At 42.7% G+C, this 53,757-nt stretch overlaps 3 protein-coding genes across 7 annotated transcripts; 1 reads left to right on the top strand and 2 right to left on the bottom strand.

The window, feature by feature from the left end:
- Positions 1-2,523: 2,523 nt before the first annotated feature.
- On the bottom strand, positions 2,524-16,176 carry zc3h4 (zinc finger CCCH-type containing 4). 3 transcript variants are annotated; one of them, XM_035623699.2, is made up of 15 exons: positions 16,050-16,176; positions 13,785-14,046; positions 11,467-11,770; positions 11,261-11,368; positions 10,901-11,105; positions 10,296-10,465; positions 9,972-10,056; positions 9,743-9,873; positions 9,511-9,624; positions 8,902-9,013; positions 8,639-8,748; positions 7,858-8,324; positions 7,122-7,444; positions 6,750-6,998; positions 2,524-6,491 (listed from the first exon to the last, which is right to left on the bottom strand). In XM_035623699.2, exons 2-15 carry the CDS (start codon positions 13,820-13,822, stop codon positions 4,792-4,794), a joined length of 4,116 nt encoding a protein of 1,371 aa, XP_035479592.1. In that variant the 5' UTR covers positions 13,823-14,046; positions 16,050-16,176; the 3' UTR covers positions 2,524-4,791. The 3 variants fall into 3 exon arrangements, with proteins under 3 accessions (XP_035479592.1, XP_035479590.1, XP_035479591.1); XM_035623697.2 differs by lacking the exons at positions 13,785-14,046; positions 16,050-16,176 and adding an exon at positions 15,066-15,371; XM_035623698.2 differs by lacking the exons at positions 13,785-14,046; positions 16,050-16,176 and adding an exon at positions 14,408-14,893.
- A 1,507-nt stretch (positions 16,177-17,683) lies between these two features.
- sae1 (SUMO1 activating enzyme subunit 1) lies at positions 17,684-31,006 on the top strand. The gene is made up of 9 exons (XM_035623718.2): positions 17,684-18,661; positions 19,149-19,260; positions 19,676-19,849; positions 23,340-23,485; positions 23,729-23,828; positions 24,212-24,317; positions 27,473-27,617; positions 28,391-28,460; positions 30,677-31,006. Exons 1-9 carry the CDS (start codon positions 18,561-18,563, stop codon positions 30,767-30,769), a joined length of 1,047 nt encoding a protein of 348 aa, XP_035479611.1. The 5' UTR covers positions 17,684-18,560; the 3' UTR covers positions 30,770-31,006.
- A 3,727-nt stretch (positions 31,007-34,733) lies between these two features.
- Positions 34,734-45,806, bottom strand: bbc3 (BCL2 binding component 3). Of its 3 annotated transcripts, none has more exons than XM_035623727.2 (4): positions 45,434-45,806; positions 43,166-43,522; positions 39,380-39,600; positions 34,734-37,420 (listed from the first exon to the last, which is right to left on the bottom strand). In XM_035623727.2, the coding sequence occupies exons 1-4, from the start codon at positions 45,498-45,500 to the stop codon at positions 37,325-37,327; spliced, it is 741 nt and encodes a 246-aa protein (XP_035479620.1). In that variant the 5' UTR covers positions 45,501-45,806; the 3' UTR covers positions 34,734-37,324. The 3 variants fall into 3 exon arrangements, with proteins under 3 accessions (XP_035479620.1, XP_035479621.1, XP_035479622.1); XM_035623728.2 differs by having other exon boundaries at positions 39,380-39,585; positions 45,434-45,804; XM_035623729.2 differs by having other exon boundaries at positions 43,166-43,547; positions 45,434-45,802.
- Positions 45,807-53,757: the final 7,951 nt, after the last annotated feature.

The following is a 53,757-nucleotide window of genomic DNA, read 5'->3' as shown; positions in this document are numbered from 1 at the left end:
GACAGACTCATTGAGTGGAGAGTGTGGGACGAAAACTATCGCAGTAAAAAAAAGGGTACTTTTCTTTTCGATGACATATGTTGAACTGGTGTTCAATGCAGTTTAATTTGTTTTTAGCCAATAGTAATGGCCAGCTCTCTACTCTGTTTGGTGCAGCTTGAGGGAATGATTGACGCTCACAAAGCAGTGGCTCCCAGGGCAATGAGACAGACAGACACAAACAAGCCGAGACAGTCGAAGCAAATCTTTTGAATGGAGACTGAAGCTTCAGCCCCAACCGTCAAAATTGGCATTCACACACAGCGCCCCCTCAAGTGAAGAGACAGTACTGCAGCTCACAGGCCTTCAATCTCCAAATCCCATCCTCAAAGTCGTCCTCTAAGAGGATCAGATCGTCTATATATACATTTACCACAGTTAGCTTCCCTGAACAGGGAGCTAAGCAGATTACTGATAAAAGATACGGTGAACGCACAACTCCTAGGAAAACACTGAACAGGTCCAGTAAAAATTCATTATTCCACATTAGCAATGCAAGCACAAATTATTCAGTGTCAAATTCATTATGATGCAAACATCATTTTTGGCCATTTGGGCACAAAATTTTGTAATGTATCATGATTTCATGTATTGAAATGCTGTAAAGTGAAACAAACACAATGCCTATGGACCATAAGGAAAAATAATACATGTAAAAAACATAGCATGATACTTGATAACAAAGATTTTTATCATGGCTGCACTGTTAATATGCCATAGTATAGATATGTAATAATAATGATAGTATAATAATAATACATTTTATTTATAGGGCATTTTTTATTGCTAAAATTTATTACTTGTGGATATGTGTAGGTATATGAGATCATGTACATGTTATGTGTGTCTATACACATGTGCTTTGTAGTATGACCTGAACATGGACTTTCACTCAAGGACTCTGAGGCTTCGAATATGAAGTAAAACATGCATAACAATTGTTAGATTTGCTTAGGTACAGAATCCCAAACATTTGGCTCTCCAAAGTGAAACTATTGCTCAAATGACAATGTTGCGCAGTACGGGACTCCACCTGGCTCAATTACAGGCGCCTCCACCATTTGTTTTTGTCTGTGCGTCTTAGACAACGACTGTGACAGAGAAAATGATTCATGCAACAGAACAGCCTGCTGCTCTGCTGACCTCATCTTGTATCACTCTTCAGATCATCTGACTTGCAGATAACAAATTAGTAGTTGCCACGGTCATTGACCTTCGAACTAATTCTGCATTCGCAAGTTTTGATTTGTATCACACTACTGTGGCAGATGTTAAAAGCAGCCTTTCCGACATCAGGTAGTGTTCAGTTGAGGTTTTGGAACAGGCAAATATGAGCGACGGTTGTAACAAGGTATAATGGCTGGAGTGGCTTGTTGGGCTGGTTTGAGCATCTCTGATATGACTGCTGTCTCTGTCTCTGGCTAGCTGTTGGGCTGATTACCTTAATCTCCTTGTGACTTCTGCTCATCTACACTTGGATGGATTATAATGCATCAAACAATGCACCACCAATGAACTCAAGTCAGTCCCAACATTTTAACGCCACTGAGAATCTTTGGATCTTTGGCTTGGAGAGAGCATTACCAATCTTCGCCTTGTGCCGTAGTCATGCACCAAGCAACCAACATTAGACAAATACAACAGCTGCTCTAAGGGTCAGGAGGGGCAACATGCAGCAAGACAGGTCTACCTAATAAACTGGCAGCTCTGTGTGTGTGTGTGTGTGTGTGTGTGTGTGTGTGTGTGTGTGTGTGTGTGTGTGAGAGAGATAGGAAGCCTTTGAGGTACTGGATGAATAGTTTTGTCTTCCTGGAGCCAGTGTTGCAGGATGGGAGGGGAGCAGGAAGTGACTCACTGCAGGATCGTAGCTGACAAGGAAACGGGCTGCGTGCTGCTGGGGTGCTGAGCCAAATCCACAGAGGCCGAGCCCAGAGCTGCGGAGCTCCAATCCCTCGAGTCCTAAAGATAGAAAGGGACTGTACCCAAAAAACTGACAGCAACACGCCTGTATGTGGAAAAATGAAAGGATTTAGGATTATGGGTCAAAGGGCATATTCTTTAATAATTTATGATTTAAGTGAAGAATTAGACAGACGGGCAAAGGAACAAAGACCAAAAAATAGTGACAGACAACAAAGGTCCTTTCAGTGAGCACAGCCTGAACCTGCCAGACTAGCCCTGATTTACTAAACCCCACCCGTCCTGGTTGTCTAAGTAGCTTAGAATAAGTATTTGAGGTTTCTTGACAAGATGTATCGTCAGAAAACAAACGGAAAATAAATCCTACACAATCTCATTCAAACGACATATTTCACATGACAGTATCAAACAAAAGGGATTTTATTTTAGCCTTCCACGATTACAGATAGTGGCAGCTCTTAAGACACCAGAGGATAAGGCAAAGTGTATTAATCTTCTCAATCAAGACAGCTATAAAACGGCCAAATGAAACAGAGGCAAAAATATATATATGACAAAACAGAATTGTTACTGGTTGATCAGGTATCAACTTTTATTTAAATACTTTGACAACCTCACCTACAGTGTACAGTTAGAAAACCCCACTCCTCCAGGCAGGGTACTGGTCAAATTTACATAGCAAGAAAATAAGAACATGAAATTTACAAAACCAAGTCATAAAGGAACAAATCAATATTAACTTTCACACTTGCTATAGCCGACACTCAGGGCACCTAACAGGCTTTTCTGATTGCCTGGCAGTAGAGAGAAATAGTGAATCTTTTAATTTGAGTTTTTATACAAAAAAGCCCCCCCCAAAAAAAAACAAAAAAAAAAAAACTAATCCTCCTGTCTTACACTGTTAAAGGCTGCCTGCATCCCACTAAGGTGAGTGGAACTTTCTTTATCCTGACATAAAAAATGATTCAGTTCCAAAAACAACAATTGAGGAAGTATATTTACCAAGTGTATAAAAAAATAAATAAAAAATGATCAACATTTATACAGAAGACAGTTGAAGATGATCCGGAGAGCTGTTGTACAACTTTTGCCTTCTGGAGGTGAAAATCTTCTTAAAGCTCCACTACACTGACCCCACATTGAGACATTTCCAAACAAGCCTAGCAGTGACATATCTGGCTCATCAGGCTAAACGGGAACAAATAACTGATAAACTAGTCGGGAAAGCTCTGGAGAGATGTTTGAAACACTTCATTACCATGAAGTGTGCACTTCTTCTACTATGAGCCTGAGAAATGTTCAGACTGACAGCAGAGGGAGCACCTGCACAGATCGCTGCAAGATTTATGAATTCATTGGATTTCAGATCCAAGTCTAGTTTATGATTGTCACAGAACCAAAAGTTTGTAGCATGTTGCTGTAATGATGCATTTGTGTTCCAGTCTCAGAAATCCACAGCCATGTCCTGTAGGTTTCCTTACCCATCGTAATAACTAAAAAATAAATGTTTTTGTTCTTTTAAACAGTGAATAAGTGTCCTATTCTGAAAAAGGTGGAAAATAAAAATGTTGACTGAGCAGAGCTCTCTAATTAGTTTGAGTCATTTGGGCAACATCACCTTTTCAGCAGAGCCCAAAAAAAAACCCACCCCAAAACTTGTAAAATATGCCCGTAACACCACTAAAGCTATTGCTAACCATCAGCCAGCTACAATGAGCTACTGGAGAAGGACATGTGTGTATCTGTAGTCTGATCAGCGAAATCAATTTTCCATGTCAGCTCACTTAAAGCAACAGAAGCCTTTAAGAAGTAGACCATCTCCAATTTCAGACAGATAAACCTTTAAAGAAAAGGTAACAACAATAAATGATGGGTGGGTGGGTGGTTAGGGCGGGGACAGTGGTGTAGTGGTGAAGAGAAGCCAGTACTGAAAGGTTACATGTCTCTTCCTATAACAACAACGTTGCCCATTTTGGGCGGCTGAAATGACACGGCTGGAGGAGACAGACGTTAAAAATATTAATAGAACCCTCGGAGGACAGAAACAGAGTGCAAAGCAGTAGAAAAATAAATACTAAAAAAACAAATCAAGCACAATATACTGTAGATTTAAGTTCAGGGATTTTTCTGCATGATGAATTAATGATGACAAAATATATGCTGTTGTTTGACAAATGTCAGCAGTGTCTAAAAAGAATAAAGAGGACAGTGAACACAGGCAGTGAGCAACAAGACTAGATTTGCCTCAGTGCTTTTTTTAATAACAAAAAAACACAAATGAGTAATATTTTGATAATCTGAGAAGAAAACGGTAACCTTTCACTTTTTCTGTAGCCAAGAACACTGTCAACTTAACTGCCAAAAAACAAAGACAAGCACATCAAACAGATTATAGATTAGACGAATTTCTAAAAAAAAATATGAAGGTGAAGAACTGAAATGGAAAAGGAATAACAAAACGAGATGTGAGTATAAATGTGTTTTTGCTGCCCTTTGAATAACTATTTTCATTTAACTTTGAGATGACGAGAATACATTTATTTATACATCGATAACTTTGTTTAAAATAGAGATTTAGATATTCAATTTTAAACCCTTCCCCCGAACCCGAGTCTTTAGTAGAATCTGTATCTGCAACACTGATGTCTGTTTTTTGCATGAAACATGTTGCATGACATCAGTTTGTTCACAAAGTTTCTCTTAACCAGTCTAACTGACAGTTGCCTCAGTGCGCTTTTCTCTCTCTCACTTATCCGCTCAGTGTCCAAAAACGTTAAAACAAGCCAGTGGCCAACGATGTGATGGGCTTGTGGGGTTGCAGGTTTAGGGGGGTCACTGGCAGAAGGGTGAGGCCGTGGGGTCAAAGCCTTTGAAAACATCCTTCAGTGAGGCTTTGTCCTGCTCTGTGGCCACCTGCTCAGGCTGCGCTGGGCTGTTTCCTCCAAAGGGGCTACTGGTCCCACCTGGCTTGGCTGGCGGTTTCACCACACCAAAAGGTGAGGACACTGGTAGGTTGTGGACACCTGCAGGTCCCTGGTCGGCAGCCGCTCCAGGGACACTCTGACCTCCAGCTGCAGCGGAAGCGCCGGCAGTGGACCCTCCCTGGGCGGTGGAGTTAGGCGAGGGTGCAGGCTTGGGCCGGGGCCTATTATAGCTGTTGTATCGATCTGTCCCTTGCTCTCCACTTTTCTCTGGCTCTGGTTGGTCCAACGCAGACTTCCGAACAAACAGGGGCTCCTTGGACTTGGGTTTAACCGTTGTGGGGTCACTGAGTTTCGACTCTGTGCTGGCTGAGTTGGGGGAGTTGTTAGAGCCCCCACTGTTACCTGGGCTGCCTGGTTTGTTAGTCCTTGGGTCATACAGACTGATGTTGCTCAGCACATTGGCTCCGCCTGGTGGCCCAGCACCGACACCGCGCCCTGCCCCACCTGAGGAAAGCAGCCTAGGGTCGTAGGGAGCAATGGTAGAGGGAGGTGAGCTAGATGTTGTTGCTGGAGATGTAGAGGAGACAGGAGGTGGTGCGGTATCTGACGGCTGCTTCAGTGCTGACTTCTGTGGCTGGAGACGGGGGTCTGTTGGGCCTTTGCGAGCCACACGGGGGTCAGCAGGCTTTTCTGCAGGCACAGGAGGCATGGCGGGAGATGAACCCAGCAGTGACGAAGGGGCAGCAGGGGTGGGTAAGTGAGGAGGGGAGGGCGTCTGGGACGGGCTGGAGTTGACAGTTTTCAAGATGCGAGACAGCAGCTCAAAGTCTGGGATGGAGGAGGTGGAGGAGGAGGGAGCAGGTGGGTCCACAGAGGGAGGAGACTGAACGGGCGGAGACTGCGAGTGAGGATGCGATGTGTGGAGCTGCTGCTGAGCACGGGACAGGCGGGAGTCTAGAGAGGACACAGGAGGGATGCCTGGTGGGAGCGGAAGGAGGTCCTGCTTGGGGATAGGGAGTGGAAGGAGATCTTCAGGTGACCAGGTGATAGTTTTAGCAAAACCCGGCATTTGGAGAACAATATCTTTCTTGATGTGGCTGAACTGCTGCAGTTGAGAGCGTGGGTCCCTCAGAGCCATGCCCATGAGTGGGTCCAGAGGAATGGGTACTGGCTTGTCTCGTAGAACCCGCTCCGTCTCCTCCTCTTCCACTGCTGGGGTTGTAAGTGGCGGGGGCTTGTAGACCAGAGGGGGTTCTGGTTTAGTGGCAGGAGGTGAATGGGAGGTGGATCCAGCTGAGGCAGCAGCAGCTAGTCGGGCCAACCTGGGGTCTGCCGGTGGTCCAGCGGAAGATTGAGTTGCCATTGAGTGGGCGGAATCAGAGATCTGGGCCGACTCTGCAGCGCGAGCCAGGCGTGGGTCCCGGGCCAAGCGGGGGTCTGCTGGGCGAGCCGGAGGGTTGGCAGGGGGGGCCTTCTGCAGACGAGGGTCACTCGGGGGGCCATCAGGTTTTTGTGGAGCCTGGGTCTGCTGACGGAGTGTCTTCAAGATGGAGGTCACACTACCACCGCCATCCTCGTCCTCACTGGAGTACCAGTTCCCTGAATCACCTACAACAGGACGACAGACATATTTGGGTGTTAACTGTGGAGCTCATTGAAATAAAAAAACTAAACTTTAAAGCAGATACAAATGATTGACCTTTTAAAGGAACCTTTAAAAGGCATCATAGTTTTGTACAAATTTCCTGAAGAATAAATAAAAGGATTTAGCCATGAAGGAGAAGACTCATTGAAAAGGAGGGCTACAACTCACTATTACAAAGGAATAATAAATACTTTATGCACAAAGGGGTGCAGGTGCTTTACCTTCAGCATCTCTGATCTTCTCTGCTCCTCCTTCGGCCATCCGGCGAGCTCGCTCCTCTTCTTCTTGCTGCTTATGTTGGATCCTCATGAACAAGACACGTTGCGCTGGAGGCAGGAAGTCAGGGACAGAAATCCCTCCCTGGTTGGATGACGCTCCATTAGAAGAGCTTTCTTGACCACTTGACTGATTTCCAAATTTCCCAGCTCCTCCTCTCTCATCCATGCCGCCAAAACTCTGATAGTTGTCACCTGAGATGGAACAGAGGGGTTTACTTATTAGTAGAAGTCACTTTGCTGGCATCACCTGAAAAATACTTCATATACCATTCTAAATAATCATGCCAAAGTGATTATTAACTCTGAGTGACTCACCTTCTTGAACCACTCCCTCCATTGGCATACCCTCCTGGTGATTGAAGAAGTTATTGTAGAAGTTTCCTCCACCCTGAGAAGAACCCGGGTGCATAGGACTACCATGCGGAGGACCGTCTCCGGGTGCAAATCCTCCCATCATGGGCGGTCCACCGGGGCCCATGTTGGGGGGCCCCTGGTTCATCCCAAGGTTCGGGCCAATGTTCTGCATGTCAGGGGAAATCATCCCTGGAGGGGCAGGGAAGCGGGTTGGGGGGGCGCCAGGGGCCGCTTGGGGGCCAGGTGCTGCGGTCTGAGTTTGGGTGCCACTGGGAGTCTGGCTCCTGATATTAAAGCAAGTGCAGGGAATCAGGAATTTTTACAATTATTTATTATCCACAGTTACAATAAACAACTACTGGGTCTGACAGAGTTTAATCTCCCTGCTGTTACTGGATTTCCTAACACGTCTAATGTCTGTAGAAGAAGTGGTCTGAGTCCCTAACCATATCAGTCCAATTGAAGTCCATAATAATAATAATAAAAGCTATAATAATGATAATCTTTATCACAATTAACATTAAGAGCAACTTGAAGAAATGCAGAGCTACAGGTCAAAGTGTCTGTGGAGAATTCCTTTAGTAATTTAGATCTCAACTAAACTCACTCTGGATAAGATAACCAGCTACACGTTCTACAAATGTGAATAAAAAAATAATTTTAGTAAATTCATTATATTCATTTGCTGATCTCTTACCTGACAGCCAGTTTATGAGCGAGTTGTCCTGTCGGTTGAACTTTAATCTCGAACAATGAGGGAATTTTCCTCCCCGCACCACCTCCCCCTCCAGGACAAGGAGGTGGGGGGCCCATGTGGGGAGGAGGGCCATTTGGATTTAGGGGCATGCCTTGGAAGGTGATTTCATCTGGGCAAAAGACAGGGGGGCCGGCACAGGGATTGGGGACAGGAACAGGCCCTTGACCTGGGGGTCCTTTGCAAGCAATGGGCCCTTGGTTGGGTCCAGGAGGACCCCCAAAGTCACCCGCTGAAGGCCCGCCAAAATCCCCAGGCCCTGCGTTGGTGTCTATGGGAACAGGCCGAGGAGGGGTGGGGAGGAGGCCGACTCCAGGAGGAGGTTTTGGGAGCGGATTGATTCCCTGCTTCTTGAGTTCCTCCACCTCCTTCTCATCCTCAGCTCCAGCCTCTGCATCCTCTGCCAGCATCTAGGAAACAAGGTGGCAAAAAAAATCCACTGATAAGTGTATCTGTATCTGAAAGGTACTAATGACGCACGTTAGTACACACACACAGATTTCTCTTTGTAAAACACGACAACTTCAGTTTTCAAATTGCATAACCTGTATATGATGTATTTTCAGAACTTTTAAATGTCTACTGAGTTCACAGAACTACAGAGTTAAATGATTCTATCTTTTTAGTCTAGAGAAAGACCAGAAACAAGGACAGAGAGAGAGATGTATAACATGTTATTCGGTATGCCTTGGCCATTGGGCCAACAGACGTCCCAGTATCTTACCTTGTTAAGCAGCTCCTGGGTGTCGTCAATGAGGGGTTCATGTGAAAACATGCACTCGTCGCCATTGACACAGTTGCCTGTGGTGTGGAAGAGCTTACAGGGGAATTCACGTAAAGCACGGGAGTCAAGGAGAAACACACGCAGACATATTCATGCAAACCTATCATTTAAATGAAGAGAAATTTGAATTTGCCCTTCTCAATGCACACCAGACTCCCTTATACTAATAAGAGTCTCTCGGCGTGGTATAGAGTAAAGGATATCATGCATGTACGGACAGTGGTCGGCTCGGGCACAGAATCCAGTGATGTAGAACTTGCACAGTTCCTTTTTCTTAGGCAGCTCTATGTCGTGGCTGAAGTTACAGTGGTCCCCCTGGTGGTTAGAAAAGGCCATAGTGAGAGACCAGCCTTGAGATAACTTTCAGACCACGAAGGGTAAAATAAACAACAATATGCCACATATTTTCCTCTGAGTTTTGTTGCCCTTTACTAAATGTACATTTCGGTAACTATCAGTCTTCCTTTGCCTGCCTTTTCAATAGAGTTACATTTTGTCCATTCCTTTTTTTAAGAATTAAACAGTAACCACTGCCACACTGTATCTGCCCGAACAAACAGGCACAATGAACATTTTTAATTTCAAATATTTTGTGTTTCAGTGAATAATACATTTACATTGAAGCAGGCACTGAAAAAAAATTATCTTTTATAAAACTATGAAAATGTTGCAGTGAATTTTTATTTGGCACAAATGACATTGAAAAATATGAAAAAACTTAAAATATCATTAGGATACATATTCACTCCAAATTGTGATTCCATCGACTTTCACATTGTGAGACAAAATAGCAAACATTTATGTGATCTTACCCAGGTGCATCTCCCCTCAATGTAGTATTTGCAAATGGCCTTTCCTTTCTTATCCTGGTGTTTTTCATTCTGATTCCTTCTTCCCATTCCTGGACCATCACCTCCACCTCCGTCCTAAAATACACAAACACAAACCAAAACACACACATTAATATTAACCTACCTTATCTAATTTGTTTCAGATTCAATATCAGGAAACTTTGGGTGAAAAAAACAACTACAAAAGCCTTACCCCGTTGTCCATGTCGTGGTCGTCATCATTCCCCATATCACCTCTTCCTCTCCCTCTGTTTCGACCTCTTCCTCCTCTCATCATACCCCGCCCTCCTTTACCTCTGCCTCGCCCACGGCCTCCTCTACCTCCTAGAGCAGAAATAAAGGACATAGTGAGGGTTAATTAATCTTTGAGTAAAACAGAAATGTCAGACACACCTGGACAACCACTTGAGGTCTGAACTCACCTCTGCCTCTGTCTTTCTTCTTGTACTGATTCGAGTAGTCGTCGTAGTCATCATCCCCCATGTTGTCATAGTCATCTTCTCCATACTGTTAGGACAGATTGATCATGTCAGTGACCGAGTTTCACTTGACTTGACTCAACATATAACTTTAGCTTGGGAAAAGATGGAAAGCAGCTCAGCCTCCTGAATTCCAGGTATCATTTAAGCAAGACTAATTGGTATTTGTTAACCTTTGCTTTCATGTGAAATATATTTAAACAACTATGTAAATGCACAAACAACAGAGTTGGAACAATGAAACTCATTCTCAGTTATGAACCTCACCTCCATGTCCTCGCCAAAGCCATCTCCATCGTCATTGTCTCCTCCCATCTTTGGTCCTCCACCTCCTCCGCCTCCACCTCGTCCTCCTCTTCCCCTGCCTCCTCCTCTACCCCTCCTACCTCCCCGCATTCCTCCACGGCCTCTAAGCATTTTCATACGACCTTTGCCCCCTGCAGAGACAAAGGGATTAATGAAGCGAGAGCAAGCGACAAAGACCATCAATAATTTATCATTGGAATTTGGATCAATAAGAACGTTTTGGCAAATCAACTCAATCGTCTGACCACAAAAGAGCAAACGATGTGATGACTATACTACCATGCTTACATAGTGGCACATTATTTTAAATATCAGTTTAATTTCCTGAAGGTCAATGAAAACCTCTCCTTTTAATACACTTTCAAAGAATATTACCCCTAAATAAAAACATTCACATTTGTTTATATATTTAGCCTACAAAGAGACCAAAGGACCGTTCCACAATATCTGACTTTACATGTCATTCCTAGTTTTCAAATCTCAGCATATTCATCATTCAGCATATGTGGCACAACAAGTCTAATTTTAAATTTCAACAGATCAAAACCAGATTGTCATGGACCCACCTCGTCCGCGGCCGCCGCCTCCTCCCTCCTTAGCCTTGCGGTACTGGTTGAGCTCCTTGGTGAAGTCGTCGTAGTCTTCCTCCCCTATGTCCTCCTCTTCCTCTCCCTCGTAGTTGTCTTCTTCATAGTCATCATACCCTCCATAGCCTGGCTTGTCCATCTTCATGTAGCCACCCTTCTTTGAGCCACTGTAGCCTCCATGAGACTGGAGATGGTTAAACGTTAGGTGTTTTTTTTACTTTCCACAAAAAGAATGATTGAATATTGACAAATAAAGAGCATTGACTTTTGACTATTCTTCAATATCATCTGATCTAGATAAAATTTCAAATATGGGCAACACTTGCTGATGCAACTCACAGCAGGAGGGTACTGGGGACTGTACTCTCGATATTTCCTCTTCTCACTGGGACTGTAGTCAGAGTCATCACTGAAGTCCGAGTGTTCGTCATCAGAGGACGGATGGCGCTGAAAGGCAGAGATAGACAGAGGAAGATGTAAGATAAATACAGGAGTGGGCAGAGAACTGGATAGGTCTTTCTCAGTTCTGTAGTTTGGGTTCTCACTTTGTGTTTGGATTTGCGTTTCTTCTTAGACCTCCTCTTCTCCCGTTCTCGCTCCCTCTCTTTCTTCCTCTTCCTCTTACGACGGTGGGATCTCTCGTCTTCAGATTCGGTGTTGGCGTGGCGTTCCTTGCTTTGCTGAGGCCTCTCCCCAGCACCTTCCGCCACAACCTCACCTCCTCCGCACGCTTCATCACCCCCATCACCACCTCCTCCCGCTGCAGACGCAACTCCACCGATGTCCTCCACCTCAATTTCTCCCGCATCATCTTCCAACTCGCCTTCTTCCAGCTCTCCATCCTCAGGCCTGTATATTCAGAGAATGAAAAAAGGAGGGGATGTTAAATATCTGGGCGCTGGCTGATTCTACGAGCCAACTCGGAATTTATTTGTCCACAAAATTTAAAGTGTTCCAATAAAATTATAAAACACTGAAGAAACTAAAATCAACAAGTGGCTTTTTTTCAGTGGTGGTAGATAACCAGTTGGAAAACCAGTACAGAGGGTTGGTAAAAATTACAAAAAGTTATTTAGTATCGTTTGAGAATAATTTACTCATAATTATGATCACAGTTTTGCATTTATGCAAGTCAAACAAAAGTTTTTATAAATGTATGCATATGTTTTGTGAAGATGAATTAAGAAACATGCCAACATTCAACAGCTGACTGGGTCACTGACGTACAATTCAAGGTCCAGCACATAATACAGGTTGGCAATACAGTGAGAAAAATAACGTGAAATAATGTCTGATAACATAAATAGTAAAAAAACAAAACAATATGTGACGTTACACCACTTGGAATTCTTAGAATTTGATCCTTTCACCCCTTTTAAGATGTTCAACATTTGTCTTGGAATGGCAACTCATGCCAAGTGGGCATAAAATGACAGATTGTACTTTTGTCCAAGCCTTTGATCTGTAAGGTGTATTTACATAGTGCCTGTATCTCTCACAGATGCCACAACTTCAGACAGGCATCACCTCAACAAAAAAAAGAGCATAAAGAAAACCAACAGTGAACCAAGGAATCACCTAGAACTGTATTAATCACCCCCTATATGAGTAACTGGCTCCTGGCTCTCCCACAAAGTCCCACACCCAAAGCAGCCTCTGAAGAACCTGCCTCAGCCCGAGAGTGAGGCCTGCATGATGTGAACATGATTCACTGACATTAGATCACTCAAAGGAATGTTCTGAGCTCCACAGAGCACACGGTGGACTGAGACAACACAGATGGTTGGTACAATTGACCTGCGATAACGCTTAATGTCAGCTGCACTTGTATGTGTACGCTGCAGTGCACCACATCCTCGGCATGCCGGCTTTCTCAGGGCCGAGCACAATAAACGGCCTCAATAATCTATGGTCCATCTGTGTGTCACAAACAAAATGATCATTGCTGAGACAAATTTGAGGAAAAAAGGCTATTAGTGAATCTACCGTGTCTTATTTTATCACTGGAACATAAATGAAAAGTACACAACTTAACTGTTGACAGAAAATACAAATGTGGGTCAAATCAGCATTTTCTTTTTGTCCTATCAGAGGTTGTTGATGTAAAAATATATTTATCTTCATTTGAAACCAAACGAATCTATCATGGACCTGATAATATTAAAACCAACAACCCCAGGGTGGTTTCCCACAAAATCATCTCAACAGCCAAACCACTCCTCTACGTCACTATCCACCCTTGTCACGCCGGCCGGCTAATAAAAACACAAGAAACACTCCTGACACTGTCTCTCGCTGCACGTGGATTTGGCTACATTATGGCAGCTGGTGGTTGTGAGTGGGGAGTGGCTAGGATTCACTGTGCAGTGCCAGTGGCCTCTGGCCTGGAAAGGTACTGTACATACATCAGCTGCTGCCAACAAGTATGCCAGGTTAGAGAAAAAACTGAAAAATGCAAACTAACTCTATCCAGACTTCTCTAAGAAATCAACAGGTCAGGTCAGTGTTAATCTAGATTATTATGATTGCAAGTCCACCAACACAAACTTTGTCTGAGCGGACCTGCGGAGAGGAAGAACTGTCATTGCGTATATTAGTCAGTGATCACACCCAAGACTTCAAAGTACAGACGACGACCAAATGCAGCGCCATCCGTGTTAAATGTGCTCAACAAGTTTCCGTCCACTAACACCACACCGGCAGACGACTGGCAGACGAGACCAGTTCCGCGGAGCACACGATGACTCTCATCTGCTGAAGATGATGGCATCAAAGGATGCTAGTGGTACATTGTTACCTGGGTGGATGCAGACACAGGTTAATTGACACAATGGCCCGTGGTTAAGAATGGCGAGATACTTACTGGGGTGGGTTTTCTCCATAACCATCGCTCAAAACCATTGAACCTGTCTGACCCTAGCCTTCAAGGGACGCTAGTGGGCTTTGGGGGTCTTTGGGGGACTAGTGGGGTCAACCCGTGGCCAACTAGACAGCATGCAGCAAACCTGCCAGCTGGGACGGCAGGTGGAAAATGGAACTTTGTGGGACTTGAAACACTTCTGGGATGCTTTGCAGACGTGTACCACATTTTGGGGACTTGTGGGTGTTTGGGACGAGTCTGTGGGCTTGATTGGAAATTAAGAAAAGGGACACATTAGGACAAATGCACACGAGCAAGCGGCGCGAAATCTCGTTTAAAAAGCGAGCGTGGGACATTTTAACAGATTGACTAAAACTAAGCGTTTTGAAGTTGGGGGGGGGGGGGACGTTTGAGCGTTGGGAGCAGACCCCGTCCATGTGAGGGTCTCCTCGAAAGGCTCGTACGAGTTCCCCCCCCCCCCCCTCAGCTACGAGGAAGACGACGGACTCGAGTCGTACAATTTTGAAGTGCGTAGTCCTCACCGCGCTGCCAGCTGCTTCGTAAATGGCGTTTACCGCTTGGGCCCAAGCAAACAGAGATGTGAACACACTCGCGAGGAGGTTTACCTGCGCACACCTGGCGCCACGCGTGTTCGAGCGGGCAGAAGTGTCGACGAATAGCACATTAGCACGAACAATAAAAAAAAAAAACATTAGCTCAGCCTCCGTCTCCGCTCGCCAGCTAACAAGCTAGCGTTGCCAGCTTAGCCTGATAGCAGGCCCGCCGTTAGCAAAAGGACAGCGCCGCGCTTTCATGGCACCTTGCGGCGCTACACTAGTTTTGACCACACGAAACGCGTATAATAACGTCGATTGGGTCGACGGCTCTTAAAAAAAATGGGCAAGTAGTACACCCATGCTTGGTAACCGTTGAATTGGCGAGAGTGGCGGTGATGGTAGAATTGATCTGCTGTTTCAAGTCTCGTCTTTTTTCCCCCCTTCAGACAAGTTGGCTCGAGTCGATTCGCCGTTGATTGTGAGAACGTTATAAAAAAAAATGTAGGGAGTAACGTTATTCCAGGTGCTATGTGGCCTCCCAGGTGGCGTTGTCGTGTCAACATGGCGTTCTTTACCTCTGTACTCGTTTTCCAGAGAAGGCGAATTTAATCCCTCAGACAGAAAAAAAAAAAAAAAAAAAATAGGAAAAAGAAACCCCGGGCTTTTTGTGTAAAAGCACAGGACAAATAAATAATTTCATTTAAATATGATTGTAGAATTACTCGACCTTTCGTCAGTCGGGAGACTGTTGTGTTCGTGGTTGGTAGTTGGGGAGTTTGGATGGACAGTCATGCTTTCCACAGCCATTTCCTCTAGCTACATTGAGGTGCGAAGAATTACAACTCGACACTGGAATCTACTGGCTTATGCGTCACTTCACTAGGATCTACTTGTTTTTGATTTTAGGAAGAGTTTCAGTTCATAGTAGGCAATTCTCCACAACAGTTGTAATAGAAATATGATGAAATTGAGTCCAGACGTTCTCCGTCCTACTGTAGCGGTGTGAAATGACGACTGGTGAAGCTAAAATGGCCGGCTGCCTTCTGCAAGGAGAAAGGGGGCGGGGCTATCCGAGAATGACATCAGTGCGAAAGCGTCTCACGGAAATTACCGAACGTGAAATTCCGGGGGTTAAATCAGCCCCCGAGTTTGACTCGCAGGTGCCTTTGCGGAACGACGTTATTTTATAGGGTTTAAATAATAATAATTCAATGTTAGATACACGGTTTGAATAATAATAATTCAATGTTAGATACACGCGCCTATCAGGGACTCAGATTAGAGTGTAAGCCATTTTTTTGAGACGGTAGACTGAGCAAATTCAATTTCTTTTCATGCAAGACATTCTGATTTCATATGCTGATATACATTATGCACAGGTTTTCTGTGTGTATAATTATTTAAAGTCGAATAAACACACAATTACCTTTGAACCATATACGAAAAAATATACATTTTTACACATGCTCCATTCAACACACATTTTTCGAAATTGGGCAATTTTACCACATCCCTATTATGTTCCCTATGTTAAAATGTTTACAACCACAGATCACATCTGACTGTTTCCTTGGGCACAAGCACTTAAACAAAATAGTTTACCGACATATAATACCAATTATTAAATGGACTTTGCTTTTGAGACCTAAATAAATAGCTTAGCTGGCTTAAAATACGCGGGTAGAGGGGGTCGATACAAAAGTTTGGATACCTGGCCTGTACTACAAAGCAGGATTTGCAGTTATCGAGGTAACATCAGGTCTAACTCTGGGGTATCCGTCCTACGATGCTGGTTCTTTTCTGACCAGGGAAAATCAGGATGGTGACTTATATTCAAGGCAAACCTGCTCTGGGTCAGGTTAAGAGATCAAAGTCATGCACCTGCCGTATTACTGACCAATCAGATCACTGTAATCATGTAATCAAAGTACCAAAGTAATGATTCTACAGGATCCTGACTGGGAAAATAGGTTTTATTTTTAAACAAACAAAAACTAAATATTTTGCATTAACCATCCACATAAAATTCAAGGCACATTTGTAATAAGGATGCGTTAAAAAATAATAAAAAATAATACAGGGAAAAAACCAACTTATACTAAAAAAGGGATACAAATATGTAATAAAAATAAATAAATACTAACATATATGAAATAATAATGACCTAAGTATCCCTAAATGCATTATAGGTCATAGAGGTCAGTCATCAAATATTTTCAGAACATCATAAGCTCTGAGGAGCGACTTGTATGTTTCCCTATCTTGAGTTTTATGGAACTGCATGAGATGATTGTCCACAAGGTTCCTTTTCAAAACCGAGAAAAGGGGTTTCATTTTCCTCCGATAGGATGTGTGGATGAAGAATTTTGCCGGGAGATCAGGTTGTTTAATATACAGTCACTCTCAATGTCCGTTATATTAATACCCAAAATAATGTTTTCTCTTACGAGAAGAGTAGACAGTATAGGATGTTGGTTGACAGCCAGTCCTGCAAATCCTCCCAAAATGTACAAACAGTGGCAAAACAAGTGATCAGTAGTTTTAATTTCCATATCGCAGTTATTGTGATCAACATTAAATCCCCGTCTAAGCAGTTAATTGGATGGGTAGATATTGTTTTGGGTTTTAAAATGCACTTCTTTTGTCTTGGGGCTTACAGGATAAGTAATGTTGGTAGTTCTAAATTTTCTTAACTTCTAAGTCAGAAAACAGTTAAATTATGGCATTTCTATTCATTCGTATTGGGTACAGTTTATTATCAAGTGACAACATAAGAGTTGGTTAGAAATTCCCTCATTGTCATTAGCTTGAATTCTGGGTAAATCCATCACATACAATTGTTAATCTATGTTTTTGAACTAATATTCTAACTGAGGCAGGGATCGCTTTGATCACTTATCAAATTGAGCACCTGTGCAAACTATGTCAACTATGTCAGAGACAGTTTCCCTGATCATTAACTAGATGTGTTACTGACCAGATTTTAATTCCAAGACAGCATTCAAACATTCAAAATCAATAGCTTGTAGACCACCATCTTTGTATTCTTTAACTATTACTGATTTCTTAATGTAATGAACCTGATTTTTCCAAATTAAACTAAAGTTAAATTGGTTGATGGTTTTTAGGAATTTATCAGGTATGGCCATCGACTACGCAGGATAAATGCACCTAGCCAAGGATTTTGTCTTGAATATTTAAGGTTTGGCTATTTTTTTCATCTTTGGTTTAATGGATTCCAAGACATTTCACAGAAGATTTGATGGGTTATGACTATCTGTCCATCGAAAATATTCAATTTAACAAGATCAAAGTTTTTAAGTATTGCCAACATTTCTTCTGCCAGGATAAATAGAAATGGAGAAATGTTGCATCCATGTTTTACCCCTCTATTCACGGTGAAACGAGGGGCGGTTCCCCTTAGGGAGAGCTGCTGAACTAGTTGTGTTATAATAGTATGATTATATTGTTACAGAATTTAGGCCCAAAACCACACAAACATAAAACTTTAAACAGAAATAGTTGTTCTAACAACATGTCATACGCCTTGTACAAATGAGGGAATAAAATGAGTCCTTTATCTTTGATCAGAAGGGTGTATTCTAGTAGGTTTTATATGGTTATGTATGGACCTGTTGCAGCAGATATTGAGCTCAACAGTGACCTCCCACTTTTAGAACGGTTCCGGTTCCGGAAGTGAATTCCCCGTTTCCCTCGTTTCACATTGACTTTTCACTAAATCCTTATATAAAGAGTTTTAAGCCTGGAACCAAACCAATAAACCACGAGATGAATCATTAGAATAAAACTTTTTATTGGGAGCGAAATAATAAATAAAAATCGCGTGGAACTACTCACCCCACAAACCATTGCGAATATTTTTTTTCATTTCTTTGTAGAATGTCACTTTTACATGTCGCTATAAACAAATCGACCTGCACCTATCAGCGTTTCTTCTCGTCAAATATTAAAAACTTTATTTATGGTCCTGACGATGTCGCCTGTAATGAACGACTCCGCCTCTTCCACACGAACGCGCTCGTTACCGGAGACAATAATAATGATAATCATTCAAAAATGCGAGTGCACGTCTTTTGTTTTGTTCTGTTGACGTCATCACCCAGCGCCCATTCAGCGGGACCGTCGCGGCATTCGAAACATATATGTGCCTGAACAATACGTTCACTTTACACCGAAAGTACCGTCTTTAGAGTAAACCGACATGATCGACACGATCGAGAAGGAGGACCCGGTCATCAGCGAGGAGGAGGCGGCCCAGTACGACCGCCAGATTCGACTGTGGGGGCTGGATGCACAGAAGAGGTCTGTTATCTTCGTTAGCTCGTCAGGCTAATCGGCGGTGCAGCGGGAGGGCTGGCTTGTCGCACCCTTGGTGCACCGGTCTTCACCGAAGTGATTGACTTAACTTTTTTGTTTGTTTTAGATTTGCGTGCAGCTGTTTAATCATGATTGAATCATGCTGCATGGGGCATATTCATTGATAATATAAATATTGACCCTTTTCTAGTCTTTGCATTGTCCACACACACACACACACACACACACACACACACGGTTGTACTGCGGATCCTTCCCCTCATACTAGCGTTTAATGAGAGTCTAACAGAAAAAAAAAATGAAATGCTCCTTGCATGCAATACTCATAGTTGTACTTGTGGGTTGTTGCTGAGCTTGTCTCTTAACCTGTGTGTGTGTGTGTGTGTGTGTGTGTGTGTGTGTGTGGTTGGTTCAAATAAAGATACATTTGTTGAATGGGTCACATGAATCAGCATGTGTTTTGTTTTCACAGGTTGCGAGGGTCCCGCGTGCTCCTGGCAGGTTTAGGTGGTCTGGGGGCGGAAGTGGCCAAAAACCTGATCCTGGCAGGAGTTAAAGGACTCACTCTGTTGGATCATGAACAGGTACTGTACATATTACACAGGATATGGTCTTCAATTTGAATTAATAAATCTTTGTTTTCAGGGTGTCAATTTAGCATCTCTGTGGAAGCCAATGCAGAGATGCTAACACTGGAGAAATATGATCTCTTTTTTCTAGTTCCTGTCAGACTCTATAGAATGCAATAACATCTTAATTCTGACATCATATAGTTTTGAAGATAATTTGTATTCTATAGCATACTGTCTTTGCACTTTCTGGTCTTGTGTGAGTAAACAAATTGGTTATTCTTTGGAAAACAACCATTGGAGATAAATCCACATCCAGAAAGAACCTTAAGCTATGAGTGGAGAGTCATGGCCTCCAAGGAAGCTCTATTACACAGGTACAATACAATCCTTATCGTGCTATGCATTTCCTGTTTGTGTGTCCCACTAGGTATCAGAGGAGTCATGTCGAGCTCAGTTCCTGGTTCCGGTGACGGCTCAGGGTCAGAATCGGGCTAAGGCCTCTCTGGAGCGAGCACAGAACCTCAACCCAATGGTGGAAGTCCACGCCGACCCAGACAGAGTGGAAGACAAACCAGATGACTTCTTTCTGCAATTTGATGCAGTGAGTGCAATGTTGGAAATCAGATGTTGGAATTTGCGAAAGGAGAACACACCCTAAATACTTATAGTCAACGATTTACCTCTGTGCAGTCCTGTCTGATTTTTTTTGTGTTAATAGGTTTTTCTAATACTGTTTGTACAGTAGCATTTTTCTTCTCAGGTGCATCGAACTAGTGTGAGCACCTAATCTTGTACTACACATTGTGGCCATTAGATGTCACCTGCAGCCCATATCTGACATGAAAAGCTCTCTTCACGTCTCGCTCTGTCAGGCCCCAGGACCGAAACACGGCTTTGAGCTGATCTCTACAAAGTGGGGTTGTAGTATTGGCAACAACAGGGCTTTTTCTTTTTTAAGAGATTAATTTCTTTCATACAAATGTCTTTTCAGCTGTCGTTTCATTTGACCCGTTTCACATTTTGTTATGCAGCAGCATAATATGTTAGAATCATGTGAATTAATTACTTCCCTCACCAATTTTGCACTCGATACCCCATAATGACAAAGTGAAAACAGACATTTTGACATTTTAGCAAACTTGTTCAAATGGAAATATAAAACGAGCAGCTCAGATCAAGTGATCTGATTGGTTCATAGCCGTGGTATTTTGAGCGTATACCACGGCTATGACGTCGAATCACTTTGCACATGTCCATATCACTCCGAGTCTGCGGAAGTAACGACGTAAGTGGACGTGAGTAGCGCTACTGAGTAGCTACGGAGTGAGGTTGAGGAAACTTACAAGACGCTTGTGATTTAGCGTCATGACAAAAGGTCTGAACACCTATGTCAATGTAATATTTAAGCAATAGCTCACGACAGGCCGTGGTATATGCTCATTATACCACAGTTACGGGGGCGTTGTTCTCTATAAACTCTATGAATCTCTTTGAATGTACCAGCCAAAACCCTTGAACCGAATCAAACTCCTCCAGCAATCCTCATCCAACCTGACAGAGCGTTGCTAACTTTGAGAGAGTCTGCAGAGAAGAATGGGCGGAAATCCCCAAATGTAGATCTGCCAAGCTTTTTGAATCATACCCTCGAGGCTGTAATTGCTGCCCAAGGTGCTCCAGCTAAGTACTGAATGAAGGGTTCGAAAACTAATGTCAGTGTTTTTCCATTTTGTTACATTTTCTAAAAATTATAAAAATGCAGCTTTTGCATTATCATTGTCGGATATTGAGTGTAGGTTGACAAGGAATTTCTTTTACTATTAGGCTGCAACATAACTTAATTTTTTTTAAAAAGCAACAGGGTCTGATTATACTTTACTATAATCAACATTATACTGTAGATATTATATTTTTCAGTTAAAAAGTTATTTCAGTTGTTTCCTTTCATTTCCACAGGCAGCGTTACACATACAAAGAATGTATAATTTTTTTAAAACATCATCAGAAGAACCCCCCCTCCCCCTCCTGTTGTGTCTGATTTGTCGGCAGCTTTCCTCCCTCTGGGGGTGCTAAGAGAGGGTCAGCTGGAGGGAGGAGGAAGAGTCGGACGGGAAGAAGAGAAAGACGATATCAGTAAAACAAAGTGAAGTGAGGACAGGATGAGATGGAGGACAAAGCAAGGGAGGAAGAGCTGGTCAGAGAAGAGAAGGTGGCATCATTTAAAAGGCTGGAGAGGGGGGTCTCACTCCTTCTCTTTCTCTCTCCCTCCCTCTCTCTCTCTCTGCTGTGGACCACATCACTTTCATGTGGTTCCACGGATGTGTCTGCATGTGGCTCAGTGGGAATATGGAGGGTGATTAAAGTGGAGCGGTTGGAGTGTGATCACAGTTTTCATACGAGTGGCCTAATTACCGAAGGATGGAAACAATGGAAAAACACACACTGTCCATCTGGTACTTAGAGGGGAGAGAGTAAATCTGACAATCTACCGAGACTCTCTCACTTTCTTTGCCTGTTTATACTACGGGGAAAAAAAAATCTGGATCTGAATGAACTGCAAAATTTGCTGTTTCTTTCACATTCAAAGCACACAAAAACCTTGTTATCCTTTTTCCTCTCTTCTTGCGCGAGAGATAAAAACAAAGCAGACCAATACAGATATGTCCTACTTGAAATTACTAGTATTATGCGAATTTGGCTATTATGTTATTTCACTGTTTATGGGTCATAGATTGATTTTCATTAAGAACACAGGTTTTCTGCCATTAATTCCACCCTTAAGAGAAAAAAAGAAGATTTCGGTTTTCCTTCATTCCTCCCATATTTTTCTTGTTTTTCTGATCTGATGCTTTAATTGCATGCTTTTTTTTCTGGGTCAAGCAATTGTTGCTTATCATTATTTTCCATAGGAAAAAGGGTAGATTAATGGCTGATCTTGCATGTTCGCCAGACTGCTCCAACCTGTGTCAAAGATGAAGCTGAGATATTCTGTTTTACTTAGCGTGTCAGATTGAATTACTTGTGGACTGTGTATGTTCCAAATGGTGAGATCCTAGTAAATGTTGATGATCTGTTATCTCGAGACAAGTAAAACCATTCAAAGTATTTAGCAACACTGGTCCATGACTGGCCTGCCGGCTGCTGTGCTCTGAAAACTCAGATACCAAAGATGTAGCATCAGTCCTCTCTGTGGTCTAAGGGTGTTTTTGGGTGTGCTGGACTGGGACGGCAGGATAAGGTTGTTTACAGTCAGACTCCAATCCACCCTGATTTGACCATGGTACACTGTGTCACTGTGTTGGCTTTAGCCTTGTTTGGTCATTCGGCTGCTTCTCTAGGTGTGTCTCAGTCTGGAGGCCGGCAGTTATTTTGTTGTTCAAGGGATCCAGCAGACTGAAAGATACTCATGAATTTGTCTTTAGGATTGCAGCAAAATCTCCAAAGCAAAACATGCCGTCTATGTTTCCCTCTGGGATTAACGTGAAAATAGAAATATGATTTGATATTTTCCGCTATTGAAAGCAGTTTTATTGTAATGTTAATAGAAATGTAAGTGAAGTGAGTGAATAACAGCAGAAAAACAAAGCAGCAGGGTGGTGGAGGCGGAGAAGGTGCCCAACCGAGCAACGCAGTGGGAGTTCAGTTTCACTAATTTTCATTTTTTAAGAGATTAAAGTTTCAGAAGGTTATAGAAAATTCAAATTGTTATTGACAGCCAGAGGTACATGAACATCCAGTCTCTACACAAAGGAGGATCCAATTATTTATAGAAATGCAAAGGGACGATTTCTTTGAGTTGTTTGGCTCATTTGAAAGGAGTCTCTTAAACACTGAGGTGTGAACTTCACTTCTCTGATAAATGTAATTTTTTAACTATAGATTGTTGATATTGAATATAGAAGCTTCAGTTCAGATATAACCAGATTTACATGTATCTCTGGATCATGCTTTGTATTAGTTAACCTTGGTTGACTTTGTCCTGTAACCTCCAGGTTCTAAATCCCTGAAGCAGCTGCACAAGTCCACCTCAAAGACACTATTACAATTATTTCAAAAGGAGAACGTCAACTTTTTTGTGTTTTTGTGTCCGTCAGGTGTGTCTCATTGGCTGCTCCAGAGACCTGATGGTGCGGGTCGACCAGCTCTGTTCTCAGCGCAACATCAAGGTCTTCTGCGGGGACGTCTACGGTTACTACGGTTACATGTTCTGCAACCTTGGACAGGAGCACAACTACGTAGAGTGAGTGTGAGCAGTGATCCAAAGTGTGGACGTGGGGAATGTCAATTTATTTATTTTTTTAAAGTCTAATAAGTTCAGCAAAACAGCAACAATCAATTTTTCTCGATCAAATCACACACAGCCCCTTTAAGCCACGGTACATTCCAGTGGTGCGGTAACTAAATTGGTCTTCGGAAGAATCTCATCTTGTGTTTGCTGATAATGTCGGAATATCTTTGGTCTTCACCTTCTCTCTCTCTTTAGGGAGAAACTTAAAGTGGTAAAACCGACTCGAGATTCTAACGACGGCCCGGAGGCAAAGAAAGCCAAAGTCGACCTGAACGAGACCACCATGGTGAAAAAGGTACAGTGGGTGGATGAAGACCACATTTCACTGTCGAATAATGTCCATTTTATCTTAGTAACCAAAGATATTTATTATCTGTTGTGTGGAAAGAAAAATTACTTCCTTGAAACAGAGGCTGGAGGAACGCAGCTGAAAATGTTAAGATAGGAGAAGTGACTGTCTTATCTTCTACTTATCTGCTTCCTAAAATGAAAGATTTTGTTGTTTCTTACATTAAATAGACATGAGTCAAATCCTTCTCAACTGTGTGTTTAGTTGGAATTAATTCTCCCAAATATATCCAAACAAACTATAGTAAAAATGTTTTTAGATACTCCATGTTTGTCCTAAAAATGATTTATTAACATAATTTTTTTTCTATTTAACCTCGAACCAATCAGACAGCCAGCTTCTGCACCCTGAAGGAGGCTCTGGAGGTTGACTGGACGAGTGAGAAGGCCAAAGCTGGTCTGAAGAGAACACCAGTGGACTACTTTCTGCTTCATGGTAATGAGAAGTGTCAATTTATAAAACAAGTAAAGAAATATAAATGCTTTAGTGTTATTTATGTCATTTTAGATTCAAAACCTTTAGCGGGTTTTTTTTGTGTGGAATATTCCTTTGCTGGGATCCGTCCCATGTCCCCTCCTTCCACCAAGTTTCATGGACATGGACATGCAGCTTTTGCGTAATCCTGCTGAAAAACATACAGAGAATCAAACAAATGGGGTGAAAACACAACTTCCTGGGCGGAGGTCATCATCAGTGGTTGGAACTAGGGCTGCAACTAACGATAATGGTCATAATCGATCAATCTGTCAATTATTATCTTGATTAATCGATTAGTTGTTTTGTCCATAAAATGGTGAAAAATGTTGATCGAGTTTCTCAAAACCTGATTTCCTGGTTTGGAGACAACTAGAATTTCCATAAAGAGAGCCGATCAGACGTCACAAAGAATTGCGTTTTAGAAAAAAGTATAGAAATTTGAAACTGAAAATGCGTAGGAACTGAAACACACACTGTAAACATGCAAAAGTACTGGATCCAATTTAGCTGGTACACTGTCACAGCACATGCCCGGAGGGGAGTCGTGTCCAGAACGTTTGTTAAAGGCCATCCTTACGCAAAGGGCGAAGTGTTAAATTCAATCTCGGCCAAGCGATGTTGGTGGTGTTTGAAAAGCACAAGCAAAGTCGTATTAAGAATTTGCAAAATTCAATAAGCAAGTCAGTGGGGGGAAAACACCCACCATAGTTATGCTGAGTTGCACCTGAATAATTACATATGGTCTGTTTTTTCACGTGTAGGAACTATTCCCCCCTCAAGAACTTTAAATAAATCTAAATCGTACCTCCTTGTTTTGAGGTTATTTACAGTGTCTGACGAGCTTCTCTTAAGACTTGTTATTGTCCCCCCTCCCCTGGCCCTGCACCATCCCCGAACACTGCACGATAGTTTCCATCACAGGTTGTCCATGGCCAGTCATGTGCACCGAGCGTAGAATGGAGAACAGCCCGACACTTCCACCTACACACTACAAGCGGACAACAACAGGAAATAACCCGAAAATGGTTAATGGGTGCACACTTGTAAATTCTGAAAAGTTTTTTTTGTATAAATGGAGTAAATAATGAAAATTCAGTTCAGCTTTGGCGGGACACATAATACACGAATATGTAACGGAACAGAGCTTTTTTGTTCTATTTACTATGACATTTGAATATAATGTAGAGTTCATAATATTCTTTGATTCTATGTAGATTCTGCATTTAGAGTGAAATCACTTTTTACTGGATTTTTTTTAATGCAACAACGCTGCAGCATCCAGGCAGCATCAATGAAAAAAAAACAGACAAGAGTCTTGGTTTTACTTTAACTTGAAGATATAAGTTATAACATAAGTTATTATTTGCTATTAACGTATCCAAACTCCAGCAATAAAAAGTAATATCAGCCTTGACTCGTTTCGATTGTGGCAATGGCGTTTTTTTATGATTTCCGCTCAAAAAAACCCCACACCAATGATGTATTAATTTAAACAGTTTCATGACTTCTAAACGACACAACTACTAAACAGAACACACAGGTACAGTTTTATTCTGAACATCTTGCCTGCTTTGTGCCAGATGTCGCCACACTCTGAAACCCACCCATCCTTCACTGTCTTGCTTTGTATGTATTTTTTTTCTTCTTTTTTCATGAAGGCGAGACAGTAGGCAGCGTTTTTTTTTTTCCTTCGCTGTTTCTATAATTGGAGCTACCAGTTGTTGTTTTGGGCGACCGATGAGGAAGTGGCTCTTCCTCTGTTACAACTGCTTACTGACTCACTAGGAACAGTCGGGTGATCTCAACCATGCGTGTGTGTGTGTGTGTGATTTATCATTATAATCTTTCATCTACATAATTCCCTTTATCAATGTATTGGCAATCTGACACACAGTGACCAATTTGAGGAAAGTTTGCATAGATATTTTGATAAAAAGGAAACAGAAACATAAAATCCTGTTTATTACAGCATATAAAAAATAAAAGATGTACTAAATCCTACTCAGACGCATGTCTCGCTTTAAAAAATCGACATTCTCCTACTCACTTTGCCAAATAAGCATGCTCCAATTCACTGAGCAGATAATTTTCTAAATATGGAACAAACAAATTTTTTTTCCTGTATTTGACCTTCATGAGCAGGTTTTGACATAAATGGCCTCAAATATTTTCCCCCACCCATACTCTGCATATGAAGGTTGAGAGATACTATCGCTGCTCCATCCATGTACACGCTATTAAATTCCGTGATGAAATTCTGTTTGATGTCCTGTCTGGCACAGGCTTGAGGGTGACGCCTTTCGTGCCAGTCTCTAACTTTCTACTAGTTTCTCTGATAAAGTGCAGAGCTGAGGTCTGAAAATGATTCATCGGCACTACTACTGTGTGTGTGTGTGTGTGTGTGTGTGTGTGTGTGTGTGTGTGTGTGTGTGTGTGTGTGTGTGTGTGTGTGTGTGTGTGTGTGTGTGTGTGTGTGTGTGTGTGTGTGTGTGTGTGTGTGTGTGTGTGTGTGTGTGTGTGTGTGTGTGTGTGTGTGTGTGTACGTACGCGCGCTTGTGTGTGTGTGTGGTGGAAATGGCTGTGGGAGGATTTGACTTCCTCATGTAGTTTAACTTAATGGATGAACAGGAAATATGGGGGCGAAGTGTTGATATGTGTGCCCGGCTGGTGCAGTTGGAGAAGTCAGTTGCCGTTTGAAATATTTCTCATGACAAAATAAAGTGCACACTTTTGATTTTTATAATCTGTCCTGAAGCTGTTATTTTCCCCTCCTTCATTGAGCATGTGGAGATTCAAGCGTGTTTGATCACATGCATCAGTCTCTGTGTGTGCATGCACTTGACTTGATGTGTGGAAACGTGGGTCTAATCGGATGAAGTGGTTGATGGTGCAACCACATACTGATCTTATCCTGTTTCAAAGTCAGCAGCAGTCAAGATGAGATGTTGTCTTTCCACAAGATGATAATACACTGTGGAAGTAACGTCACAAAGCATGATGAAATATGAATGACGATAGTGCAATGCATTATACGGAAAATATTGCTCTAGAAAAATCGGTCCAAACTCGTTTCCAGCCTCACAACTGTCATTTATTTGCCTCCTTCCCTACAGTTCTGTTGAAGTTTCGCAGAGACGAGGGTCGTGACCCCGACCCACAGTCCTTCTCGGGAGACGGTCAGCTCCTGAGACAGATCCGTGACGACGTCCTGGAGGCGTTGGCCGTCCGCAGTGACCTCTTGAATGATGACTTCATCAGGTACAGAGCGCCGTTAGCGTGACGTGAAGTTAACACATGTGGGACAGGAAGTGGTGCCTCTAAATCAAGACACTAGAGCTAAAAGTTAGAAACACTGATACTTACAACACCAATAACCTATGTTGGAATTAATGTAAAGATGTCTTTCTGTGGCCCTGTGCGCTGATCCAGTGGTGTACGCAGGGCTGGTTTGGTGAGTTGGCCATAAGAAAATATCACACAATATGTCAGTGTCCTAATAAAGACACCGTGTTTCATTTTATCCTTGTCATACTGAGCTGCCCAGGCTAAACCTTTCTTGCCAAAATGATAACTGAATGTACAGACAAATCAATAAAGCACTATGCAGGATCGTAGAAATGGAAAAGAATGGTCATAGAAATACCATTTTAAATCAAGGTTTTTAAGCAAAAAAATTATAATCTTTGCCACCTGCAGATCTCTTACTACCTGTGTTCATTTCTTATGTTTCATAGCTACAATTCCACTTTTACCACTCACACCATGTATCTATTTTTTTTCTGAAATGACTTTGCAAGTTTATTATGAATCAATAATTATAAGATAAGTTATGCAACCACATACTGGCAGTGAAAAGGCATCTAGTTCGACACTCGCTAGACATCACACCATCCAAATTAGCTGGCAAAGCAGGTGTCCAGAGATTTTAAGTCTCTAGAACCAGTAACTTTCTCAACTTTTCACTTCCTTAACTTCACACTTTGTGTTTTATTCACACTGTTGATACGTTTCCTCGTACTGTCCGTCCTCAGCTACTGCTTTTCTGAGATGTCCCCTGTGTGTGCTGTCATGGGAGGAGTTCTGGGACAGGAAGTCGTCAAGGTAAACATGTGAACACAACGAAGCCTTTCACGTTATCATCTCTGACCTCTGAAATGATGAAGATGGCTGGTCTGCAGGAGAGATGGTCGGCCGACAGGTGGCCGCTCAGCTGGTTCTGGGTCAGATCCAGAAGGGGGTTTCACTGTGACCACAGTTAAAACACAGTGTGACGATCCGGCAGCAGCCTCTCAATTAGAGCCATGGTTTATAGTGTCCTAGAGCTGAACAACATAATACATTCATTGGTTTAGGAACATAAAAGACCATAATGGGACCATATGAAGGAAATCCAATGGAAGACGTGTCTGAACAACACTGTACTTACAGTATTTGCTGTAGTGCAGAGTCTGATCCATGTTCACTCAAACTAACTCGCATAGACAGACTTTGAAGTTGTGTCCTGCAGCACGATGTTTTACAGTAACTGTAAAACATCGTGCTGAAACTAAGTCGATCAATAAACTTTACTTTCAAAGATCACAGTGAAAATGGTAAAGTTTAAACTGTGAATTTCACTGAATATTAAACAATTAGAAATGGTAAGTGTTAAATATGAAGACAAAGCCCTCTAATAATATTATGTATGCATCTCGTTGGCATGTTAACCCCCTCAGGCTGATGTGTATAGTATTTGAAACAACTGAGGAACAACGTGCATCATTCCTTTGAGTTTGTGAACATCCAGTCACCGATGGACTAATTGGTCTTCGCTTGCTTGGTTCCACCGTGAATTCTTAAATTGACAGAGATCTTGAGGAACGCACAAAGCTTTGCATCTCATCTTTTACCCAGTTTGATAAGGATTATGCTGAGTTTGTTTTTGTTGGAATCTCCGCAAAAAGGAGGAATTATTGGTACGATATGTGTGTAAGTCCATTACTTTTCCTCTGATGGGACAGTGTGGTAACTAAGCTTGTTAGAATCATTAGGATTCATCTCGCAGTTGAAAACATCATCATTATTTAATGCACAAAGTCCAACTCAACGAATGTGGAGAAGTGGGCTGTTCTCTGAGTGCATGACCTGAATAAGATTTCACTTAAAAGTTAGAGGGGATACAAGACCATTTTTCTCTGAGCCTGGTACGCGGTGGCCTCAGACTGAGGTAAACGGAGGAGTTCAGGTCAGGGTAAGTGTCTGGTGTGTGTGTGTGTGTGTGTGGGGGGGGGCAGGGAGGAGACTGACAGCTCAGAGTCAGACTGCATTATATTGGCACAAGGCCAACCTCTCTCTACATCATGATGAAATCCACTGCAACTGGACGGCTGAAGTCTCACCGGGTGAATCTGACCGATTTCCCTTTCTCTCTTTCACACAAACAAACACCGATTGAACTCTGAGGAACTTAAAGGGGCAATATTAAGCAACTTTGGAGAAAGATTGTTTGTTGATTTTCTGACTGCGCCTCGGGTGTGGGAGACAGACGTGCCAACCACAAGGCCAAAACCCCTGACCATGTGGTCCGCACCATTTTTTGTTGTTTTAAAGAGCCAGGGCTGTATAGAAAAAAGAGAAATTTCTTTTCTCCCAGCGCACACACAGAACCAACACCTAGCGGACCGCAAGGAAATGTTTGCTGAATTTTACAAAGAGTGTATTGGATTAAAATCGCTTCCTGCCCCTTTAAAGTGTTACAGGCAGGTATTGTCTGTGCGGTCTACAGGCCGTAATACAATGACAACGCTTACCCTAGCTCCCTCCCACAGTCCAAAACATGACGGCTGTGGTTACCTGGCGACTCAAAATTTCCCGTAGATGTGAATGTGAATGGTGTGTTGGCCCTGTGATGGACTGGCAACCTGTCCAGGGTGAACCCCGCCTCTTGCCCAATGTGAGCTGGGATCCAACCCCTGCAACTCTTAAAGGATTATCAGTAGAGATAATGGATTTTCACTAATGGTAAACGGACTGTATTACAGTTGTTGTTGTTGTGTTTTCAATTGCTAACAAGCATCACTCCATACTGAGCATCACACAAATGATGGAATTTCATCTTTGAGGTTGGCCACGGAGTCACCTTGACGATGTTTCCTGCCAAAATATTTTGTGGCATTTAAAAATGTTTAAAAAGTGAAAAGAAAACCTCTATATAATATCCAATTTGTATAATCATATTCACATAGACAAAATCCTATCAGTATGACTAATGGTTCCTTAAAAACAGCCTTGCAAAGTGTCATTCATCTTTCCCTCTGTCACTCTGTGTTTCGCTTCAGGCTCTCTCCCAAAGAGACGCTCCCCACCGCAACTTCTTCTTCTTCGATGGTCGTAAAGGCAACGGCGTGGTCGACTACTTTGGACCAAACTAAACACCTGTCGAACCTGTGCACCGGACGGTTTTACGCTCAAATACAAGTCTTTTTCCTCAGTGTGTTCCATCAGATAATTTATATCAGCTCTTGCTCCACAAGTCATGAAATGCATCTGTTGTACCTTCTTCCTTTGTCATTTAATCCATTTTCCCAAAGAATCAAAAACTCTCTTGAGAAAATTGGGATTTTCTTTTTTTTTTAACATTTGCTAATAAAACTTTGTTTAGTAAAACACTTTTGCCTCAGTTCTCTCAGATATATGAAGCCAACAAATCTGTTGTTTAATGCCTGTATTCTGATCCAGACCAGGAATAGCATTCATGTGCTACTGGGGAAATCATGAAATCTGGGACTTCAGCTGCACTGTAGCATCAGCATGTTTTTTTCTGAAAATGTATTTTGTCCATGATCTTATGATACTTAAGTTCAGTAAATTAGATGAACTTCTACAGTGAGTACGAAACAATTGACATACAGATGTTGTGCAGATAAGCAGGCTTCACTCCTAAGAACTTCATCTTATATTCTTATATACTTCAAAGTTTCCAAAGATGTCTGACATGCCATGGTGGATGATAATAAAATTGTGGGGGCTGGGGACCCAAAACATGTTTAATTTTCCATTTGATACAAACCTGCAACCATAAAATACGGTGGCTTTGATTTTATTATATACAGGGGTTACCACATGCAGTGTTAAAAGTGTTTGGGTTGGAGTATAAATCAAACCTGTGCTGTTAAGAATCACAGTTACAATAAAACCAATCAGCGTGGTGGATCTAAAGGGGAAAGACAGATGATAGATACTGTAGATATGTGTGTGACTATAACCTCACACCGCCTGTGTGAGTGTGACTCATCCAACCAAACATGGCAACATGCAGCAGAGTTACAGGTGCGGACGGGGGTGGCCGTGTCTGACCTCAGCCCCTGGGAGCGGCTGGTGGTTGAACCTGTAGATCCTGAACTGCAGAGATGTGACTTGGATGGAAAATAATGGCATTTTGTTTTGATGCAGTTTAACTGTGCAAGTGGTGACTGCTGCCTGTTTGCTGCAGCAACAGCAGATAGAGTAAAATCAGTGTGGGTGTTCTTCACTCTGCCGTTTACCCCCCAAAATTAGATATTAACTAACTAGCTTCAGAAATGAGCGACAATTATGGTGGGATATGAAGTGACACAAGTGCACTTTTGAGTAGTGTGGTGTTCGCAGCTGGTTGAGGAGCGCAGAGCAAAACAAGACCAGCTTTGAAGGAAACCAGAGGAGAGATTAGGCAGCGCACTGCGTGTGTGCTACTGCTCTTTTTCTGGGATTTAGAGAGGAGATTAATTACGGAACGTCCCTTTAAGCTCATTCTGCCCTGTAATTAAACCTCAGCTCTTATCTGCCAACACAAACGTTCGTTACACTCTTAGTGCACTCAAGGCGACATGCTGACTCTACTATTCTCTAACTTTTTCTCTGCATTCCCCTTCTGTCTTCCTCTCATTTCTTTCTCTCTCTCTTTCATGTTCTGTATTTTCTCTCTCTCACACACACACACACACAAACGCTCAGTTAAATCCCTACCCAGTGCCCCTGCTGTGTGGTCACTCTCTCTGTGTCGGCCTCCACTTAGCAGCAAAGACCAAGTGTCTGTTGTTGCAGCCAATCAGATCCCAGACTTTGCTCTCGGGGCTGCGTGATTGGCCCATTCTGCAGAGGAGTTTAAGTGAGGATATCTAGTCCCAATGCTGTCTGCTGTTTGTCTGTAACAGACAAGTGTGTGTGTGTGTGTGTGTGTGTGTGTGTGTGTGTGTGTGTGTATTCGGTGTGTTCTGCCGATTATTGTCTTGATTCATTGTTTTGTTTTGACTGAAAGTTGGCTAAAAATAGTGAAAAATGCTTATTATAATTTCCCGCAGCACACTGTAGCATCCTTACATAGCTTGTTATTCAACCAACAGTGTAAAAGCCGAGGATAATCAGTCGTGACGAGGGAAAGCATCAAATCAACACATCTGAGAACTTGAGAGCAAGGAATATTTGGCGTTTTTGCTTGAAAAATAACTAATAGAGAAATTGATTAGTTCCTTTCAGATCTAAAGATTAGTACAAAAAGCAAAAAAAGAAACCATAATTGAAAAATCTATCAGTGAACCTGGGAGCAGAGTTGTCATGATAATACATTACAGTAACAAATAGATCATTTAGTAATAAATGAATAGTTTTCATTTATTTATTATTTATTAATTTAAGAATAAATAAATAGTTTATTGGCTTCAGGTGCTGTTTGTGTTTTTCTCACCAACAGCTGGAATTGTGATACATTTTGTACTTTAATTTTCAAGTTCATAGGGGAATTTTACTCTACTGAATTTAATTCACCAACTACAGCAGTAAAATCCTCCCTACACATTAATGCACCAGAAATAATCCAATAAGATCATTTACTATATTCAAATGTATTTAGTATAGTGCACTCAAGGCTTTTCAATATAAATATTTTAGGGTTTGATACTTTAAGTACTTTCTGCTAATATTATTTACCTACTTTTGTGAAGTACTAGCTTCAATGCAGTAATGTAACTTGTAATAAAGTAATCCAACAGTGTGGTTGGCTACTAAAGTAAAAGGTCAAAGTACATCAAATCCTTTGCAGCTGAGCGACTGTAACTGTTACTGACAGTGGAAGCAGCAAAACAGACTTTTAAAATATGAAAATGTTACAAAATCATTTCTAAGAAGTCAATGAGATATATTATATTAAGTCAAATGACTGTCCTTTAACTGTCCGGTCATAGATTGGTTAATCACGCCCACTGAAATCTGTTTTGGTTTGTGATCACATATAAATGCTATTAAGGGAACATTTATGTGTCATTCTTAACATAAACGCTTTGTTTGTCACTGGCCAGTTGTGCAGTCTTTATTTAAATTGTATGTTATACCAGACATTAAATCATTAAATTGATAATTTATTGGGAATGTGACGGGGAAACTCAGGACTCCTGGTCCACCGATAGGGGAACGACATGATGTGTATCAAATTTGTTGTGATCTATTTTGGCTTTTTAAACACCATTTCACCAAGAACGTGAACAATGATGTATCAGCACTATATCCACTGTGTTTAAAAGCCTCAAAACATGTACTGGTGTAGGTATTTTTGGACATGCCTTGCACCAGATTGTCATGTTGACCATCACTGCAAACAGCTGTTGTGCATGTGTGTGCGTGTGTGAGAGCAACAGGGGTCTTGACCTTCTGTCAGCTAATCCCTGTTGCTCTCCAGATGTGATAGAGACCAGCAGTGTCTGTCCCTCCACTGTAATGCATGGCGAGGGGGCAGTGCCCCCACCCCCATGAGACACCAACATCTGTAAACATCTGCTGGAACCACATTTCAATTATACTGCTGCTGTCCTTGTCTGTTCCGTCAGAGCAGCATTGTCCCAAAATAAGATTCCCACAGGCAGAGAGGGGAACTGCCATGCGGCTTGCTACTCCCTTACTGCCAGGGGTGGAAAACAAAATCCTGTCCGTTTGCTGTTCGCAGAAATTCTTCAAACTTCCTGTCGCAGACTGAAAACTCCCCTGGTCAGCCTGCACTTTAGACCATGAATCATTAAAACAAGGAAAGAAAATTCTTAAATGGAACACTTGGACACTTTGCCTATTTGATAATTTGTGTAAAAGAAACGGGACAAACATCACAAATATTGTACAACTTTTAAGATGGATTTTCCCTCAATAAATTAAAGTGTTTCAATTAGAAACAGTAATACTTAAGGTTGCTATACAAATAAGGATTATATGATAGCACAGACAAATAGAGTAAGAATACATTCTAAGAGCTTAAAGTGTTAATGTTTTCACATTTTGTCAAACAAAAAATCAAATAGTATTTGTGTAATATATGACTTATTTAGTTTTACACTCACAGTACACTAATAACTAGGTTTAAAACCACCAAACCAGTTTATATATTTCTCATCATTTTTATTGTGTAAAAAAAGGAAAAAAGTACAAAATTCATGTAGAAAGTTTACAATAGAAAAAAAACCCGTTGAAAATCAGCAAATAAGCACTGCATGTGACCGACACTGAGTGTCGTGGAGAGGAGCAGGGTGCACGCTGAACCAGGAAGTGCACCCTCACAAAAACTACCAACCAGGGGAAGAGCCATCACTCGCAGGTCGAACTGATTTCGGTACTTATAGGTGGACTTGTGGAGTTGTATGTCGCTCAGCCGCATGTCAGACGAACGTCTGCAGGCTGTGTGGTGTCATTCTGACTTCATATTTTTTGAAGGCCCTTTGCTAAAAAACCTACAAAACACTGCAGCTAAGGCCCAGTGAGAGTGGTGTAATGAATATGGCGAAGACAAACCCTGATCAAACTCGTTTTGCCAAAGCCTCCATTCAATTCCCTGTTGACAGTACGTACATTTGTTTCGCATGTGCAGCACCATTGGTACTACCCGCTGTCCGAAATCACACAGACCTGCACAGCTTTAAAATGAAATACCTGGTTGACGTTTCAGCTCAGTCTGATTTCCTCGTTGTGCTTAATTTGGGAGAGTTATTTTTTTTTTACAACTCATCTGATAAACCTGTCGAGAGCCAAAACATCACTTTCCGTTTGTGTAATTCTATAATGGTGACAGTACCGTTTTAAATGACTGAGCCAATTTTGTTCTTGTTTTCTTTTTAATTTTATATTCAAAGCTGATATGATATGAAAGTGGTGTATTGTCTTTCAGTGTGTGTATTGACAGCTTCAACTCCCATCTCTGTTTTAACAGGTACAACTCAAATACAGATTAATCAATAGCTTTGATCAGGAATGTTAGGAAAAAATAAATAATATATTACATTAAAAAAATGAAAAACAAAATTCTTTCAAGGAACCAAAAAGACAAGCTACAGAAAATAAATAAATTATGCTCTTGATATGAGCATTTTTACATTTTATGCCAAGCTACAATGTAAATAATCACACGACTGAATGGGGTCATTTCGCAAACATCATCAAATACTTTTCAACAATCAAAAGATCCAAATCATATATACTTCTTGAACTCATGGAATACCATCTCAAATCCACTGGATTTAAATTCTAACTTGCTCTGCCGTTGCCAACGGCTGCTCAGAAATACAAAATGACCTCCCAACAAACACAGTGAACTCTCACTTAGATAAGTACTTTTTCTTTTTTTAAGCCTGTCATAAGTTTTCAAATTACTGAGATTCATCGTCCAAAAGAATATTTACATATGGTCGAGTCACAACAAACACTGTCGACACAGGCGAGTGGAACCCTGCCAGCTCCCAACACTGGTAGAAAAAACGGTGTGGGGGAATGTACAGTGGCAATTCCCTGTGTGTGTCTATGTGTGTGTGTGTGTTGTGTGTGTGTGTGCGTGTGCGTGTGTGCTTGTGCTTGGTAGGGATTAAGTCCTTAGGTTTCTGTCCTAAAATGACCTTGAACCTCGCTGAAGCTGGAGCATTTGAATGTAATGCAAATGACATTTGAGTTTAGTGACTGCAAACAAAGGACTTAAAGATTTTGTGTGTGTGTGTGTGTGTGTGTGTGTGTGTGTGTGTGTGTGTGTGTGTGTGTGTGTGTGTGTGTGTGTGTGTGGTTGATTGTCCTGGTGTTCGAGATTCGGTCTCAACAGCAGAGTGCTGAGCAAAAAGGCACGTACGTCATGTGATGAAATGAAGCAGTTCCAGATTGGGACAGAGAATAACACCCGATTTAACTACAGCGTCCAGTTTCACAGTTTTTTAAGAATGGGGGGGGGAATAGGATGCAAAATGAAGACGCAACAGTTATATGCACACACGAGACGAGGGTCAATTTACGTCTGTTATAATACTCAGAATTAGTTTTAACCAGTTCAGAACGGTGGACTCTCCCACAGCAAAAGAAGATGTGATGATTAGCAGATGATTCTCCATTATCAAGGGGGAGAAAAGGAGGGACATCATCTGTTTTCGGACGACAAAATTGTGGCTGATAGTAACATAAACTGCAGAAGATGGTGAAGACCTTCCCTTCAGAACCACTTCATTTACAAACAATCATTTATGTGGTATAAATAACCAAATTTTAAATTGGCCGCGGTATCTAAGCATGCACCACCTTTTTGTTTGACCCAGGTCTGCCATGTGCACACACACGCACGCGCACACACACACACACACACACACACGTCACAGCTGCTACATAAAGATCTGACCCCCGAGATGTTGACAAAGACAGTGAAAGCAAATTGATTTTTTTACAAAATCTACAGGTAGAAAAGTGAACGTCAGTGCGTCAGGTGCAGTCTGTACCAGCAGACTGACTGACGGACCCACTGTCGTTCAGGCAGACAGGCAGCATTTCTACAGGCAGCCTCCTGTTCCAGGTTGCAAAAAACACCTCAAGCTCATTCTCCCAATTTCTTTGTTTCAAGAAAATGTTTGATTTCAGGCAACGTTAGTCCTCCAGGTTCAAATGCACAACAGCGTCTGCGTCCTGAAAGCCGCGGTGGAACTGGTGGTGGCCGGCGACCCGGCTGTCTACGTGAGCCTGTAGAGGGTGCTGAGAGTCTGAGTGATGAGGTTGAGGAGTCCTCGGCAGGCGTCTCTCCAGTCCTGCCATTGGGGGGCGACGTGCTGCGAGGGAGAGAGACAGAGTTGACGTGAGTCCAAATAAAACACAGACATGTTTGATATATCTAAGTGACTTGAAATCCTATGACTTCGTGCACGTCAGGGCTGTCCCTCACTGTTCCCGCCGAGACGTGGAGCGGCAGCTACGAAAGACGCAATGATCCCATTTTGCAAAAGTACTGTAAAGGGGTTATTAACATATTGAGGTGTCTGAGCTGCTGCGGCAATTCTGAACATTCTTTTGTAAACTCAACAATTAGTGGTAGTGAGTATCTGGGTAGAACGGAAAAAAACTAACTTTTCAAACTGATAAGTCAATATCTTATAAAGACAGAGAACTTAGCATAGACAAAGTAAACGTTCAAAGTAATGGGCGGTGGAGAGAAAGACTACATGACTGCATGGGTAAGAATTATGAGGATCCCTCAGCACAGCTCAAAATAAGACGATAAGCAAGAGTGTGGGACGCTGCTCTGAACTTCATTAACCTCACATGGCCGTGGTTGACCCTCCCTCCATCCCTCCATCCCCTCCCTAACTACTATAAAATCTCCATTCCTCCTCCTCTCATTTCCTCCCTTCTTCCTTTTGTTTCAAACTGCTCATGTTTTTTGCCCAACACACGCACAATCTACCCTTGAGAATAAAGTAAAGTCGGTTTGTCTAACAGAAACACACACACACACACACACACACACACACACACACAACACACACACACCAGACAGACAGACAGGACTGAAAGCAGCAACCAAAGGAAACCTGCTACACTTTTCCGTCAAAGGGGCTGCTACACCCTCACAAAGTGTGTGCGTGTGTGTGTGTGTGTGTGTGAGAGCGCAGTTCATGTCATGTCGCCGAGAGCCAAGAGTAGGTGACGTCATCATTGTTTGTGTGCAAAAGGCGGGACGGTGAGGGAGAGAGAGTAGCGGGGAGGGGGAGGGGGAGAGGAGGGGGGGTTTGCTGCCAAGTCCTCACGCGATCCAGAGCAGAGAGGTAGAGAACGAGGGAGGGGAGAGAAAGAAACAACAATAAAAAGAAAATAGACCTCACTGGGGAAAACCAGCAGACTTTATATCTGTGTATTAAAACATAATTGATTTATCAAGAGAGTATTGTTTATTGTGTGAAAATGACATTATGCAAACTGCTGTGCTGATAGAGTTACTGATTCTTTATAAAGGGAAAGAGAGGGCAGCGAGAGCGTTGGAGAAGGAAACTGTGTAAAATAAAAAAGGGAAGGAGGGAGGGAAGAAAGGACGGAAGGATAAAAGATCCGTCAGTAAATAATTGTTGTGAAATCGTTCTGTCATTAATGTGAAGGGAGGAGGAGAGGGAGAAAAAATATCTTGAATGACAGTGATTTTTAGAAAGCGTAAACTTAAAAAGAAGAAAATGAAAGAACAGAAGAAAGGAGTGAATAGAGGATGGACGAGAATAACTCAACACATGCAAGTTTTGATGTGTGTGTGTGTGTGTGTGTGTGTGTGTGTGCGTGCGGCAGTCCATGTGACCATGCGGTTCGAGGACACAGTAAACATTGTACAGTCACGTTCTCAGTTCAATTTGGGTGAAGGGAGAATCACATATCACACACTCACTGTGACGACACCGAGTGTGTTCAGGACTGGTTCTGCTTTGGATTATTACATTTTATTCATGTCCGTCTCTCATCTGCTGCTTTTCCTGTTAAGTTTTTATCATCTTATTGATGTTCTAAAAATACAATAAATACAATCAATAAATGTGTGCTCATAGGCTCTTTTTTATCAGCATCACAAGCTGTCCAAAAATCACTCTTATAATCATTTTTGTTTCAAGGGTGTGTAAGTGTTCATAACAACATTTATTCATGCCTCTCCTCGCTTTAGAAAGACAATCAGACTGATGTCTAACTAGCTCAACACCTTTAAACAGAACACTGTATAAAAGACACAGTTAACCCCGTGCTCCTTCTCTTACCGCTCTGCGGAAGATTGTGGCGTTGAGTTGGTCTCCGATGGCCCTCAGCTGGCTGGCCACTCTCCTGACCTCCAGCTCCTGCACGGCCTCTCCCCTGGGTGCTCTGTGGTGTGGTGAAGCCCAGGATGGGTGCTCGGTCTGGGGCAGCAGGTCAGGCAAAGGCCCCTGCCGCCTGGAAGCCTCCTGGCTCTCGTCTAGGTCCAAGTCTGCAGCAGAAAAGGCTGAATAAATAAATAAAAAATAAATAATAATAGGATACTAACAGAGAAAATAATACACTGTGCATTTCTCCTTCTCCCTCTTTTCAATTCGACCCTTGTTCTTCCCCATGCTCTGACTCTTACTTAATTTATTCTCAAGAAGCAGCGTACAGTACATTAATTGCCTCCCTACACAGACCAGGCTGCCAAGCAACAGCCTTATTTATCGAGCAAATACACCAGCACACACACACACACACACACCCAGAGAACCCACACGACATCACACATCAGTCACACCAGCTCTCAGGCCGTTACTGATCATCAAGATCAACGTCCATGTGACTTCACAGGGAATTCGGAGCAATTCACAGATATAGAGATCCATAACCACGAGGATTTTTAAATGTTTTGCATTCACATGTGGGTGATTAATGTCTACAATTAAACTTCAGTCTTGTCCTTTGACATTAAAAACGTACCAAAAAAGTATCTGTGGTTAATAGCGTGGTTGTTTATTTCTCTGGCCTAGCAACACACACGCACGCACGCACGCACGCACGCACGCACGCACGCACGCATTTCTTAAGGAGTCTGAACTGTTGATAGTGACTTATTTTCCTCTTCATGGAACTTGGGAGAGTAATCTCTTAATCTCCTTAATAAGTCTGGTATGGCGAGGTATCGTATGTGTGTGTGTGTGTTTAAGTTTGTTGTGTGTTTACAGACTGTGTACGTGTTTGTTTTTTTAACAGACAGATACCCTTTATCTTCTGTCTGGTCCCTTTGGTGGGACAAACAGTCTACAGATATTCAGATTTTTTTCAAACAAAAAAAATAGTTTGGACGTGTTTGATATTTATCTATGATTATTTACTTGTTTTTCTTGCTTAAATGTGTTTATTCAACCAATTAAGTGTAAGCAATTTAACCACATGAATGATTTATCTACCGCAAGAAACCCAGAGTAATGGCCACGTCTCTTTTCTTCTCTTTTGCCATTTGATTTGATTTTTGTCCCATTCACTTCAGACAGGGAGTGGTCTTGTTATTTATCCTAAATTACATTACTTCAAATGTCACTGTGCCAGTTTGATACCAGTTCTATGAAAGAGGAGTAGATAGCCTGTTCTAACCTTTCTGCGACACACCTGTGAGTCCCTAGTTTGCTCTTTTTTACTTTGTACAATTACAGCTTTCCTGTAAAGCGACCCCTGTCTCTGGCATGGAGACAATCGCCTACGGCAACCACAACTCTAGTTGCCACAGAAACGGCCACCCCTGGCAACCACAGCACTTGCTTTGCTAGGAGGATTACCACTGATCCTTTAAAGATGCAGGTGACTAGACAGAGAGAGAGACGAGAGAGAGACGGAGAGAGAGAGACGGAGAGACAGAAAGAGGGAGAGAGAGAGAGAAAAGAGAGAGCGATACAGGAAAACCCTGGCTTGTTACCAAGGTAACTCTAAAGCAGCGCTCCTGGAGACATCTCAATGTGATTGGCCGACAAAGCGGCTGGCCAAGCTGTGATAGGGTGGGGTGAAAGAAAGGGGCGGGGCACGGGGTGAACCTGTCTTTGTGACAGGCCGACAGATTGCCAGGGCGACAGAGGGAGAGACCCCTGTCAGGAGAGACCGGGGGCGGTTTGGTTGTTGGGTGGGGGCTGGTGGCATTAAAAATCAAAGTAGAATGAACCAGACATACTATCAATGGAGGTAGAAAGCTCAACGATGAGCTGCATAGCTGGCTCACCCTTTTTGACGACACATCTAACAAACTGCTTATTGAACTGACAAACAAAAAGACTAATTAATCTACAAATTAAAGCCAACTGGCTAAATAACAAACTACATTAAGTAACTATTAAACGATCCAACATGGTGGTTTACAGATTATCTTGACTCTGGTTTATTTACATTGATTGATAACTGGGAGACTGGCTCACTGATTAATAAAGCAATGGATGAATTAGTAATTCTGGTTTATTGGCCAAAGACTGATTTAACAGGAGACTGACAGAATAATTAACTCACTGGATAACAAACTGAGTAACTGACTGACTGATGAAACAGATTAACACATTGACTCTTTGCTGACTGCTGAACTCACAAACTTAACTACCTCACTAAGTTACATAGCTTTACAAATGAGCGTCGTGAGGAATCTGTAGCCTGACTGCAAGGTCTGATTTACTGCGGGCTGACGTTGGTCGTCATGGTGGAGAGGTTGGGTGATTAAGGTTCTATCTGTTGACCACACCTGAGAGTAACTCAGTGTCCTCCAAGATCATATTCTCTGATCATTGTCATCCTGACTATTCATACTGTAAATCTACTATTTTGCTCTATTGTGTACACACGTCATATACTGTATGTCTGTCCGTTCCTCCCTTCAATCTTGATTACAGATTGCCAAACTCAAATTTGTTACATTGACAGGACTTTGTGCTGCCTGGCTGAGCCACTCAGACCAGGAGGAAATGCTGCACAATGATTCTTTCAGCAGCCAGAGGACAGAGGACAAGTCTGAACATGCCTGAGATGCTCAGCTGACTTTCAGCTGAAGGGAGGAGGAGGAGGAGGAGGAGGAGCAGAGGGGCGGGGGAATTTATCTGTTTACATTACTACAAATCTGTCCGACTACAGTGGCTCCGTGCCAAGTGTAAACCGGCCTTTCTTGTAATAGTTGCTGCTTGAAATTTCCCTTTCTACAGCTTGCACGGGGAAAAAAAAGTTTGACTCGACTTGATCCAATGGGAATGAACGGTGTTTCTCCCATCGCTGAACTCAAACACCTCTCCACTGTAACAAGACACAAATCGAACGCCTTGAGGAATGATTCACCATCCCCCCCCCATCCCCCCCCCACACACACACACACACAGGCACACACACACACACACACACACACACACACACCTTCCTCCCTCACACCTCAAAAGACAGACAGACATCGTACACTGTGTGGTGAAACAACAACAACAGACATATCAGTTTCACTGTCTGAGTCCTGTGCAGGCCGGCTGGTTACAAGGCCAGTGTACAATAGAGGAGTCACATGTGTTTCCCTGTGACAGCTATAAAACATCCCCCTCATTCTGCACTCCCTCTCCCCCACTGGCCTCCATCAACATCGCCACAACAGTCTCCTGTCATGGAGATACGGCCGCGGGTGCGGCACGCACATAAGAGATACTCTCCTCCTTACTTGGATCATGTTTACTGAAGAGTGGAGGTTGTACGGCTGAGTCACATCTACTATTTTGATTCATTCACATCAGAACCTGTATTCAGTGCATGCATGCTGTGTGCAGCTTGTTCCTGCAGCAGAGGACCTGGCAGTGCTGACCACAATTCCACGCTGCTTCTTGTTGTTGATCAAATTGGCAGCTTAAATTTTTTCCTGTGTGCTGGGATACAGATCTTACAAATAATGGTGTTACATTGCCTCCAGTTCCAGTCAGCGAAAAAAAAGGGAGAAGGAATCCATGCGACTTGAATGACACAACTCAGTTGCAATTGTTAATGTCTATCCTCGTCTACCCTCAGCCCCACCTGTATAAAATCATGTCAACATTGTTTCTTACCTGACTCCTCTCCTGACAAGGCACTGGGTTTGACTGCGCCTCCATCCCTCTCTTCCCTCTGGTTGCAGAGTGGCGAAGGAGGCGGTGCCGACGGCGGCGATGGCGGTAATGCAGGAAACTGCTGGTGAGCCTGCGGGTGCGACAGATGGAGAGGCTGCGTAGGATGCAGATGGTGGTGGTGGTGGTGGAGGTGTATTGCACCACGGCCAGTGCCAGGACCGCTGGTGATGGTGGTGGTGGTGGTGAGCAGACCGGGCCAGGAGTGGAGGGGGCGAGGGAGCTCCATGCGGCAGGTGTTGTGGCGTGGAAGGGGGCCATTTCCCCCTCCTCCAGTTTCCCCTACGCCCTCGATGGTCTCTGCAAGGGCCATATCAGTAGTCGCCTAAATCACACGCAGGAAACATTGAAGTACATTTGTAAATACACAACCATGTGTATTAGACAGTGAGTACCGCTGCGTCAAATAAGTGCCAAAAAACGCAGGTGTTTTATATATGGAGCTGAATTGAAAGAAAAATAAACAGCAACTATTTACCTTATCATTTAATTGAGAAAAAAGTAAAATATCTGCACATTTCAGCCTCTCAGGAGACAGTTCACTGCTTCGACTTTTAGTGGAACAAAACCACAAATTTGAAGACGTAATCTGCAGCTCAGCAAAATCTCTTTTAGACTAGATATATTCCCCAAAAATTAAAGCCCTATGTTTATGTACATTAAACTGAATTTAAATTTACACAAAATAATAGGGGGCTGCAAGAGGGCGTAGTGGTGAGCACTGTCGCCTCACACCGGGAAGGTTCTTGATACAAATCTGGGTTTAGGTGCCAAGCGGGGCCTTTCTATGTTTCGTGTGCATGTTCTCCCTGCGTCTGCGTGGGTTCTCTCCGGGTTCTCCGTCTACCTCCCACAGTCTGAAGACCTGTTAGTAGGGGTTAGGTTAACTGGAGACTCTAAATGTAAGAGTGAATGGTTGTTTGTGTCTGTGTGTTGGCCCTGCAATGGGTTGGCGACCTGTCCAGGGTGAACCCCGCCTCACGCCAAGTGTCAGCTGGGATTGGCCGCGACCCTTAAAGGATGAAGCGGTACAGATAATGGATGGATGGATGGACAAAAATAATAAGCTAAGTACTAAAAACTAAATAATATTCGCAATTGTAATAGAACTACTAAAAAGTCAAAATACCAGGAAAAACAATGTGTATGTACGTATTTTACTGCATAAAATGTCCAGCATAAAAATGTCCAGCATAATTCTGCACGTCTAATTTTAGTTTTTTCCTCCCTTTTGCTCTTCAGTTCAGTTCGACCTACCAACCTATACCCCCCCTCTCCGACCGGCAGGGGGCGGCGTCGAGCGGGACCACGAGACTGCTGTTTGTAAACAAATCCGTGCCGCCCGCCCAAAGCACTGGCTAGCACGCGCGCGTGCGCGCTCGCGCACACAGACACACACACACACACACACACGCGTGCTGAAGAGCAGAGGCGCGTGCGCAGCGGCCAGTCACCCGACCCTCGGTCACGGCGGTAATAAGATGTAGAGTAGCAGCGTCGAATGAACCGACACGGACGACCTCAACGATGCAGTTTAACCACTGATACCGTGTTTAAGGACCTCTCCACGTGACGTCTGAGCGAACACTGGGTAAACCGGTGAAATGATGAATGAATAAATACATACAATGACGATCGACGACCCTGCGTTTGTCGCTTTACGACCAGAAAAGACTGAATTTGATCAAAACGTGTATTTGTATTGTAACGATGTTCAACACTCCTCGCGTTCCCAGACGCGCGCGCACACACACAAACACACACACACACACACACACACACACACACACACACATATCTCTGTCTAACGTGTGAACTAAATGGTTTCGATTTGCATTCATCACTGAGAAGATTTTTTTTAAAGTAATTATCGTTTGCTGTATGTCACATGTCGCGACCCGTCCCACAGACAGAATCAACAACAAGATGAAACCAGCCCGAGGACCAGTAAAGAGGAAACCTCATAAGAGAGGTCCCATCAAAGATATGGCCAGGATGGTTGCTGACGTTAAAGATGGGGGAAATGATTTAAATGAGGCAGTCAACAAATCCTGATCTGGACAAAGTTTAAAACCCGGCCGCAGCTGTCAGCAGAACCCACGCAGGTTCTGCTGACAGCTGCAGCCGCGGGTGATGCGAGCCTGCGCTGTCAGATCTTCTAGCGGCTGTCTGCGCACAGAACATCCTCCCCCCGGCAGCGAAGGCACCTACTTGGTCCGTGTGACGATCCGTTGTGAGGCAGAGTGCAGGCCAGGAACCGGCGGCAGCAGGGGGACATCGGCGAGAATCGAACGTGCCGCGAAAACAAGCAGGTGATGAGACGGGTGAAGGATCGCGGCGCGTTACGGTTCCACTCGTGGGTTGACGGGAGGGGGATGTGTCACTCCATTTTTAAAAAAAAGTTTCCCCGGTTTGGATTGTCTCGATGAAAAAAAGGCAAATAGTTAATAGTAATTAACCCATCAAAAGATTTTTTTTAAATGTATCGTCGTGCAGCCGGTACAAACGGAGCAGCTCGCCGTCCGCGCTGTTCTCTCTCTCTGTCCGGGCTTTCGGGTCTGAGCGCTGCCTCGAGCTCTCTGCTTTTAGAGGATCTTTGTCAAGTCAGACGAAGGGGGTTGAACATCCGGTAGGATTTTCAGAATACAACACAGCCCCACGTGAACCCGGTAATTGAACCCGGTGAAAAATGTTTGGCCTCTTGTTTGTTTCTTGTTGTTAGAACACATTTCTAAATCCTTCTGGTTGAATTAACATAATGAGACAAGGCCTTAACATGGCTTCAACATGCATAGCCAACAAAGTGAACGCTCCAACATGAAGTTGTTTGAATGGAGAAAGGAAATACTAATTAACGTATTAAGACAGAGAAGTAATTAGGAAGATGTGTGATAAGCATGGGTGGATTCCAGAACAGACCTGCTGGAGACACAGCCTCTGCATGAAGTGGCTGCTCTTGTTTTCACTCTCACGCTTGTATTAACAAGAGTGTATGGCAGAGATGTAAAATGTACCAATGTTTGCTCACATCATTAGTTTTGAATAAGACCATATGTATGTTGATCTATTTTAATGTATGGAAATGTACTGTGAAAAAAAAAAGATACGAAGAGGCACCTCATAAATGTTCATACATGCCAAACATGATATTCAGAAACTACACATATGGTCTAACTATATGCATATCAAGTCCCCTATCCACTCACCAGATACTTATTCATAATGTATTTTACCATGCACCTGTGAACAGTGTAGAGTGAGTGTTAATACCAGTTTATGTCTCCGCTTGGTCTTCTTTTCTGTACTCTAACCCTAACCATCTGGTAAAGGCTTTTATTTTGATGGTCCACCCACAGTGTCACCTGGTGAGCTAGGCCTGCTTTACCAAACTCGTCTTCCACAACAAGTGCTGACATGCCCCCTCAGTAGGATGCTGCTGTCTGTTTCCCTCTGTCTCCACCTCCCTCTTTCTGTTTCCTTTCTGTCTTTTTCTGTTGATTAAATATTATTTTTTTAATATCAAATCTTGGACTTTCTGCAGCATCGTACAACAATGTTCATCTGCTACAGTGTAAAGGATTGAAGTGTAATAGTTAATGTCCTTCATATCCTGTACCCCCTCCCCCTATCTCTTTATCTTGAGAAACAAGACATTTCCTCTCCACCCCCCCCCCCCCCCCCCCCCCCCACACACACACACACTCACACATACACACACACACACCTGCAGCAGCTGTGTAGACAAACACAATCAGATCCTGTGTGGGGTGGGGCTGAGTCAGCATTTAGTGTGAAGTGTCATTGTTTATAGCACATCTGTGGCAAGTGCAGTGGGGGAGAGAGAGTCAGAAAACAAGAAGTACTGATAATCACTGCTGACATTTGTCATTTAGTTTTGCGTGTGATTCAGAAAAATAAAGATCTCGGCCTGTTGTTAGTGTTAGCGTTTTCAGTTCTCTCATCTATTTATTAAAAAAAAAAGAAAAAAAGATTTCAACATGATGGTGGGGGCAAACGTTCCTCTCACCGTCCCAATTGCAACATCAAAACGACAAAAAATAAATAATGGACTGAAACTGTAGACTTGTGAGTGACTCCATCAGTGTCAGTGACCCTCATGTTACACCGGGGTGTAAATAACCCTGTCCAGGATTAAAATGCCTAGGATTCCCCCATCAAGTCAGCTGTCCAAGCATCTTGATGGAGTGGCAAAATGTCCTTGTGGTGTACAGTTTCAATCCGGTGGATTATTCATTTTGTCTCGAGGGTTAGCGCATTACCTGTTACAGATCAGCTGTTGAAGCTCTCATTTCAGTGAATCTAATCTTTTTAACAGTAGTGACATGTTTCCCTGTGGACGCCAACAGTACACTCAGTATTTACACTTGAGTAAGTATTATTCTAATCCACGCGATCTGCATTTCACATTGATGCAACTAATAGTAGTTTGTTAAACGGCCCAGACCCATTTGGACATACATGAAGACTGTTATGCATTTTAACAACAGAGCAGAAACAGGTAGAATTCTAATCCAGTCCAGTGAATGTATTTGTGGTAGCTGCACAGATGTTCTGGTGCTATGTGGTTGTTATCCAGCAGATTGTCCTGCATTATTGATGAGAAGAAAAAAAAGGTTTTAAACAATTTTAATGAGAAGACTTCCCCTATGTTTCTCTCTTGGGGACACATGCTGCTAAAATGACATATAATGTGTTCGTCATATTTTCATTGCTATCATGTGTGATCACATTATTTCTTTTCTCCTGATCGTCATCACGTCTAACTGTGGATTGATTTGAAATGACTGGCAGAGCAGCCCACCAAAGCCATCACCATATTTTTGTGCATTTATTAGTTTCTGGGATAGATATGTAAAAGACATTTTTTAAAGCAAACTCTCTGCAGATGAAGCTTCACTGGAAATCATTGTCATGGCATTTAGGAGATTCCTAAATCCAAACATGTGAAATTATAATCCAGGATTAGTGAATGTTTTGGTAACACTGGGATCGGTTTATGACAAATCGTTTAATCCCAATATGCCGTCACTCATTAAACACATCTGGAGTGTGACTTTCATATGGTGAGTTGCACACATAATGAATAGTTTGCGGAAGGATTTTTTAAGGGAACATTACTTATTAATGCAAAAATATATCTGCACTCCAGTGCATTTTTTTCCCTTATGCTTTTGTATTTTCTAATCTCCCTTTGACACTTCTCGGTGTCTGCAACACTCACGAGCATCCCGGGAATATTACAAAAAAAAAAAACTTACATGAAAGGACACCTACATTAAAGCTGCACGTCAAAAAAACAGCGTGACTGTTGAAGCTTTTACACCCTGTAGTCTGAAAACCCTGAATGACATTAGCATCCCAAATGACTTCTGACACCCCCGCTGTCGCGACCCCTGACCCTCAGATCATTGTTTTCTGGGGACAACCTTTTAGCTGCAGGGCATGAGACAGGGGCGGCCCAACGGAGCTCCTGGGTCGGAGGCTGTTTAATCGGCTGGAAACGGCAGCTTGTCTCAAGACCCCCCCCCCCCCCCACATCTCCTCTAGCTGCAGATTTGTATGCACACCCACTTGTTTGGGCAGGATGAGGGAGTGTGTGTGTGTGTGTGTGTGGGGGGGGGGGGGGGGGGGGGGGGGGGGGGGGGGGGGGGGGGGGGTCTGGTACATGCCCAGGCGAACATCCTCTTGCCAAGACAGACAAACAGACTTTGTGTGACATGAAGTCAGTTCCCTCGTAGTGACTCGATAATGAATTTTAATGCGAGTCAAGACTGTAACTATCAACAATGCTGTTTGGGAGCTTCTCTTAAATTGTTGCAGTCTATGTATATTTTTCCAATGCTTCCATGAATTACTTCGATGTTATGACTTTGTTGACAGATTCTTAGGTCCATAAATTTAAAATGAAAAGAAGTCACGTGTAAATGTATGGTCTGTCACATGAATAATTTCTTTTATAGTAATGTGTTAATTCATTCTTTATTGTCTCACTTTTTTCATCTTCTCCGTCTTTCTCTTTCTGGGAGATGAGAGTTGCAAAGCGCCATTATTATATCAAATTAACAGTGATACACGTTTGTTCAGGACAAGAGCTGTGGATTTTGTACGCCATCAGCTTGCACTGAATTTGCACAGGGAAGGATCTTACAATTTCAGATATGAACAAGAGGAGTAATTACTGCAAGATGAAACTGTTTCTGTGTACAGGAAGTTAGCATACAACAATTGTTTCAAGAAAGACGGGGGAACCTAACTTTTAAAACCGTTGTTATCAGAGTGTTTGTCTTGATTGTTCTCATGGAGTTTCTTGCAATTGTGTCGGTCAAAGGGTCAGACACTGGTGGGCACAACACTCTCAGGCCGGACACACGCCGGGCACCGAAAACACCTGCTGATGTCAATTCTTGGTTGATGCCACCTGTGATGAAGTTATCCGACAAGATGGTTTTTGGTTCCACCCTGCATCATCGACATTGTTTTCTGTCCTGCAATGTATGTGTGTGTGTGTGTGTGTGTGTGTGTGTGTGTGTGTGTGTGTGTAACCTGAGTGCAGCCATGCAATAGAGAGAAGACATGACGCCACCAGATAAGGTGAACACAGAGCTCTGAGCCTATCTCTCGCTCTTACTCTCTCTCTCTTTCTTTCTCACACACACACACACACACACACACACACACACACACACGCACACACACTGTGGCCTCTCTCTGACAGGTAATCTATACCTCTGCAGTTGTGATAAGCATGTAAATAAGCTCTGCCGCCTGGTGTCTCACTCCTGCGTTAGAACCAGGTCGCTCCTCCCGTCTCCCTCTCTGTCGGTCCGACAATCTCAACCTCAAACTCTAATCTCAACCTCACCACCTGTAAATCAACTTCACTGCACAACATGTACAACCTTAGTCACATTCCGGTCAAATATCTAGTATCACAAACGTGTTAGACACAACATAGACCCTCTCACTGTGCACAAGTTCATGCTTTTATTGTTCTATCAATTATAAAATATGTTAATATGGTTTTCACATATGTTCGTGTTTTCAATTATCAAAAACAATACAATTGTCTGTGCTTGATTTGATTAGCTTTACATTTGGTTTGCCCCCGGTTGATATTTAGATGTGATGTGAAATATATACTAACTTTGTTTGTTATAACATTTAAAAATGATATACAATTTTGAGGAAACCATATTCATTTAGCCACTGTCATGATTTGTCTCTGTTCACAGTAATCAAAGCTCCATCTATGTTGCTGAATCAAGGTATTTTACTACTTTACTGCTACTAATAAGAGCATAACAGAACCAATATCACGCTCACGTGGTAACTTTGTGGCTTTATGTGTTTCAGATTTACAGATTCCCAGTTTCAAATGCAAAGTAACGTAAAACAGAAAACTTATTACAGCCTATTATTATTCTTCTCAAAACGAATGAGAGAAACTGAAAGATGTGTGGGGTTGTTGTTCTTAAAAGTGCACTGCTTTGTTTTTCCCAGTTCCTGAAAAAGTTGACATTTTGGGGGATGCACTGTTTCCACCCACTAACAGTGTGGTCTGTTGACTTGAGTCCACCCCCACAGTCTGGACCATGAGACAGCAGCACTTAACAGGTGTATTCATTCGTGTGATCAGTGTGTTGTCACTTTTTTTGTATTTTAACCACAGCAGCCAGATCCTCTTTTTGTCCTTCGGTCTCTTAACTAGGTCAGGTCAAATGAAAGTTCGAGGCTATCTGACTCCCTAACTTCACCCCTAAACTCTGCCCCTCTCTCTCACTCTCCGTCCCCCCCGTCCCCCCCTCTCTGTCGTTGAATCTGGTAGCAGGCGGGAGACATGGCGAGAGCCTCAAAGGAAGGAGAAACCCTTCATATGTGTTCCCACGAATGAAAGTTAAGCCAGATGTTGGGTTGCTCGTCATAAAACTCAGCAAAGCCGAGCAGAGCTGCAGAGTCAGGTGATAATCCTAGTGTCCCTTATTTTACTGACACATTGGTGTCATAATTAGTGTGTTCATATGTTTATCATCAGCCCTTCCTTCTAACAAATTAGCTCCCACTGTCATTGTGATGACTATCCGCTAAAAGGGACACAGGCTTGAGAGACAGCGGAGGGTAAAACCTCTCTGTCACCCAGTGATGTCAGAGCCAAACCCAGAACCTGATCTGGCAGTAGGCACAAAACTACCTGTCAACAGGTGAAGGAGAAGCTATCTGGGTGGACTGGGGCAGCCCCTGTTACCTTATCAGATGGATGTTAGCAGTGTCCCGGTGGGACGATAAAGATGCTCTGTGCTGGGTGTGAGCCGCCACTGCCCGCCAGAGATAACATGAGAAGAAGCTCTGCTTGTGTTTACATTCAAAACTTCAGTTAACATATCTCCTGATATGAGAGCGACACACCGAGCCACTCTATCATCTCATCTGGCCTGTAGTTTAATCGTCATGATAGATGTATTTTGAAAAAGAAAGAAACAAGGAAACATTTAGTTTTGTTTTTTTACAGTAAGTGGTCATTTGCATCGAGGACATACCCGCTTACCTTTCACACAGTAGATTATCATGATGAAAGTTTGTGCGTTCATGCATTTTGACAAGAATTGTCAGATAGAAAGGTTTTAAATGAATGGGTGTTTTCGTGATAATATACAGTGTGTGCAAACACATTGGTAGTTGTTTGCCAGTTAGTTTTTCCAAGTTCAAATTTCAGAAGCAGGTCCCTTATCAGCTCTCGACAGTATCTCTATGTAGAAAATATCCCCAGTTTTTCAACTTCAATCTCAAAATGAAACCTTGATAAAGAATCCCAAGCCTTGGAAACTCCAAGCTGTTGCCGCACGGCCGTAAAATGAGTAATTGTGCTATAAATATCACTTTTACATATTTTTCTTCTTTTTGCAGGTTGGTTCCATTTGCAGAAGGAATGACGGGGCAGCGAGAAGATAAAATGTTACAGGATTTTCCCAGCACTGAAGTTCATTCTACGTATACACCAAGCCTATTCATTCTGGACAAGTAGTTCATTTTGAAAAACCTTCATCCACTTGTATTTGTCGACCAGTATCCACACTGAAACACCCAAACAACAGGAAACTGGTCTTATGTCATTCTTGTTCCTTTCAGTTTCATTGATCGAGGAACTGTACTTTCCCCCCATCTTCCTTGTAGCTTTAGAAACATTCTGCCCGTCCGGCTGAGGAGCTTTGAACGGTGAGAAGCAATGAAGCACTGGTCCGATGCCAACCTTCGTTCATTTGATCTGAGAACTCTGAATAAACAGGGTTTATTGTGAAGAGGTCACGCCAATGACACCATTACCTCATCCCTTTCACCTCAAACAGAGTTGGACAGATGGACCTGGTGTGTGTGTGAGTGTGTGTGTGCGTGTGTGTGTGTGTGTGTGTGTGTGTGTGGCTCACCAAATCCCTCTAATGACAAGTCAATGTCAACACAGTGTGGAGGAATGTGCATATGCAGCACATCATGTCTCTTCACACTTGACTTGACATTTCTCCTGCACCACAAGGGGAGATGGAGAGGACGTGGGCATTTCGGTCATTTCAATCGAGATACTTCACAAATATATCTCAATATTTCAAACATTTACTGCCGTGTTTAGTGACGTAACTTCTGGGGGTTATATGTTAAAAACCAGCAGGAGTTGAGGAAAAAGGGGCACTATGCAAACCTAAAAGGCAATAAAGGCATGGACACAAGGCCAAGGACAGGCATATGGATAATATAGACACATAGTAAGATGTAATAAAAAACAATGGAAAGGGGAAAAGGGAAGGCTATCTGTATGGATATAAAAACAAGTGGAAATAGAAATGTTTGACTCTGTGTATACAGTGCTGTATATGAATAAACAAGATATTGATAGACTCCATTAGGGGCAACTGAATGAATATGATACACAGTTTACAGACCATTTTCATTTGGAGGATCCTGCTAACCGTCAACCAACAAGGCAATCCAGGGTTAGTCCTACTTGAGATTTTTTTTTAAATCACTGATCATCTTCAAAACTCTTTCTCGGATATCAGGAGATAAATATCTGAGAGTCATAGAGCAACTGTTGAACAATATCTGTTGAACAATATCACAGCTAGATGAGAACAAAGGGCTGGTTTCTTTTATATGCAGGACAGAGGCAGGTATTTCCCCAAATTTCTTGGAGGGACGCTGGTGACTTCCCCCCTCAATAAGTGGATAACTCAGCTGTTAACTCGGCTCAGAGACACTTCATACAGTCATTGCATAAATCCCCATAGTGCCGGCTGTTTATATCAACAAGAGAAACCAGCGTCACTTTCCTCTCTCCGTGATCGGAGCCTCAAGGGTTCTCATGTTATCCCCGGGGGAGGCTGTTATATGGCTTTCAAAACAATGAGCTCATCGCAGAGTCCCCCCCCCCCCCCAGCATCCATGCTCAAACTGAAAGGGGATCCACCAGTCTGCACTGGGATGCCATTTCAGACCAGCGTGTGGAGCTGCAGGATGATTAGACTGTG

The sequence above is a fragment of the Scophthalmus maximus genome, chromosome 11 (assembly GCF_022379125.1).
Source record: "Scophthalmus maximus strain ysfricsl-2021 chromosome 11, ASM2237912v1, whole genome shotgun sequence".
In the NCBI taxonomy this organism is placed as follows: domain Eukaryota; kingdom Metazoa; phylum Chordata; class Actinopteri; order Pleuronectiformes; family Scophthalmidae; genus Scophthalmus; species Scophthalmus maximus.
Note: the sequence above shows the minus strand (reverse complement) of the source record. Positions and strands in the feature narration are given on the sequence as shown.

What these genes read in the sequence shown, in the direction of transcription:
- zc3h4 (XM_035623697.2), bottom strand. Translation starts at nt 15,145, where the DNA reads ATGGCTGTGGAAAGCATGACTGTCCATCCAAACTCCCCAACTACCAAC. An exon ending in GAAGAAAGACAGAGGCAGAG is followed by an intron (nt 9,874 to 9,971) that starts GTGAGTTCAGAC and finishes TTTCTGCTCTAG; the next exon opens with GAGGTAGAGGAGGCCGTGGG. An exon ending in TTGAGGGGAGATGCACCTGG is followed by an intron (nt 9,014 to 9,510) that starts GTAAGATCACAT and finishes TCTAACCACCAG; the next exon opens with GGGGACCACTGTAACTTCAG.
- sae1 (XM_035623718.2), top strand. Translation starts at nt 18,561, where the DNA reads ATGATCGACACGATCGAGAAGGAGGACCCGGTCATCAGCGAGGAGGAG. An exon ending in TCTTTCTGCAATTTGATGCA is followed by an intron (nt 19,850 to 23,339) that starts GTGAGTGCAATG and finishes TGTGTCCGTCAG; the next exon opens with GTGTGTCTCATTGGCTGCTC. An exon ending in CAGGAGCACAACTACGTAGA is followed by an intron (nt 23,486 to 23,728) that starts GTGAGTGTGAGC and finishes CTCTCTCTTTAG; the next exon opens with GGAGAAACTTAAAGTGGTAA.
- bbc3 (XM_035623727.2), bottom strand. Translation starts at nt 45,500, where the DNA reads ATGTCCCCCTGCTGCCGCCGGTTCCTGGCCTGCACTCTGCCTCACAAC. An exon ending in CTTGTCAGGAGAGGAGTCAG is followed by an intron (nt 39,601 to 43,165) that starts GTAAGAAACAAT and finishes TTATTTATTCAG; the next exon opens with CCTTTTCTGCTGCAGACTTG. An exon ending in CCACAATCTTCCGCAGAGCG is followed by an intron (nt 37,421 to 39,379) that starts GTAAGAGAAGGA and finishes TCTCCCTCGCAG; the next exon opens with CACGTCGCCCCCCAATGGCA.